Below are 60,948 nucleotides of genomic sequence, written 5' to 3'. Positions count from 1 at the left end.
GAGGAAAACCTGTTTGACTGACAATATGGTCACTTTCAGAGAGATGTATTTTCTTACTCAGATTAATGATGAGCTCTCCATTCTGTTTGGAAAATGGGAATTTCTATCACTGAGCTGCTATAAAGCGTGGCCTTGTGGGGCTGGCAGTACTAGAGAACATAGATGTAATCCAGATCTTATTCTAGGTGCACAGAGCTTCCCCTTTGACTCCAATTTGGTTTTACATTGTTAAGAAAAAGAAAACCAAAAGTCTTTAAAAAATCATTCAAAGCCAGACACAGTGGCACATTCCTGTAATCCCAGCTACTGGGAGGCTCAAGCAGGAGGATCACAACTTCAAGGCCAGCCTCTGCAACATCAGAAGACCCTATCTCAAAATAAAAAATAAAATAAAAATAAGTAGGGCAGTAGCTCCGGGCTGGAGTGTTTTTGGACTCAATTTCAATTACTACCACATTTTATATATATATATAATGTTACAATTCTTAGGCAGGTAGTGTTTCCATATGATAACGTTTCATAGATCTAGTTTGTAAAATAAAAGATAAGTAATATTTTGAAAAAAAATCAAAGCATTTCCCCAAATGGGTGGAAGAATACAAATGGGGATTTTACCATGTGAACAGGCAAGATACACAATTCATGTAAGATAATTAAAATAAAAGAACTTTAATAATAGAATCATTTACATGCTGTATTATTTTCCTATGTCTGCCTTAACAAATTACTCTAAATGGATTATGTATGATTTACAGCAATACAAAACTACTCTCTCACAGTTCTCCTCACCAGTCTCCCAAATCACAGTGTGGTTGGGGACTTGCTTGCTCTGGTCTTTAGCGAAGAGTCACGCCCAGTCTCCTTCAGCCTTTGGAGTCCCTTGTCTTCCTTGGTGCATGGCGGTATCACTCCAGTCGGTGCCTCCACCTTCACATGATGTTCTTCTCTGATTTCCTCTGTTTTCTAAACTTCTTCTGCCTTCTGATCTTATGAGGGCTCTGATCCTTGGAATTGCTTCCTAACATGATGGTCTCATTTCAAAATCCTTATTGAAGTACATCTGCAAAGAGCCTTTTTACAAATGGTCACATTTGAAGTTTCTAAGTAGAGATATATTTTGAGAGAATGCCATCCAACCCTCTCAAAATAGGTATTGATAGTGAAAATTCTACAAACTTCTCATACTAAATAGATATGACGAAAGGCAGACTAGAAGCTACAGCATAAGGGACTGAGATTAACAGAGAACAATGAAATCTGAGTGGTACAGGAGGGAACATACTCAGGATTAAAGAGACACGGTCTGTTATTATATCTTTGCATGGAATTTCCTGGTAAATCCAAACACACTATTGGAGAAGAGCAGATTTATCTGGAAGAATGAGAAGATTAAAGAAAATTATCCCAGAACATGGCCCTAAACACAGGTTAATGACACAGTTAACAATCTTTCATGTGCTACTCAGGAAGATTCTTGACTCCACAGTTAGCCATGAGAGGAAAGACTCATATTCAAAATAGATCTTTCAATTGAGTTAATTTGTTCTCTGGTTGTACTAAAACCCTCACCTAAACTCTGTAAAACAAAGATTCCTGGATATAATGTGGATCTTTACTAAATATTAACTACCATTATTTGAGAATATAGTAATAAAATTCATTTCTTTGGAGCAACATTAGCAAATTATTTCTGAGTTTTCAAATCTTTGCCTCATTTTAACACCTTAGCTAGTAGTTTTCTCAGTGACACCATAATGTCTTTGTTCCTCAGAGTGTATATGATGGGATTCAAAGCTGGAATCAAAACGGTGTAGAAGAGAGAAATCAGTTTGCCAATTCTTTCAGATTGATTTGGTTTGGGTTGCAAGTACGTGATCCCAGCTGTTCCATAGAACAAGACCACAACCATCAGGTGGGAAGAGCAGGTGGAGAAGGCTTTAGCCCTTCCTCTGGCCGATGACAATTTCAGAATACTGGAGATGATTTTGCCATAGGAGGCGATGGTCAACAGAAATGGAATCATGACAAACACCACTGCAACTACATAGACTGCCATCTCATTCACAAAAGTGTCACCACAAGCAAGCTTGAGGACTGGAGGGATGTCGCAGAAGAAGTGGTTAATTCTGTGAGACCCACAAAAGGGCAAAGAGAAAATCTGGTATGTTTGTCCAATCACAGCTGGAAGTGCACTGATCCAAGAGGCGGCCACCAGCTGCATGCAGACCTTGTGGCTCATGACTACAGGGTACTGCAGAGGGTTACAAATGGCCACATAGCGGTCATAGCCCATTGCTGTCAGGAGGAGGCACTCTGTGCCTCCAAGCAAGAGGACAAAACACATTTGAGTAGCACAGGCATACAAGGAAATATTTCCTTTCTGTGTACATAGGTCCATGAGCATTCTTGGGATGGTGACGGTTACATAACAGATTTCCACAAGGGAAAAATTGCTAAGGAAGAAATACATGGGGGTTTGAAGAGCAGGGTCAGTTTGTGTTATTACTATTATAATGCTATTGCACATCAGAATAGCCAAGTAGATGAGTAAAAATATCCCAAACAGCATCCACCGGAGATGGGGAATATCAGAAAACCCCAAAAGAACAAATTCCAGCATTGTTGTATTTGATTTTTCTGTTTTAATTTGATCCCCATCTGCAGATATTGCAAATTCAAGATGGTTAATTCATTTATCTTTGTAACTACAATGATATCCTATGTTATGTAGCTTAGATGCATGAATATACTTTATAATCCCTTAAATTATTTTTATCATTTGTATGCTCTATTTTTATGAAATAAACTTTAAAGCACCAGGCATTAACTTATAAGCAGGTAAAATGAAGCATTAAGATTGAATTCATTTATTATACTTGACTTGTAATGATAACAATGTTATTGAGAAGTATTTATTATTGTTTAGAACATATTGTGGATAAATAGTATTTTATTATTTTTTCCTTAATGTTGGAATCATGTTACATACTTTTTCTCATTTCTTTTTTTTTTTTGAGTTTGTTATTTTTCTCTGTATTGGTAGTGATATTTCACCTTCTTTTGCTTCAAACCATTACTCTTGAAGCTTTTATTGCTTTTATTTTATTTTTGTCAAATTTCTACTAAATATCTTTATATTTCAATGCTTTCTACTTGTTTTCAATTTTAGTTTAAATAAATCATTTACCTTATAAATGTCATTATCATTATTTACATATATCTAATACTGTCCATCTTTAAAATTAACAAATTCAAGATATGCATGCATTATATAAATATTTTACTCAGATATGGATCTGAGAATTTGATGATTTTCTGTTTTATTAATTTTCAACTATCTTTGAATAAAATACTCAAAGTGCTCTATTATACCTTACCTTTATAGATTTGCATGAAGCAGTCAACGGAGTGTTAAGTGACTTATCTTATAAAATTTTCAGTTCTTTTCTTGGAAATTTACTCTAATTCTATATCAGGTTTGCTTTCTGGAAACATGCATTGCTCTTAAATAGCAAGAGTCCTGCCAACCCTGGGGAACATCTTCTCTCATGTACCAATTTAATTTCTAGGGAACTTCTGTTGGCAAGCATTCAGGTTCATTTTTCTAGGTCATAGCTCTTGGATATAGATCCATCCTTCTCCCCAGCCCATCCTTGGCATAGAGCCTCCCTCAAGAGGAAGAAATTTACTGGCAGTGAAATATCACTTATTTGTCTATCATGTCAGGCCACAGAAGTTAAAAACAATCAATCAAGCCAAGTTTTATCATATTCATGGCCTTTAATTAGTAATGTGGATTTTCTTTCTTTCTTTCTTTCTTTTTTTTTTTTCAGATTCAAGCCATCTAGGCCTCTAGGAAATGGGACACATATTTTGTCACATACATGGTCTCTACATTGACTCTTCATATTTGGGGTGGCCCTTTTTAGAACTGGATCATCTGTACCCTAAATTAACATTTGTTAAACTAAAGCACACCATCCAAGACGACAAATACCTAGAAATTTTAAAATTTGTATAATGTTGTCTAATCAAGAAAAGTATCTAGCTGTTTAAAAACTAGAGACTATGACCAAAATAAATATTTTAAACTAGATTTTGGCAGAAAAACAAGAGAAAAGTTTCATCCAAACACCCTATCCTGTCTGAACTGTTTACAGGCATGTGTGGAGAAGAGTCTCAAACAACAAACCATGAGCCTAGAATCTTATGTATGTGGAATCAATTTTGTGATTTCCTGCTTGGATTTCCATGAGCATGGACATTGTGTTTCTAAAAGCACATTCTTTGCATGTTTTGAATCTGTTTCTCTTTACTACAGCATGTTTCTACATTGCTTCTCTGTACTTTTTTATTATCATTTTTTTCACTTATATCAAAAAATGAGAACTGTACTCATGAATTACCACCACCTTGACTTTACTATAGTAGGTAACACATTGAATGTCCATCCACCATTAAAGCAGATTTATCTAATCATCTTCCTATCATTAGAAATGATATTTATCACTCTATAAAACATCTGAAAATATCCAAGAAAATGAAAAAAAAGTCAGAAATACCAATTACTTAGCAAAATAAGCAAGTTTCCTACACAGTACAATTTTGCAGGTAGCATTTAGGAAAGTTTATTACTTCCATCTGCACCACACTATATGGCCTAGTTCCCTCAGCCATCTTTGTAGTTCCTCATGGACAACTAGCACTCAAATAACTTAAAATTGAACAAAGATTATACAGAAAAAAAATGCTTTAAAAAGCACCAACACATAATACACCTAATTTTAACCCAGATGATATTGGGGAAACTAGTCAGAGTCCACACATAAGACAAAATACTCTGATTAAAAATGATCTATAACTAAAGAAATCTGATTAATCTTTCCAACTAAATAGGATGGTGCTGGAGAAGTTGCTTTATGTCAAACATGTGGAAATATGTTTGGAGAGCATGAAACCACAGCCCGAGTCTGGCCACTAGTAGTGTGTTTCATTATTTGTTCCAAACACATCAGATCCTTCTCTGATCTCATAGAGTTCAGTTTCTTAAAATCTAAAACCTTTTGTAACAAATTTCTCTATGGAATAAGTCATCCTCTCCAGGCTCAGATATCAATGAACAACAAATTCTTACCAGCCTGCACTGGTATGCCATGGGGTGACTGGGATAGACAGCTGTCTCTGGGTTGATTTGAAGAACACTTACTCCAGGTACCAAGAAATTCCATGTAGTTTTCCTTGTGGCACCCAGTTCCACAGTGAACCTTGTTCACCCTCTGTCTTGATTTCATCTAAAGGATATCTCAGCACTCAGAGCCTCCTGCACCCTGTCCTGCATTTATACCTCAGCAAGTCTGGGATTTAGAACTCGATTCCAGGTCAAAGAGTCAACGTCTTTCAAACCTTGCTCTCTGAGTTCTTTGCTTACAGCATTTTTTTTTCAGATTTTTTTTAAAATTTAATACAGCCCTGTTGAATTTTTTTTAAATATAGTTCTTATTTTTGCTTCTTTGCTTCAACTTAAATGTGGCCAACTAGTAACAGTGTTAGGCTGCTTGTACTAGCACAGTATATTTATTTTCCAATATGGAATATTTCTGGGAATAAAAAGTGAAGTTAAAAGTAACTTTTATTACATTTCACAACCAATATTTAAGAATAGTTTCAAAAGCAAAATAGAATGCTGTAATACATAGCCATTAATATTTAAGTTTATCATTAACACTTTCAACAACAGAACAACTATCCTAGCACATGACAATGTATTTTGATTGGTTATTTTGACAGGTACACTTGCACCTTATACAATGTCAGTATTATTTTTCATTATCAGCTTGCTATTTAGATACTGATATTATGAGGTAAATTTTTCAAACCACACTACAAACTTTAAAATATTTTCAATGAGATGTAAAATTCAATGAGATATCAGATATGCACACTTCTGAATCCATAACCACAATCAAGTTTTAGAATATTCTTATTTTCCACAAATACATCCTCATGCAAGTTTAGGATACCTCTTCCCTCCACCCTTCATCCTAAGAAAGTACTGATTGAATTTCTTAATTTACAAATCATTCATAATAATTCAGAATATACTCTTACATGTGGAGTCTTTCCCTCAATGTGAGAATGTTAAAGTCATCAAAGTTCCTGTGTATATCATAGTTCATTATTTGTAGTTTTTGAATAGAAATCCATTGACTAAATAAGCCACCATTTTTTATTCACTCAGCTGGTTTTTATTATTTCTAGCTTTGGGTAATTATAAATATAGATGTTGCATATTACCACGAATAAATTTTATATTTGCATATGTTTTCATTTCATTTACTTAGAATAAGTGTTATTTGGCTATATATCGGAGTGGAAAGTTTGGGTGAAATTGTAGATGTCTTGCTCAAAACTTTAGGGCACTGTCAAAAGTTTTTTGAAGTATTTTTATCATTTCACATTCCTGACTGTAGGTATAGATGTAGCAATAGCTCTCACAATTTTTTTGCACAGTTTGGATTTCTATTGTTTGCTGTTATAATGCTTGAATTGAGATACCTTAGCTATGTATGGTGGTAGCCATCTGTAATCCCAGCGAATCAGGAGGCTCAGGCAGGAAGATCTCAGGTACAAAGCCAGACTAGGCAAGTTAGCAAGGCCCTAAGCAATATAACTAAGTTTTTGTCTCTAAACAAAATATTTGTTTTTCAAAAGGCGGAGCATGGTTGCTGGGGATGTGTCTTAGTTTTAAGTGCCCCTGGTTTCAATTCCTGGTACCAAAGTTAATTAAATTAACTAATTAATTTGCATGTAACTCTTGGTATTGAATAAAATTTTCTTGAATTAAACATAATTAATAGAAAAAATAACAATGAAAAACTTGGAATGATGATGATTCAGATTGTGTTTTTTCATTAGAAATAAGTATATACTTACATATTGATGTTTGTATACATAGAGATTTGGGATTTTGATTAATATTTTCTTAGAAAACTATGTATTACTTTTTATGACTTGTAGTTTCATCTAAATAAAAATAAACACACTGTTGCTTCATACATTTTATATCATTTATTTTATCGTTTTTATTCCTTTATATCTTTAGTAAATACAATTTTAAGATGGTTCCAAACTTTATGGTTCTTCCTGTGCATGCACCTCCTCCTACTTATTCAAAGAATATATGATGCTATAAAATCAGTTTGCACTTATCATAAAGGACTAACTTCATTTGCTTTTAACTAGGTTTGTCAACCTTATAACCATGACTGAATCACATAAATTTCTTAAAGTTTAGGTGTGGTAGTCAGATACAGCAATCCAAGGATTCAGTGGGAAATAAATAAAAGAGAGCAGGAGGACAGACGCAATGTGGTTGGTTTCTAGGAGCTAATGCTTGGTCCCCAGTTGTCATCCTTCAAGGAAAATGCACTTGAATTTTACAAGTACAAGAAAATTAATTCTGCAAACAACCTTGCTGAGCTAGAATCAAATACTCTTCCCCACAGCCTCCACACCTTAAATTTAGCCATGGAGACCCAAATCACAGAAACCAGCTGCCCTGCACTAGACTTATGACCCACAGATGCAATGAGATGATAAATTTCTATTTACTTCAAATGCTGAGTTTTGGGTCACTTGTTAAGCAATATTTGAAAATTCAGGAGTAACTTAAAAGACATTGAACTTAGTCTTTACCCTTTTAGAGTGGTTTTGCCCTTGATCTGTAGAAGGAATCTTTGACTCTATGTATGCCTAGTTAAGGGTCCTTTACTTAAGATAAGACAGTGTACTTTAGGATGTTCTGTGGAAGGTCCAAAACAAAACTGGTGGTCTCACTCACTTCTTTATTGCTGGTTGTCAAAATATCTAATGTGTTTGATTAACAGCATGGCTGTCATGACATGATATGACCAGGAGAAATAAGATCTCACCCCAACTCCCCATACTCTCTCAGCCTAAAGTCCAGATTTCCTGCACAGGCCATCTGATGCCAAGTAAACATGCAGACATATGGGGAAAAGGAGAAAGTTGGGAATTTCCTGATACTGAGGGTCTCTCAGACCCAGAAAATTGACTACATTTTTCTTTATACCATGGAACAATATTTCTTGTCATTAGACAAAAGTCTTTGTGAATGTACTCTGTTTAGTATGGTGAATCTCCAAATAATCAAAACAACAGGAAACAAAGCAAACATATTTATTTTTCTTAGGTCTAATATTCATACAAATTGATAGAAACATTTATTTGATCACTGATTTGGCAATTTTCACAGGTACATATTTTCTTAGTTGGAATGACATGCGGAGACTTACATTCTTCTCTACTTGTCGGGGAGGTGAGGTTTCCTCAGTGGAGCTGCCCTTCAGGGCTGTCCTGAGCAGCTGCATACAGTTAAGGTATTCATTCACTCCAGTGCATCAACAGAGTCTAAGTCACCTGTCTCACCTTCAATTCGTCTCTGATTGTGACAAACAGAAACATACACTTTCATAAACACATTGGAACAAATGTGTGGAATATTTTTGTGATATAAATCTTAGAAGATGATATTTCATGGATTTTGTTTATTAAATAAAAGGATAATTATTTTTTTATTTTACATAAAAGAAAAAAAATGTGGACCAAAATGGGTGGAACTAGAGAAGTAAAGGATGCATGATATATGAGCTATAACTTTGCTGGATACAGAATTCTTGCTTGGTGATTTAAATAAAAGACTTCAATCAGAGCATCATGGACATGATATAATTTATTCCTAGACCCAAGTGACCACATCAATACAAATTGGTGGCTGAAAACAGTATGATATCAGTCTCTCATATTCTCAAGGTCCCAACTGGATATTCTGGGGCCTCACCTCCTCCAAACACTTTAAGAGAGCGTCATTCCTCTGCTCTTCTAGCGTTGGGTGGCTCTTGTTTTCCTTGGTTTGTGCCTGAATCACTCCAGTCTCTGCCTCCATCTTCACACAATATTTTCTGTTTCTCTGTGTCCATTTTCTAAACTTCTGTGTTTTGTACCTTATGAGAACACTTCCTTCACTTTGGTGCCTGTCTTAAATTTTATTTCAAAATCCTTAATTAACTATATTTGAAAAGACCTGTTTGTTCCCAACAGAATCACATTTTTAGGGTCCAGATAGAGATACATTTAGAAAGACCAGAATTCAGTCCAAGACATAAATGTACAAATCTACAAACTTATAATACTATAGTTATAAGCAAACAAATCCTTAAGTTAACATAGGAGAGAGTGAAGCTACCAGAAATCATTATAGATTCCAGAAATAGAGACGTGAACAGGATTTACAGACTTAAAATGACTGGAATACAAGAAGAAATAAAGATGTGAAAATAAACAAAGAAGAAAATTAAAACACAAAATTCTCCTTACCCAAATCATAATTTCTTCAGGGATTTTTCTTTGGCTAAACCCAACCTATAACATCAGAGAAGGGTAGCAAACACATGCTTGAACAAAAGAATAGAAAAAATGACAGAACAAGATCCTTTTCCCTGGTTGCACTATCTTTCATTGGGTTTCTTCTGATGTCTCTAAACACAATAGATAATTATGAGAGGAAAGATTGATGTTCAAAATGATGTCCTTGTTATTGGGTTAATGTTTACACTGCTTTCAGGGAAACCCTTATCTAAGTATATGAAGCAAACTTTCTTTAACATGAGATGGTTTGCTAATAATAATTCAAATTGTAGGTATTTAAAATTTTGTAATATACGTGAAATATATTCCTACTGTAATTAAATGAGAAGACTATGAGTAAATTCTTATTGAGTGTTCAAGTCTTTTCCTCATATTAATAACTTAGTTAGTAGTTTTCTCAATGCCATGGTGATATCCTTGTTCCGAAGAGTATAGATGATGGGATTCAATGCTGGGATCAAAATGGTGTAGAAAAGAGACAGCAGTTTTCCTGTTCCATCAGACTGATTTGACTTGGGTTGTAGGTAAGTGATACTAGCTGTTCCATAGAATAAGACCACAACCGTCAGGTGAGAAGAGCAGGTGGAGAAGGCTTTAGCCCTCCCTCTGGCTGATGACATTTTTAGAATGTTGGAGATGATTTTGGCATAGGAGGCAGAGATCAAGATAAATGGAACCATGACAAATAGTACTGCAACCACATACACTGCCATCTCATTCACAAAAGTGTCACCACAAGCAAGACTGAGTAGTGGGGGGATGTCACAGAAGAAGTGGTTAATTTTGTTAGACCCACAAAAGGGCAAAGAGAAAATCTGGTATGTTTGCCCAATTTCAACAGGGATTCCACTGACCCAAGATGCAGCCACTAGCTGTGTGCAAACCTTGTGGCTCATGACTACAGGGTATTGCAACGGGTTACAAATGGCCACATAGCGGTCATAAGCCATCACCGTCAAGAGGAGGCACTCTGTGCCTCCAAGCAAGAGGACAAAACACATTTGCGTAGCACAGGCATAAAAGGAAATAGTTCCTTTCTGTGTACAAAGGTCCATGAGCATTCTTGGCATAGTGGCTGTTACATAACAGATTTCCAACACTGAAAAGTTGCTAAGAAAAAAATACATAGGAGTTTGAAGAGCAGAGTCAGTTCTGGTTATCAGTATAATAATGCTATTGCACATCAAGATAGTGCAATATAAGAATAAGAATATTCCAAAAATCATCCACTGAAGGTGCGGAATATCAGAAAATCCCAAAAGAACAAATTCCATCAATGTAGTGGTATTTGATTTTCCTGTTCTAATTGGCTCTTCACCTGCAGATATGGCAAATTTAACATGGTTAATTTATTCCTATCTTGAACCACATTGATCTCTTAGGATACCTGGAGTTTAGTCCATAAATACACTATTATAATCTCATCAATCATTTCTATCATTATCTGTTTTTGTATTTACTACTTAAAATTTCAAATTTCAGAGATCGAGTGATATGCATTTAAAATCTATTCAGGAAATAAAATCAAATGTATATTTTTGAGAAATAAATTTTCATCATTTTACTCTGAAAAGGACAATAATGTTACAGTGTTTTGTACTGATATTCCTGGGTTTATTTTATTATCTCTTCATTGGTATTCTAATATCATATTTTAGTCCTAAGTATTTCCTTAAAACTCTTTCTTTAATTATTATTCAAAATGAACTTTAAGTCTTTGTTTAAACTCTAAAAAATAAACTTTTTAAACTAATTCATTATTATTGAGTATATAAATATGCATTATTATTGCTCTGATTTATGTATCAGTCCATTGCTTATGCTAAATATGGGAACCTAAATTCCAGCATGTTGTTCATTTACTTTCCCTAATAACAACTATGGTACTGTGAATCAAAAACATCAATTCAGAAGAGGATGAATCTCAGTGATGGGTGATGCTCTGGGTTTGGTACCTAGCAGCACATCAGAAAATAGTAAATTGAATTATCCTTTTAGTTAATAAATACACATGACCTATTACACACACACTTTTTTATATTTCTTTTCTTACTTGTGTGAGATTCTCCATGGTCATTTAATTGTCTTGTAAGCAAATATATCACCCTTTCTTTATTTTCTTTTTATAATGTTATCTTTTACAAGTTTTGCTGTGTTTGACACTACGTTTTATTCACTCAGGTGATTCAAAGGAATCAAAAATAAAACTGTCCTTCTTAGTTTCATTCCTATGATGCAGTCAGCACTACAAGACAATTCCCATCGAATTTTCCCAATTCTTGTTTTCCAACTTCCCAAATGAGTTTTCTACATTCCTTATATTCTGAAGTCTATTATACCTATGCACAATTGAGCCCCATCAATCTATGATTTTGAATTAATATATTGATAGATAGAAGTGATCAGATGCTTCTCCCTTAAGTTACACATTTCTGTCAGTAGTTGTTTTCAAGATTATCAAATAATTTTGGTTAAAATATATGAGTTACTTGAATTAACAATTTCATACACTCACAATTTTGTTGTTTTCTGCTTCATTACATTATTCTTAATCCTCAAATTTAAAATATTTTTAAATAAAATGTATTAGTAGCCAGAACTACACCATACCTTTATTTATGTGCATGAAGCAGTCTCTGTCAGTCAATTTTAATCTAGAAACTTTTTAAGCTCTTCTTTCTCTGAGGAAGTCACTGTAATTCAACAATATTTTTGCTTGATGCAAACATGGATTGCTCTTAAATAGCAATAGTCATGCTCTTGGGAGAACATCTTCTCTCATGTATCAATTTAATTTCTAGAGGACTGCTTCTCTTTGGCAGTCATTCAGGCTCATTTTGCAAGGCTGTGTTTCCTAGATGGACTCTACTTTTCCTCAGCCTCTCATTGGCATAGAGCTTTCCCCATGAGGAAGGAAATTCCTGGCAGTGAAATACCACTTACTTGTCCACTACTACTTTCCAGAAAGTTAGTTTCTCTAACCGCTTCTTTTAAATGCATTAGTGGAAGATGTAGATTTGCCTTCTGTACTCTGCTTATTCATCCAGATCCAGATCATCCAGGCCTATAGCAAAATATGCCACTTTTTTTTTCCTCCCATATACACACTTTGCTTGGAATGTCTCCAAGATCGGGGGTGGGGATCAAAGACTTTTCCAGAAATAGAATTATTTTACACTAAATTAACTTTTTGTGAAAATTAAAGTGTCTTTTTAATGCTTTGTTCATTTATTACTAGGTATCTACTTATTGGATGGCAATTGTTCTTGATGCACTCTTAATGCAAATACTTCAACTGAAATATGTGTGAGCAATAATTGATTAATGCTATCTTTTGAAAAAAAAATATTTTTAGGTAGTTCCATATCTGTATGTTTGTAAGGTGTGTGTATGAGCTGTCTTTCTTTATATACCTTTATTCCATTCATTTATTTTTATGTGGTGCTTAGGATCGAACCCACACATGTTAGGAGAGCACACTACCGCTGAGCCACAATCCCAGCCCCTTGAGCTGTCTTTACAAATATTTCACCACAGTACCTCACAGGTTTTGTCTTCTGAATTCCTCTAGATCATTTTATCAAATACATTTCATCTTTATGTCTATGATCCATTTTGTATTGATATAAGACATGAGGAAAAGTTTGAGGCTTACTGTTCCTTGTGCAGATATTTGATTACTCCTGCAATATTCAGTGAAAATGTTTTCCATTGCCCATATTTAACCTAGCATCTTTATCAAAATACAAACATGTGTATCGCTTTCTGGATTGTCCACTGGTGAATATATTTACTATTTCACAATTGTCACTATTTTCCTCACAGTAAGATTTTGTGAGTCTTGAAATCACATCTTATTCTTTTTAAAATGTGTTATTTCTTCATAAGATTGATTTTTCTTTTTCATCATTTACATTTTTACAATCCAATTATTTCACTTCTGAATATTCCTACATGAACTGCTGCTTTAGGGGGACACCTTCTGACAAAATCATATCAGATTATCTTTGAAAATATTTGTGATGTTTAATATTCAAATTTACAAACTACAAGAATTGTTTTATGAGTAATTAGGTAGAGTATGAATCAACTTCTCTTTTGTATATTTGTATCTACTTTAGAATATTTTATAGAATAATTTAATAAAAATCAGTTTTTCTGCACTATTCTGTAGAGCTAATATAATTGATAATCAAGTGTTTCCACATGTCAGGTGTGTCCACCTGTGGAGCTCTCTATTATGTCATTTATTCCTTTATTAGTTGTAAAATTATATCACATGGTATGAATTTCTGCAATATTGTAGCACATTGTTATATCAGCTTGAAAAGGGTTCTCTCTCGCTTGCATACACACACACACACAAATTTACTCTATTTTTTAAAAATCTGTGATTGATTTGAGAAAGTTTATATACCTTAATTATGATATACTCATCATCTGCACATGCTATTGGTATGAATTTATTTCTTTCCTCCTAAATTTCCTTCAAATTATTTTATTATATATTGTGTAAGTTTTCTGAAATTTACTTAATTTTCAATAGTTGCTCATTTCCATTCTAGTTCACATACTATTTACCATTTCAGTTTGGTTTGCTTTTTTATATATTTTAATACGTGAAATTAATATTTTCTGGAATTCCATGTATTTATTTTTGTTATTTGTAGTTCCAGTAATATGTGTAGGTATGTATATATGTATATAGTATGTATGTTTATATATAAATATATATGGATATATACAAATAAAATAATCTCTTATGTTTTAAACAAATATAATTCTTAGCTTCTGAGATTATATTTTCTGTTGTTTGCTAATTATGACTATAGTTTCTTTATAGTCTTTCAATAAAACTTGGCATAGTTTACTTAACTATTTCAAATATAATAAGTTTTTCAGAGAACTTCTCTGACAAATATTTAGTAATTTCATTTTTAAATTATTTTATTTTTGCTTTACTATGTTTTATCATTTTTTGTTTTTATTCTTTTGTGTTATAGCACTATTAAATATGATTTGTAGATTGCCAAATAACTATGCTTCCTCTTATACATAAATCTACTATTTGTACAAAAAAAAGTACTAATGTAAACTCATTTTGCATGAACAATTTAGATCTAATATCATTTGAGATTAATAATTGGAGACTATTCATGTGGATCTGTTTAAATCACATAAATCCTTTATATGTAGGTATGATAGTCAAAGTCAGAAAGATCAGAAATTTATTTCAAGAGAAATAAAATCCAGCAGAAGACATATAGTGTAGTTTGTTTCTCAAAGCCAAGACACAGCCCCCAGTTGAAATCCAGGAAATTGTACCTCAGTCTAAATGCCCAAAGAAATGGATTCTGCTAAAAACCTAATTGAGCTGGAAACAAAATTTTCCCCTCATCCTCTAGATAAGAGTTTGACCCAGTTATGTTGATTTCAGCCTTTGAGATCCAAGGCAGCCCCAGAAACCATCCACCCAGCACCATAAACTGCAGAATATATGTAAACATATTTGTCTTATATCGCTAAATTTGAGGTTGTGTGTAATGCAACATTAGAAAAATTATTGCAGTATCATAAACAGTGTTGAACATGGTCATTGCCATTGTGTATATAGATTTGATCTTCACTCTGTAGGGGAAAAGCTCTATCTTTATATCTGCTTATGCCTACATAACTAGATTTTACTCATTTAATACTAGTGGCATTTGAGCTATTCTATGTAAGATCGAAAATAACTAGTGATCTCAGTCACTGTCTTTATTGCTAGTGAATTTGACCATTGGATTAGTTACATAATCAAGAGAGACTAGCCTCACCTCAACTCCTCTTTCTCATTATAGAAGTCTAAATGCTCTGTGCAGTCCACTTGTCTTCATGCAAGAGTACAGCCTGGTATGTGGGACCAAAAGAATCCTGGGAATATCCTGGAGCTGATAGTCTTTCAGATTTCAGACACTAACTTGCCTTGTTCCTTTATTTTATTGAACTTTCCTCTAAATAAATTCATTCTGAGTGCACTCTGTGCATAGACAAGTGTCAGAAAACAGTAGAAGAGTGTGTTTCTTTCTGGTTTAATATTGACACTGACATAGAAAAAAATTTGACAAATGATCTGGCAATTTTACAAGATGAACTTTTTCTTAGTTGGATGGATATGGTGAGATATACAATTTTCTTCTTTCGTATTAGGGCAGTGGGGATTTCTTCCATGCAGCCACTCCAGAGCATTGCCATGAGTGGCTGAGCAATGTCACAGGGGTAGACATACCCCACTTTGTCAACATCCTATAATTCACAATGCCTATCTTTCACTACCAATTGTGATTTTCATTATTTAAAAAGAAATCTGAACCTTTCGTTTAAATTTCTGGAGCAAATGCATAATTGTAATAATTATTGGACATATTATTTCTGCAAGATGAGATTCTCCTGATTCTACTTAATGTAAAAATAAGTGTTTTCATCAAAAGAAAAAAAAAGTGTCAAATTATTGACCCAAATGGAAGCAAAAATTGAAGCCAGGGTTAAGAGATGACAAATCAACTGTGTCCTGGAAGTGCAGAAAATTAACTCCACGGGAGTCAAATAAAAGAAATTTTAAAAATGCAATGTTTACAAGCCAGACTAATTTCTTGGATTTTCATCAATAAATTCTCCCAAACTGGTTGTAAAAAAAAAAAAAGAAAGAAAGAAAGAAAGAAAGAAAGAAAGAAAGAAAGAAAGAAAGAAAGAAAATACCTCACTCACAGTTGTTATAGCCAGAGTCAAAAATCACACTTCTTCAAGGCCTCCCTTATCCTGAAAGCTAGGATAGAGTCTTTCTTCTTCAGGATTTTGATGACATTTCTCTGCCTTTGTTCTGGACTGAATCTCACCAATCTCTCCCTCTGCTTTCATGTCATGTTCTTCTGTTTCTTCATGAATGTTTTAAAAATATTTTCTGCCTTCCTTCTGACATCAGAATACTGTCTGGATTTGATGCCCATCCTAAACCTTAGTGATCTCATTTTAATAGGCTTAGTAATTCTATCTAGCAATCACTGATTTTCAGAATCAGTCCTATTTGTACATTCCAGATGTAGATGTATTTTGAGGCACTAAAAACCAGCCCACTATACGTACACAACTGTATTAATGAAGAAAAATCTCTTAGGAAAGAGATATTACCAAAACAAGACCAGAGCTACAATGGGAGGGAGGGAGATGACTAGGACACAATAATATCTGGACAGTGGAGGAGCAAACATCCTAAGAAGTTTTGGTTTTAAAACAATATGGACAGAGAAAGATAAAAATGGGATAATGCAAAAAATACATAAATTTTTAAAAATCATGACTCCCTTCTTCCACCCTCTTAAAATATTTCTGCCATATTTAATTGGCTAAATCCAACAGTGAGGATATAAAATGGAACCATATTCATGCAGAAGAAAGTGAATATTGAAAACACAATCTTAGAACGTGTGTATACTTCCTGGTTATATGACACATGCAATCATTATCCATTGTGATTCTCATAAAATCTCTTAACTCAGTACTTAACCGTGGAAGGAAATAAGGAAATATTGATCTTCAAATTACATACTTGCAATAGGATTATTTATGTTCTTATTACATAGATACCTTACCTAAACTTTATAAACATAGGCCCTAAGCATAATGTAGTAGTTATGACAATATTAATCATCATCATTCAAAAGCATTAGAGCAAAGATTTTTTTTTGTAGTTATGTAAGAAAGTAATAGAAAATAATTAGTTTTCAAGTCTTTGCCTTATGTTAATAACTTAGTTAGCAGTTTCCTCAGTGCCATGGTGATATCCTTGTTCCTCAGAGTGTATATGATGGGATTCAAAGTTGGGATCAAAATGGTGTAGAAAAGAGACAACAGTTTTCCTGTTCCCTCGGACTGATTCGACTTGGGTTGTAAGTAAGTGACACTAGCTGTTCCATAGAACAAGACCACAACGGTCAGGTGAGAAGAGCAGGTGGAGAAGGCTTTAGTCCTCCCTCTGGCTGATGACATTTTTAGAATGCTGGAGATGATTTTGCCATAGGAGGCAGAGATCAACAGAAACGGAACCAGAAAAAACACCATGGACGACATGTAGACGGCTATGTTATTCATGGAGGTGTCACCACAAGCAAGCTGGAGGACTGGAGGGATATCACAGAAGAAGTGGTTAATTCTGTTAGATCCACAAAAGGGCAAAGAGAAAATTAGGTATGTCAGTCCAATGGAAGCTTGAATTGCAGTGACCCAGGAGGCAGCCACCAGCTGCATGCAGACCTTGCGGCTCATGACCAGAGGGTAGTGCAAAGGGTTACAAATGGCCACATAGCGGTCATAGGCCATTGCTGTCAGGAGGAGGCACTCTGTGCCTCCAAGCAAGAGGACAAAACACATTTGTGTAGAGCAGGCATACAAAGAAATATTTCCTTTTTGTGTACAAAAGTCCATGAGCATTCTTGGGATAGTGACAGTTACATAACAGATTTCCACAAAGGAAAAATTGCTAAGGAAGAAATACATAGGAGTTTGAAGAAAAGAGTCAGTTTGTGTTATCAGTATAATAATGCTATTGCAAGTCAGAATAGTCAAATACAGCAATAAAAATATCCCAAAAAGCATCCACTGGAGATGGGGAATATCCGAAAACCCCAAAAGAATGAATTCCATCACCATAGTTGTATTTGATTTTTCTGCTTTAATTTGCTCTCCATCTGTAGGCAGGGTAAATTGTGTGATTAATTTATTCACATTGTGAAATGCACTGATATTTTATGTTACCTGACTTAGATACATAAAGAAAAATAGCACTTATCTCTTAAAGAATTTCCAGCATGAACTTGTTTCCCCCGGCCCCATGGATGACATTTGTAATTTCAGAATTACTTGATATGCAGTTAAAATCAATTCAAGAAAAATAATCTAATATATTTAATCAGACTTTATTAACAGACACTAAGAGTACTGAGAAGTGTGAGAAGTGAGCATCATTATGCAGAGGTACATGGAGAAATATTATTTATTATTTCATCTTTAACGGCAGGATTATGTTACAGTCCTTTTATATAGTCTTTTTTTTTGAGGGGGGTTGTATACAGTTTTTCCCCCTTTATCAGTAATAATATTCTATCTTCTTTCAATTCAAAACTTTGCTCTTGATGCTTTCCATTGAATCTTATTCATAATGAACTTTAACTCCTCTCTTTTTATTAAGGAGAATAAATTTTCCTAAATCAACATTTTTAAATGAGGAATTAAAGAGCTCTATTATCGTTTTGTACCAATATCTCCAATCACTTATGCTGATAGGAAAACATTAACCCAGCTTGATGTTCATTTGATTTCCCCATTAACAATTTCTGTAATGTGTCAAATACATTAACTAACCCTTAACTTAATAAACATGAGCAATACTTCACACTACTTCTTCGCATTTTTTCCTTATCTATGTAAGTTTCTCCTCCTTCATGTGATGCTCTTGTAATCAAATGAAACTTTATTTCCCTATTTTTTCCTTCACCCCATTTTTAAAAGTACAACTTTAAATAAACCCATCTATGATTTAGTCAGGTTATGAAAATGGTCAGAACACATTAATGGGGATAAAAACAAGAGAAAATGAAAACAAACTCTCCATATTAATACCTCATCTTTGATGAAGCCAGCACTGCTTAACAGTTCTTAATAAATACTTAGTTCTTGATCTCCAGCTTCCCAAAATGAATAATTACATATTTCCTTAACTTCATAAACCAGTGAATACTGCACTCCATTTAACCCCTTCACTTCATGTTTGGAAATAATATACAGATAGAAGAAGTGTTAAACTCTCGTTCTCAAGTTCCATAATTCTACTACCATTAGTTTTCAAGATTATCTGAGATAAATTACCTTATTTATTATCATTAATGCTTTCTGATATATATTTAATTTAATTTCGAATAGGAAAAATTTTTAAAAAAAGATATGAGACTTATATTAGAGAATTATTTCCTAAAGATCTCAGAATTTCGTGGTTTTCTACTTTATCAATTGAATCTTGGTCATCAAATTTAGAGCTATCCTTAAGTACAGAAGTCTAATAGCACAATTGCAGCTCACCTTTATAGATTTGCATGAAGTAATCTGTGGGATGACAAGTGACTTTTAATCAATCACTCTTTGATGGCTTCTCTTTCTAACAGTGTAAGAAATTCTACATACTTTTGCTCTTAAATAGAAATAGCCATGCTCACACTGGGGAACAACTTCTCCTGTATCAGTTATATTTCTCATATTCTGCTTCTCTTGCTAATGAGTTCCTCATGAGAATCCTGAGTTGATCAAATTTGTGTACCTATGTAATTTGTTCTTTGTGTGTCATTGTCTCTGGATGATTTTGTGTTATTCATCACTGGTTTCACACTTTGCTTATAATTTATATTTTTGTTACTTTTGTATTTTTTATTTATTTTTCAGTTTGTTGAACATATTTTTATCATAATAGAGTCTTGAAGATTATGTGCATTAACTTTGAAAATGTTGTATTTAAGTATATAAAGTACCTGGAAAACTTTGTATAGATTTTATGGTCAATTTCTATTTAAAAAACAAAACAAAACAATGTTTTCTACAATATTGACAATTTTTTTGTTTCATATTTAATTACATTGTTTTGATTCCCCAGTAGTGAAAGATGTATTTCAAAATTTTGTTCTTACTTGTAGTATTTTCCTGCCCATAAAATAAAACACAATCCCTTCCTTATTTTCATCAATACATGTGCTACATACATAGATTAGTGAATGTAGAACACTCCCTTTCCTGTTTATTTTTCACTCTTCTCAGACTGCACTTCATTTTCTTTCATTATTTTTCATTTAATATGAGAGAGTTTATTTCTATCTTGGACTCTTTATAGTGAGATAAAGATAATATTTCAGTGCCATCATGATAGGTACATGTTCTTAAACCTTCTATCACACAAACTCAAATAGTACATCAAGTTCAACCCCATTGTTTGTATGATTTATACCAAAATTTTACATAAAATAATTTTGTTAATATACTTAGGTAATTGCTTAAACTTTCTCCCTATCAGTATGTAACTTACAACAATGAATCCAGTCTAAATAAGATGGAATAATTCTACATATATTGTATTTGTAAGCAGGAAATATGTATATAGAATTGTTTTGCATTAAAAAGAAAAAGGTAAAAAATCTTTGGATGTTACTGATTATGACTCTGCCATATAGGAAAAGTATCCTACAATGAGAGGATCATACTCTTAGGTCCAGAGAAGCAGAATGGAAAAATTATAGACAAAATCTTGAACTTGTCCGGTAACCTGTTGCATTTTTTTTTTCTAAAATCTGTCTCCATTCCTGCTAAGTTTAGAATTTTAGGGAATGAAGACAAATGAAAGACTCATAACCAATCCCCTCATACTGTATAGTATTGTTACTGAGTTAATTGTTTTAATCTTTCCTTGAGGATTCCTAAATCATTAAGAAGCAAATTCACTGTGTTATAGGGTAAGTTATCTAGAAACATAAGTCCATAGTCAATGTTTTCCAATGACTCCCCACTCCCATTTCTTTTCACAAGCTAATGACATCATGTGAAATAATCATTTTAAAACAATGAAAATGGAAAAAAAAACCACTATGGATTTTGCAGGAAGACTTGTGTTATAATGGGATCAAATACGTATTGAATGCATTAAATATTAAGTCATCAATTTTCTCAAGGCCATTATGACATCTTTGTTCCTCAGAGTATATGACATAGTTATCACTGTTGGGGTTATTATAGAGTAGATAAAAGAGAGAAACTTGTCATTCTGGAAGAATTTTGAATTTTGGTCACAAATGTGTTATGTTTCCAGATCTAAAGACCTTTGACATGAAATGAGCAGGTAGAGAAGGATCTGACTCTTATTGCTAATGACAACTTTCTTCAGGAGATGAGCATCAAGAGAAAAGGTATTGTGAGAGGTGGTTTCACTGAATGACTGGCATTCTCCTTCCCATGATTGAAAGAGGCTCTGTCGGTCACTTCCCTAGTGACCTGGATATTGATTGCCAGATCCTCAAAGTGGCAGCATGTGTCTTCAGATGTAGGCGTGCCTTCCTGCAGTCCCATGGGTCCAGTTACTCTCACCTGTTCCTTTGTGATATTGCCCCTTTGCCCTGTTTGGGATAGAAGGTTCCATAGAAACACCCTTTGTGTGTCCTCTTCTCTTGCTCTGCCTTTAGGTGTGGCCTTCCTAGATGTCAGTCAACTGCTGACAGCAGACATCATGAAGCTAGACTCAACCCCCTGAAACCTGACCCCTTGCCTCATTTGAATGGCTTTACCTCAAAAAAAGGGTCAGCACATGCTGCCTGTCTCTCTTTCTGTGGACCCTTAAGGTCAGAGGAGCCATCACAGGACCCCCAAAGAAAAGGGTATCTCTGTCTCTTCTGTAGTTATTTCCTGCAGCCCAGTTCCTCTGGAGTGACCCTGAGTGCTTTTGTCATGAGGAACGTGACAAGGTATCATGGCCAACTTTATTAAAGCAATTGTAAGGACCAATTCTCACTCAGAAACATTTCTGCAAGGCCAGTTTGCATACTGGTGGGCTGTTATAGAAGCTGTTATTATCTTGGTTGAATTCACAACAGCAGAGAAAATATCTGGCAGGTCTGTCCCATAGGAGCCTGGATTTCACTGATCCAGGAGCTAGCCTTCATCTGAATAAGATCTTGTGGTTCATAATTAAGGATATTTTCCCAGTAGTAAACCCACAATCAGTATTTTAGGTGCATTTTTGGTGCTGCCTTGAATCTCTTTCTTTTTCCCTTTGGTACATTTTAGTTATACATAATAGTTGGGTTAATTATAACCTAATCATACATGCATGGAATTTAATTTACTTTATTTCAGCCCCCAGTGCCAGCCCTTTTCCCTTTTTCTTCCTTCTCTTTTCTTCTTTTCTACTGGCCTCCCTTCCACACATTTTTGTATTTTTGACTGGTCTTTAAAGATAAGATTCAAGTTGATATATTTATACATGCACAAATCATAATTTCACAAAATTAATTATTCATTTCCTTCCTTTCCCACCTTCCTCCCCCTGAATCTCCTAGTCCAGTGATCCTCCTTCTATCTTTATGATATCCAACCCCTAACGTCACCATTTTTCTTTACTTTGCTCTAGCTTCCAATATTGCATTTCTGTTGATGGGCACTATCAAAAGGTGAATGAATGAAGAAAAAAATGTCATATATACACAAGGGAGTATTACTTAGCCATAAAGAATAACATCATGATATTTTCTTATGAATGGATGGAATTGGAAAACATTATGTTAAAAAAAAACTCTCAAAGTCAAGGGTCTCTACTATTTTCTCTAATATGTTGATCCTAGGAGAAAAAAAAAAGTATCTAATGAATATAGACTGGAAAACAGTGGAGAGGAATGGGATTGAGGGCAAGGGAAGAAGCTGGTAAGCACGATGTTCTGGAAAAATCAAACAAATTATGCTGCTGCTGCTGTGTGTGTGTGTGTGTGTGTGTGTGTGTGTGTATTGTCACAATAAATTCCACTTCTATATATAATTATAATGGATCAATTAAAAAATAGAAAGGAGATGAGTAGATCAAAAACAATGCGAATGTGGAAAGATTTGCACTGATGATGTTTACTATAAGTCTGCTCAATAAAATTTCATCAAGTGCCTCACTGTCTGCATTGATTTCATTTGACAATCATGTTAATTAATGTGTCAGAGAAGTAAAAGCTGCAAGCCAAAACAGAAAAGCGTGACTTATTTTAAAACACAAAGATTAGACAATTTTCAGTTTCCTTGAGAATGAAATTCCAAAACCTTGGCTTAAAGTTTTGTTTTTACTCTCTTAAAAATCTTAAATGATATTTTTTGTATTTAACATATTTGTAAATATAATAAGATCGTGTAATGAAAGACAAGCAATTAAACTAGGGAGCAACACCTAAAAACCCAGCTATTTGGGAGACTAATTCAAGACCAGCCTTGGCAGCTTGATGGGACACACTCTGAAATTCATAAAAATTCATAAAAATCATAAAACAGGAGGGCTACAGATGTAACTCATGTAGCTCAGTCCTAGACAAACCCTGAGTTATATTACTAGTACTGCCAAACAACAATAAAGAGGAAGGGAGGGAGGGAGAGAGGGAGGGAGGGAGAGAGAGGGGGGGGGAAGTGCAGGCAGAGGAGAAAGAAAGAAAAAAGAAGGAAGGAAGAAAAATGGAGAGAAATAAACACACTTTCACGAGTAGATTTCTTTAGGACAAAATCTTATATATGAAACAGCATTATGATTTTAAAAGAAAAGAACTATATATAATTTTGAACAGCTAGAAAGAAGAGTTTGATCGTATTTTCCTAAATACATTTAGGAAAACAGGTACATTTTCAAGGGGACAATTTCAAGAGAGGATGCCCCTGGGGTAAAGAAAAGGAATATGAATTCAAAGAAGAATGTAGGCCCTCTCCAGAAGGAGAGACAGCCAAACATGTATTTTTAAATACAGGATTGTGGTCTACAAGCTGCAATTGTGTGAATATTTCACAGAATGCATATAAAAAACAAAGTATAATATTTCTTAAAAGGGAATAATTACAGTGTTCTGGAATTAATAATAATGTAACTTTAATCCAAAAATAAAATAAGCAGATTCAAATTATTTTCTCTATAGCAAGTACTTAATTTTCTTTTGAATTAATTAAGCATTCTGTAAGAGAAACAAACAAGAAGATATGTAGTAAATGAGACTCTCCATGTTTGAAATTGTAATTATTATAACTTCATCTTTCTTAAAATGAAAATATACCCTATAAAATTATATATTTGAAATAATCACAGATTTAGCATCCCTAAACATAGACTATATCATTTTCTGTACTGAGTCACAGAAGCTAACATAAATAAATACAGAATAGTATTTTGATCATTGAAAGGATTTAATGCAAATGGAAATTTTCGTTAATTATATGATGGATTCTTAACACTAAAAATGTTATGCTTACGTAGGTTTTTAAGATTCATACTTACTCCCCTGTGTTTGAATGTATTCCCTTTTCTTTCCCCCAACCAGAAAAGTTTAAGTACATGGATACATAACACTAATATCTCTCTTCAAAATTCCAAATACATTTGTATATTTCACCTTTTCAATTGTTTTTGCAACTTTCACATGTGTCATCTTTCTATATAAATTGATACTTCTAAGCATAAAATATCCTCATTTGTTCTTCCAGAGTCTATGGCCAAAGGAATCTTTCCCAACAGTCACTCCATGGAATTCAGGTCCCCTGGGCACTCCTCTCTTGAACCCCAAAAGGTCTTAGTGGAGAGCACAACCACTAGCTCTCTCCCTACTGTTCACTGTAGAGTATTCAAATTCCAAGTTGTGCACTGGAGGGCCTAGGCCTTTCTGGATATTCTTCCCATGTATCATCACTAAATATGCATTCTTTGTTTAGTGTGATGCATTAATTATTTGCTAACATTATCCTAGGTTAATAATTGATATTTTTAATCAATAACGTAAGTGCTACTTCAAATTATAACATTGGTCTGAGCTAAATATAAACACTTTAAAATAGAATCTATGAAGAACAATAACAACTCTGCAGAGACTGCTGGTTTCCAACATACTTCCTTCATTTTTACAAAATAGTTTATCAATATGAATGAGATTTCTTTACACTTGCCTATGTTACATTCTCTATTAAAATGAATGACTGTTGGATCCTGGTTCTCTTTCTCTCGTTCCCTCTTTCTCTCTCTGATTTTATCTGGTTCTACCTCAAAGTTCTTATGCTTTCCCCAGTTTCTAAGATTTTGAATGAATATGAAACATATTTTTACAGTTACATTTAACATTTTTCAAAAATTTTGCCTTCGATTTTGAATTACTATTGTGATAAATCCTATTATTTTGCTTAAATGACCTTGGGCTCAATATCAGTACTCAGTGGTATTAATTCTATGAGTAGATTTCAAAATTTGAAGACTATAAATAAGCATTGGTCAGGGATATTCTTGTTGAATCCTTCCTAATAATCATGAGTGCTTGTATGAGTGTATTTATGTACTTATAGAATTTATATTTTCTTAGAATACTATGCATTTTTCCATTGTCACTGTAGTAAAGAGATTTATAAAATGACCCAAGGTTTTCCGCTTCCTGGTACACCCATACTTTCTTCCATTTATTTAGTCAAACTCCAATCTAAGAGTTGCTATGGAAGTATTTTATAAATTTAATTAAGTTACCTTAATCAATCCCCTCTGAATTCTTAATATTTTCCTCCAATCACATCAGCCCTCCAAATTTCTCTCTAGTAGTCAATAGGAAATTAGAGGTTCAACTTGTCTTCATTTAATGGGTACCTAGCATGGATTTTGTGATTCCTGACTTTAAGATTCTCAACAATGAATCCAGTAATGTTGTATAGGGCTACATAATTTTTAAGGATTTGTATTGCAACAATAATAAATGGATAAAATGAATATATTTTCTTTGTTATATTATTTTATACTTTTAAGCAAATATGTATTTTTACTAAGAAAATGATTATTATATCCTTATTGTAGTAAATGCAACTTTGCATAAAAACATAAATGATAAATCAGAAATGTCTTGACATTTATCAATTCAAGAAAGTCAATATCTCCTTCCAATCTATATCCTCCCTGAGACTGATAATATGCACACTCTCCCACTATGTTATACCCTTGTAAAATGTTTCATGATATTATAGATTATTGCCTTTCTTTGTTTTTCAAAAATAATTTCATATTTTATGCAAACATTTGCATTTTTCTTTACATGTCAGAAAGTGTTTGGAATTTCTTTAGTGTAACTGTCTTAAAATATTGACTTGTGCCTTCCCTCTTTTTGTTATGACAATTTCAGCATGTTAGATTTTTCCTTCTTAGTCCCACACTGTGCATGAGATAGATGTTTTCCAGTGACTTAATAAATTTAAACTGAGAGCACAGTTTGCTTCTCATTTTGCTTTTGCACTATAAAATATAATAGACATTCTTGAACAAATATAGTTGAAACAACTATTCCCATACAAACATTTGAATTTGTATAAGTTGTGGTGTTCTTGCTAGTACAGTAAAGTAAAAGTATTTTTATTTTTCTCTGAAAGGAATGACAACAGAAACTTCCAACTACTGCTCCAATAGGATATAATACCAGATTTTGGAAAGAGTATGCAGACTGGGGACTAGAAAAGAACTTACCCCAGGTGAGTCAATCTCCAATAAAATCATTTTCTTAAGAGGGCTAGTTCTTGGATATTATTTCTTGAGCTACAGTAACACATGACCATAAATTGCATGGGTTAGTGCAATAGAAATTCTGAAGGCTATATTCCCAAACCATCACCTCTAACTGAGGTTGGAAAGAGTAATTTCAGGCCTCTTTTAGCTTTTAGTGGCTGCTGGTTTTCCATGGCTTATGCTTCCACATCTCCAATCTCAGCTTCCATTTAGGATGACTTTTTTTTTTTTTTGTCTCTGTGTCTTCAAATCTGTTGCCTAAACTTCCCTGCATATCTCTATTATAAGGACACTCATCAATGGATAATAACACTCATCAACCACAATTCAAGAAAACTTCTTATCAAAGTCCTTATTTTAATTGCATTTCGAACATTCTTTTTACTCAGTCACATCTGTAAGGGTATCTATTGCATGGAAACCATTAAAACCACTGTACATTGCTATGGATAGAATAAGGTGAAACACCACATATTTGACAAAACTGTATCAAGACCTGAGATTATAAGGGGAGTAAAAAAGTGTTATCAAGTAATAGTGAGATCCTGGATTACATTGAAATCCATGAGATTTTGTAGTCTTAAGGGACATGGATTAGAGACAAGAGAGAGAAGCCCAGGAAAATCCAAAGAAATCCTCAAGGTTTCCGTACTTCTACCATCTTAACTTAGTTTTTCAATGGCTAATTTCAACCGGTGTCTGAGAAGGGCAGACAATGCACCTGAAAGATTGGGAAGAATTAACTGATTACAGAGCACAACCCAAATATTTGTTTCCACAATAGTGAATCTTTCATTTTGAAGATTGATATTCAGCTGTAGATCAGTTCAAGTGATTAGTTTCCATGTTGACTGTAGAGAATCAATCAGCTTAACTGCAAGGAATTTGAGTCTCTTGAAATAATGTGTGGTTATTATCTATTTAATTACCATTATTTAGGAACTTAAGAAAAAACTTGATTTTCCTGTCATATCTTCCAGCTTCAGGCGGCCCTTCTCTCCCATGGTGGTTAGCTGTCTTACTCCATATTTTGTATACACCATCACACTGTGTTCTTCTCTGTTACTGTGTGTCTGTTTTCTAAACTTTTTCTGCCTTCTATGTCATATGAGGATTTGGCGCCCATCCTAAACCACAAAGATCTCATTTCAAAATCCTTGCTGAATAAAAATATTTTTTTTGTTTTTCAAAGAAGGTCCCAGTTACAGGTTCCAGATTGAGAGATATCAGTGTGCTATACTTGGGCATGAATACTTGTGGTGAAAATTCTAGAAACTTCTATACTATATAGATATTGTCAAGGCAAAACCAGAGTTATATGGGACAGACTGAAGTTATAAGAGCCCAGTAAGCTCTGGACAATACAGGATCAAAGACACCAAGGATTTGCAGTTTTAAAAGAACATGGACAAAGACATAGATAAATATGGAGAAATTCAAAAAAGTAAGATATTTTTAAAAATGAAGATTTCTCTGTTTCTATCATCTTATCTATGCCTGCTGTTTTTCTTTGCATAAATACAACCATTGGGTTAGAAACAGTGCAAGATTCATGAGGAGTAATGAGAATATAAAAGTAAATGACTTCCAGAACATGACTCTCACCCCTAGTCAAATAAAAACACCCATTTGTTTCCAGTATGCTGCTCATGAAAACTCTCAACTCAAGAGTTACCCAGGAGGAAAAACTGGTCTTCCAAACGAATCCTTGCAATTGAGTTAATGTGTACTCTGATCACATAGAGGACTTTAGGTAAATATATGCAAAAGTTCATGAAACAATGTGTGTTTTGTCACAATATTAATTATCATTGTTTATGTCCATACATTATTTATGGTTATCTCCAGGAGACAAGATCCCTTGTGAAGTTTGCTTCTTTTCTCTGTGTCCTTCCCTCCCTCCCTTCCTTCATTCCTTTTTTTTCTCAAATCTCTATGGCTTGCATGCATTATTTCTGTCTGGAACCATATTAATTTCTTTCAAGTAAATGCCTTATGAATGAAAAGTATGATGAATAATCTCAAATAATTAAGCAAGATAAAGCAATACAACTGTATTTATTTAAGGCCAAATCCATAAACCTGAGTGATTTTTGTTGTAGCTCTGTGAAAAAAAAAATGTTAGAAAGAACCTTTCTGAGTTTTCAAGTCTGCCTATGTTAATAACTTAGTTAGTAGTTTCCTCAGTGCCATGGTGATATCCTTGTTCCTCAGAGTGTATATGATGGGATTTAAAGTTGGGATCAAAATGGTGTAGAAAAGAGACAACAGTTTTCCCGTTTCCTCAGATTGATTTGACCTGGGTTGAAGGTAAGTGATAGAAGCTGTTCCATAGAACAAGACCACGACTGTCAGGTGAGAAGAGCAGGTGGAGAAGGCTTTAGCCCTTCCACTGGCTGAAGACAACTTCAGAATGTTGGAGATGATTTTGCCATAGGAGGCAGAGATCAGAAGAAATGGAACCATGGAAAACACGATGGACAAAATGTAGATTGCTATGTTATTCACAGATGTGTCACCATAAGTAAGCTGGAGCAGTGGGGGGATGTCACAGAAGAAGTGGTTAATTCTGTTAGACCCACAAAAGGTCAGAGAGAAAATCAGATACGTTAGTCCAGTGGCAGCTTGAACTGCAGCGACCCAGGAGGTGGCCAACAGCTGCATGCAGACCTTGTGGCTCATGACTACAGGGTACTGCAGAGGGTTACAAATGGCCACATAGCGGTCATAGGCCATCACTGTCAGGAGGAGGCTCTCTGTGCCTCCAAACAAGAGGACAAAACACATTTGCATAGCACAGGCATACAAGGAAATATTTCCATTCTGGGTACATAGGTCCATGAGCATTCTTGGGATAGTGACAGTTACATAACAAATTTCCACAAAGGAAAAATTGCTAAGGAAGAAATACATAGGAGTTTGAAGAAAAGAGTCAGTTTGTGTTATCAGTATAATAATGCTATTGCACATCACAATAGTCAAATATAGGAATAAGAATATTCCAAAAAGCATCCACCGAAGATGGGGAATATCAGAAAACCCCAAGAGAATGAATTCCATAATCATAGTTGTGTTTGATTTTTGTATTATAATTTGTTCTCCATCTGTAGACATAGTAAATTCAGTGTGATTAATTCTTTCACATTTTGAACTACATTAATATTCTATGTTATCTTATTTCGATTCTTAAAGAGACATAGTATTAATCTCTTAAGTATTTCCACCACTACCTTGCTTTTTACCTGAGATGAGATTTTCAACTTCAGAATGAATTGATGTGTAATTAAAATCAATACAAAAAATAAAATCTAATGTATTTGATTAAACTTTATTGCAATGACACCAAGGATACTGAAAAATGTACATTATTATGTAGAAGTACATGGGGAAAAAGTATCTTATTAGTTCATTCTTAAGACAAAATTTATGTTACAGGACATTTCTATAATTTCAAACACATATATTTTTTTCTCTTTATCAGTAGTAATATTCTATCTTCTTTCAAGTCAAAGCTTTTCTCTTGAAGCTTTCCATTGAATCTCATTCCTGTCTATTTATTGAGGAAAATCAATTTTCCAAATCAAACTATTTTTTGATGAGAAAATAGAGAGATGAATTAACATTCTCTACTAACATCTCCCATCACTTATGCTAATTTGAAAACATTAACCCATCTTGACATTCATTGACTTGCCCCATTAACACTTACTATGCAGTGTGTCAAATAAATAAATTGAACTTTAACTTAATAAACATGAACAATTCTTCATACTATGTCTTTCCTTATCTATGTAAGTCTCTCCTTCTTCATGGAATGCCCTTGTAATCAAATGAAGCTCTTTTCTCTTATTTTTCCTTCACCATGTTGTAAAAGTACAACTTGAATGGACACAACTATGATTTAGAGAGGTCATACAAGTGGTCAGAAACTATGAATGGGAATAGAAATGAGAATAAGTGAAAATAAACTCTGCATATTAATACCTTTACTATGAAGAAGTCAGCATTGCTTGCCAATTCTCAGTGAATTTTTAGTTCATGTTCTTCAGCTTCCCCAAAACAAATATTTACATATTTCTAACCTCAAGGGGTGAACACTATACTCCATTTAATCCCATCAGTTCATGCTTTAGAAATAGTATATAGATGATAATAGTTCTTAGACTCTCTAATCAAGTTTCATAATTCTGTTACTATCTGTTTTAAATTTTGTCTGAAATACATTAGTTTATTACATCATTAATGTTTTTTTAATATTTATTAGTTTATTTAATTTAGAATCAGAAAAAGTTAAAAGATATGAGGCTTATGTTAGGGATTTATTTCATTTTCAAATAAATATCTCAGATTTTCATGGTTTTCTACTTTATCAATTGAATCTTGATCATCAAATTTGAAGCTATCCTTAAATAAAGTATTCCAATAGCACAATTGCAGCTCACCTTTACAGATTTGCATGAAGTAATCTGATGATGAGTGAATTTTAATCTATCACTCTTTGAGTTCTTCTTTTTCTAACAGTTTCCTAATCCTGCAATATTTTTATTTGTTTCAAGTGCCATCTGGTCTTAAATAGAGATAGCCATGCTTACACTGGGGATCAACTTCTCTTGTGTATCAATTTGGTTGCTAGTATTGTACTTCTTTTCCTAATGAGTTTCTCATGAGAACCCTGAGTTAATCAAATTTGTGTACCTATGCCTTTTGGCCATTATGTATTATTGTCTCCTCTGATTTTGTGTTGTTAATCACTGTTTTAAAATTTTGTTTATAATCTGTATTATTGGTACTTTTTAATTTTTATTTATTTACAGTTTGTTGAACATATTAAATTTTGCAGTATATTCTTTTCTTATTTTTAAAATATGAACTTTATAATATTGAATACTTATCTGCCTCATACATTTTCTCCTGAGACATGAATATATTTGGGAAATCTTATAGCTAGTTCTATTATGGTTTCCAAGTTTGCTCATCTTATCAAACCTATTTCTGTCTCCCTCAAATATGTATTTATTCTGAATTGACAGTATTTCTCCATCTATTTGTATAATTGTGCATTTTTTTTCTTTTGTAGTTAGTTTATATGATGAATTACATTAGTTGATTCTCAAATGTTAACACATAAGGGATAAATCCTACTTAGTCATGGTGTGAAATTCTATGCATACATAATTGTAATGAATTTGATCATATCTGCATCTAATATTATCTATATGTTGGTGAGAATGTTCTGTAGTAATATAATTTATTTCTATATCATCATCAAGTATAATAAAATTTCCCACGCAGAATCAAACTTTCTGCTAATCTCACATAGTTAAAATTTTAACTTTCTATATTATATTCTTAACTGCAAAGGCTTGCTTTTGCAGTATGCCACCCTAGTCCAAGACTGTTGTCATCTGGGCAACCCCTGCCAGAGTCCACTTTGGAAGAGTGAAGAAGAGAGAATCTAATATTCTCAGAAGTTCGAAATAGCAATCAAGAACTCATTCAGGAACAATTGAGCTTACATCTGCTGCTTCTTCCTAGTTCTTCCAACTCTTAATTCATCCAAGCCATCATCCTATAGGATGGTGCTGCCACTTAATTCTGGGTATCTCGTTATCCAACCAAATTACAATGTGTCACACATTTGGTAAATTTATTTTTTACATACTAGTGTCTTAAAGATAATATGCATTTCCTTTGAAAATGCATACTTGTTGCATTTTTGTATTTAGGTAAATAAACTCCCTGGAAAGCCTCGTGTAGTTTATGGAGTAAATTTCTTCTTTAAAAAAATTTAAATACAATGTTTTCTACACTAACTACAAATACTTTTTCCCAAAAAATCTAAGTACATTTTGTTGATTCCCATTAGAGAAATATATATTTCAAAGTTTTGTTCTTAATTGTAGTATTTGCCAGCCCATGCAATAAAACAAAATCACTTTTTTATTTCCATCAATATGTGTGGTACCTACATGGATTAGTGAATGTAGAATTGTTCCTCTCCTAAGTATCTATCTCTCTTCTCGGACTGCACTTTATTTATTTTTTATTTCTGTTTCATTTAATAATATGTAGACTTTCTAACTTAGACTCCTTGTGGTGAGACAAAGATTGCATTTTAGTGCCATCACGATGGGTACATGTTGTTTATCCTTCTATTACACAAACTCAGATATTACATGAAGCTCAACCCTGTTACTTCATTTGATTAACTCAAAATTTTTTCATGAAAAATTGTTTTAATGTATTTATATAATTGTTTAAACTTTCTCCCTATCAGTATATAAATTACAACAATGGAATTTTAGTTTCTCTACTGCATAGTGTAATTGCATAACATAAATTTAAAATCATTTTAGACTTTCCAGATGAGTCAAGGAACCATCTGAATACTCACAAAAGAATATATTCAATATCACATGGAACACAATAATCGCCCAGTTGAGCCATGCAGAAGGGAGTGATGGAGAGAAAATCCTGACATTTAAATTTAATTTTTTAAAATTTATTTATATTCAACACCAGGATACACTCTGACATTATCACAAAAAGTATGCAACACAACCTGGTCCAATTCAGTCTCCAACACTTCCCCTCTTTTAAACTCACTGCCCTTCATCCACAAATCAGTTCTCAATCCATTTACACCTTACTGTTCTTAATTTATTTTTTAATTAGTGCCCTGTGGACATACACATGCCTGGACACAGCGTGATATATGTATTCATACACATATGGAAGTTCAATCAAATTCATTCCATTGTTCTTCACTTTTCCTGTTCCTTCTTTCTTCTCCTCAATACCTTTGTCTACTAATCTTTATTTTGATAAAGTTCCTATTCCCTATTTTTTAATTTCTCTCTCTCTTTTTTTTTGATTTTTCTACACCCCCTCCAACTTATTTTGGTTTAAATTCCACATATCAGAGAAAATATTCAACCTACGACTGTCAAGAACTGATTTATTTCACTTATCATGATGGTCTTCAGTTCCATCTATTTACCAGCAAATGCCATAATGTCATTCTTTAAAAATGACATTAAACTGAGTAAATTCCATTGTGTTTATCTGCCACATTTTCTTTATCTATTCATCTATTTAAGGTTGGTTCCATTGCTATTGTAAATTGTGCTGCTTTGAACATTGATGTGGTTGCATCATTGTAGTATGCTGAGTTTAAATCTTTTAGAGATATATTTCAAGGAATGGGATATCTGAGTTATGGTGTTCCCAATCATACTTTTTTAAGGAATCTCCCACTTCTTTCCAGAATTGGAAACTAATTAGCATTCCCAACAAAAATGCATCAATGTACGTTTTGCTCATATTCTCACCAATATTTAATATTATTGTATTCTTGATGATTACCATTCTGAGAGGAGTGAAATGAAATCTCAGTGTAGTTTTGATTTGCATTTGCTTAATTGTTAAGGATGTTGAATATTTTTCATATTTTGTTAGCTATTGCATTTCTTCTTTTGAAAAGTCCCTGTTTAGTTCTTTTGCTATTCATTGGTTAGGTGAATCGTTCTTTTTTTGGTGTTCAATTTTATGGGTTTTTTTTTTTTCCATATTCTGGATATCAATACCCAATATGGGGAACAAGTGAGAAATATCTTTTCCCATTCTATAGGCTCTCTCTTCATGCTTTTGATTGTTTCCTTTGGTGTGTAGAAGTTTTTAATTTGATGCCATTCCACTTATTGATACATAATTTTATATCTTGTGCTTTAGGAGTCTCATTAAGGAAATTCATTCCTATGCTGACATGTTGGAGAGTTGGGCTGACTTTTTCTTCTTACAGATGCAGGGTCTCCACTCTAATATCTAGCTAGGTCTTTGTTCCATCTTGAGTTAAATTTTGAGCAAGGTGAGAGATAGGCATTAAGTTTATTCTTCTATGTGTGGATTTCCATTTTTTCCAGCATTTCTTGTTAAATAGGCTATTTTTTCTCCATTTTGGCATATTTTGGGGGCAAAAAAAAGTTATTAGATAATTCTATTTATGTGGATTTGTCTCTGTGTCTTCTATTCTATTCCATTGGCCTTCTTGACTGTTTGGTGCCAATACCATGCTATTCTTATTACTATAGCTCTGTAGTATATAGAAGTCTGATATTGAGAGTCCTCCTGATTCTCCTTTTTGGAAAGAATCACTTTGTATATTCCATGCCTCTTATTTGTCCAAATAAATTTCAGAGCTGCTTTTTGTAGCAGTTATTGAAATTCTGACATTTTTGAGACAAAGCGGAGGGATGTTGTTTTAAACTACACCTGTGCAATTGATTTGCTAGGTAGCAATACAAAATGGGAAGAAGCACTTGAAAATTCTTCAAAAGCCAAATGTGGAACCTTTTTTCTATTGTTTCACTGCATTTCCACTGTGTTATAACCACAATTGCCATCTGTCAGTGTTCTAACTATTCTCTCCTCTGAAATTATCACCTAAATTTGTGACTTTTTAGAGAATTTTGACAATGAGATGATGCTTATGTAGAGAATAAGAGAAGCACCTGAAGGATGCATTCCATATGACTATGTAACAAAGAGTATGAAGAGGTAATATAAGAAAATATAATAAAAATATATAATATATTTATATATAAAACATAATAAATTTAAAAACAAAAAAATAAATTAAAAAATCCTAGCAAACAAAAAAGTCACTCAGGTTACATATTCTTCATTTCTTTTTAATTCCTGAATCATCCAAATATTCAGATTTCAGTGGAAATTCAAGTCTTTTTGTTCCTGAATTTTAGCTTTTATTCATTTGCACAGTGTAAATATTTATGTAGACTTTGCTAAGTAACTTTTCAAGCAGGAAAATGTAGAAGATAATCCACTTGTGCTTTTATTCCCACAATTTCCATTTCCATTAACATTCTAAATGAAAGATTAAATCATCTTTCGAGAATGGATAAGGCCATTCTTGAGCATGATGGATTTGGACATATGAGTTAGTGAGCCTGAATAAAATGATTTCACTCTTTATGCCTAATTTTATCATCTTAAATTTGTCTATCTTTTGATTACTGTTGTTGCCTTTCACTTCATTTTTTTTTGAGAAATGATGAAAGGAAAAAAAAAGAATATAACCAGATGCAGTATCACAGAATTGTAATCCCAGTGACTCTGGATGCTAAGGCAAGAAGATTGTAAATTCCAGAACAGCCTGGTAAATATAGGGGGATCCTCATCAACTTAGCAAGACCCAGTCTCAGAATAAAAGATAAAAAGGACTGGGGATATAGCTCAGTGTTGTAAAGTACCTTTAGGTTAAATCTCAGTACAGAGAAAGAAAAGATGAGATAGAGGAAGAGAAAGAAATAGAGAAATTACTGTTAGCTTATATATTTTTTCATGTCATAAATAATAACTGTTTTATGACTCAAAGATGGTTTAGCTAATATTGCTATTTCTCTGCTAGATAATAAATACTATTTTAAAGGCATTTTAGTTGTAATTATAATGAATGTACAAAAGCATTTTTTATTATTTTATTATTTTTAAACAAACATGAATTATTTTGAGAGTATGCCTATTATATGGCCATTATAGTAAATGTTAACTATGCATAAAAATATAAAGACTAAATCAGAAAAGACCTAAATTATTTTTATTCAGGAAAGTCAATATGTCCTTCTATTCAACATTCTCTCAGAGACTGCTAATATGCATGCACTTCCAGTAATTATAGCATGTATAAAATATTACCTGAAAGTATACATTTTTACCTTACTTAGTTTTTTAATTATATTTTATTCCTACATTTTTTTTTTACATTTCTATACAAGCTTAGAATTTCTTTAAAATATTGACTAGAACAGCCATGCAGTATGCATGGGGCAATGTACTCCAATGAGTTAATCTGTTAGAACTGAGAGCACTCTTTGCTTTTATTTTTTTGTACTATGCAAATGTATAATAGACATTCTTCCACAAACAATATTTGAAATTGTAAAAACATTTGTATTTCTATAAGATGAAGTGTCCTAGGCACTGTTTGTAAAGTGTTTTTAGTTTTCTTTAAAGCTTAGTTACTTTCCCAAAAGATATACACCAGAGATGGGGAATAGCATATATATCGAGCACTGGAAGAATATAGAAGTCATCCTTGATGATTCAAGTTCCAATAAAATCACTTTAATGAAATGACTAGTTCATGTATATGAGATTTTAGGGCTATGGTGACACATTACCACATTGTACCACCTAACACAAAAGACTATTTGGGAAGAAAACTTTCAGACCTCCTTTTGCTCTTGGTGGCCACTGGTGTTCTTTGGCTTGTGTCTCTGTAGCCTCAATCTCTGTTACCATTTGTTATAATTTTGTCTTTTGTCTGCAGGTCTTATATCTAAACTTCTCTTCTAAGGACTCCTGTCAAAGGATTTAGGTCCAACCATAATTCAGGTTAACCTTTTTAAAAAATTCATACTTTAATTACATCTGCACACACTTTTCAAAGTAAGCCATATATATAAGTCCTGTTTGGACATATCTACTGAGTGGAAACCATCAAACTGGCAGTACACTGACATGAAGAGAATAGGTAAAACACCAGATATTTGAAATTGTATGTAGACATTACTACAGTAATACCAGAAGCTATAAGGAGGGAAAATAGTCTTATTAGATAATGGTGAGATCTGGGAAAATAGAGAATTTCATGAATATATTTAGTCTTAATTTAGTCTTAGAGGGACATGGATTAGCAACAAGAGAGAAAAGCGCTCCCATCCCCCCCCACAAAAAAATCAAAGAAATCCTCAAGATTTCTCTACATCTACTGCCTCAGCTACTGTCAATTTTTCAACTGTCTAAATCCTACCACATTGTCTCAAAATACCAGAAAACACTTCTGAATGGCTAAAAAGAATGATAATGAGGGAGTGTGACCTTAATAAATGGTTCTACAACTCCCTCATTTGTCTTTCATATTTCTCCATGAAAGACTGATCTTCAAAATTGGATTACTTTAATTGAGCAAAGCTGAACTTTGATTATAGAGAAGCCACTATCTTAACAAGTGTCTCTTGAAATAATATGTGGTTATCATACACATAATTATGATTATTTAGGAACAAAATTATTTGGAGCTGTTATGTCTATATGACAATCAAAATAGCCAGTTATTTATGTTTTCAACTTTTTTACTCATGTAAATAACTTAGCACTTTCCTCAATGTTATCATGAAATCTTTGATCCACAGACTTATAATGTGATGAGATATTTCTATAAAAGTGGTAAAGAAATTAGAGATCATCTGTTCCATCCCTTCTCATTGATTTTGTTTATGTCAACCATTTTACACCACCTGTCATTTCTATTTACTTATTATCTTATTTTAATCAGGAGGTCAGAAATAGTTGCCACAAATTTCTATTATCTTCTTATTATCTAGTTTTCTTTTCTACATTTTGTAAACAAGATTTATTTTATATGTATTCATAATTCACTGGGATGAAGTTTCTCATGGAAGCTTATCCCAAAGGAATCATATCTAGCTATTCTATAACAACAATTCCTTACTACCAAATGCTCTCTGTTACACTTACATGAATTATATGAACCACTCCTAACTTCTTGGCAATATTAGTTTTGCGTGGGTGGATTAGGTTCAGAGTGAAGTTTGTTTACAGTGTTGCTTGCTTCTGGGATAAGATCTTTAGGGCTTGCACAAATCAAACTCCCTGAAGCACATATATCACTTCTCCCAAGCCTTCTTAATTAATATCTTGTCCTCCCCATCTCTATGCCTACATTCTGAGTTAAATCTAATCTAACTCCTTATTTAAATCAGTCCTTTCATTTCCAGGATTATTCTAGTAACTTTTTCTCACTGTAAGTAATTCTATACATAGAACCTTGGGAGAATCTTTAAAGATATAAATCTCATCATTTTATTTGTACTGTTTATTTTAGAGGATATAGATGCAACATTGAATTGTGGCACACCCCTGTAATCCCAGCTGCTTAGGAGGTTGAGACAGGAGAATCACAAGTTCAAAGCCAGCCTCAGCAACAGCAAGGTGCTAAGCAACTCAGTGAGACCCTGTCTCTAAATAAAATACAAAATAGGGCTGGAGATGTAGCTCAGTGATTGAGTGCCCCTGAGTTCGATCCCTGATCAAAAAAAAAAAAAAAAAAAAAGTTCTTCCTCAATAATTTTTGTTTTTTATTTGATAGCTACCTGTTTAATGCCTATTTTCTTTTTTAATGTTTATTTTTTAGTTGTAGTTGGACACAATACCTTTATTTATTTATTTTCATGTGGTGCTGAGTATAGAACCTAAGGCCACTGAGCCACAACTCCAGCCCCCAAATGCAACCACTTTTATGTGATTTCTTATTGTCTTGCAGTCTTGTCTGGGCTTCTTTTTTTTTTTTTTTTTCCTTTTGGTTCAAGGGTTTGAACTCAGGGGCACTGGACCACGGAGCCACATCCCTAGCCCTGTTTTGTATTTTACTTAGAGACAGGGTCTCATTGAATTGCTTAGTGCCTCCTTTTGCTGAGGCTGGCTTTGAACTCGCAGTCCTTCTACCTTAGCCTCTGGAACTACTGGGATTATAGGCATGCACCACCATTCCCAACTTGCCTGGGCTTCTTGACATAGAAGTGAAAAGATTTCCATTGTTTAAGAAAATAAGCCCTAATGACCAAATGCTATTCATGTTTGCTAGTCACTTTGGCCAAGGCTAAATCACACACTCTAACCAACAGTCAGTGTGTGAAAGAAAAAGAAAAAAGACACGAGTACAAGGAGTAACAATTTTTGAGGCCATTACTATATGTGTGTAATATGATCACTTAATAGCACAATTACATAAATGTATTACATATATGTATCATGTTTATTAAAATATTTCTCAATATAATCATCCATTTTTTGACATTTTCAAGAAAATAGTACTGCAATAAACATTATATTGTAAACTTATAAGTGCTAGTCATTCTTGTTTGTATCTTTATACACACATCTATTCTTATGAGATAATTGTCTAGTAATATCTGTAGAATCTATCGTATTTTGTTTTAGTGGTGAATGCTAATGTAGAGTATGGCAGCCATCAACTTAGAAAATACTATATGTCATATCATCTTATTTAGTCACACTCTTCTATTTACTAGTTTACAGTGAGGAGAAAAATCTTATTTTAAGAATATAGCATTGGTAATTAATTAATACAAATGTCATAACTCTGAGAAAATAAGTTTCATTAAAGAGGAATTACATTATTAGTTTTTTTTATAAATTAGGGCAAGATTTAATTAGTTTCAAATTAAGTATGTATAAAATTAGTCATATAAGGCATTAATGTTTGTTACATTAATTTTCTCACAATGTTAACGATTTGAGAAGAAATTTTCTTAATGCCTCTGTAACGTCTTTGTTGCGCAGACTGTATATCAATGGATTGAACATTGGGGTCAAAATGGTGTAGAAAAGAGAGAGCAGCTTGTCTGTTCCTTCATACTGATTGGATTTGCTGTTTAAATAGGTAATACTGGCTGATCCATAGAATAAAAGTACAACTATAAGGTGGGACGAGCAAGTGGAAAAGGCTTTGGCCCTCCCAGTGTTTGATGGCAGCTTCAGGATGGTTGAGATAATTCTGCTGTAGGACCCAAGGATCAACATAAAGGGAACAGTGACAAATAGTACAGCAAATACATAAACCATCATCTCATTCACAAAGATGTCCCCACAAGCCAGCTTGAGCATTGGGGGAATGTCACAGAAGAAGTGGTGAATTTGGTTCGAATCACAGAAGGGCAGAGAGAAAATCTGGCAGGTCTGCCCTACGTGAAATGGAATTGCAATGATCCAGCAACCAACTACCAGCCGGACACAGATCTTATGGCTCATGACTAGAGGGTAGTGCAGAGGGTTACAGATGGCCACATAGCGGTCATAGGCCATCACTGCCAGAAGGAAACATTCTGTGGCTCCCAGTATGAGGAAAAAGCACATTTGTGTAGCACAGGCAAAAAAAGAAATATTTCCCTTCTGGGTCCAAAGATCTATAAGCATTCTGGGAAGTGTGACAGACACATAACAGATTTCCAGGAAAGAAAAATTACTGATAAAAAAGTACATGGGAGTCTTCAGAGTGGGCTCTATCCCCGTTATTAGAATGATGATGCCATTCCCCAGCAGGATAATCAGGTAGATGACTAAGAACGTTCCGAAGAGAAACCAGTGCAATGTGGGAATATCAGAAAAGCCCAAGAGAACAAAGCCCTCCACTGAAGTAAGGTTGGTTTCTGTGATTTTCACGTTTTCTTTCTGTGGATTTACAGTTCTTGACTGCATTTTCTTCATTTCAAATTGGATTAGTATGTGAGTTTGGATCCTTATGATTTCTTAGTTTCTTTCTGAAGCCTACATGCTGTGATTCCAGGAGATCTGATGTGAAATGCAGAGTGAAACATACATCAGATAAAAATAAAAGTTAATGTGGTGAATAAAATGTTTTTTAAATATGAACTGATAATGTTAGATTGACTTTCTAATTATAGTATAAATAAGATCCATAGAGATGTATGCTGTTATTCCATTTATATATATCAGAAATGATATTTTGAGACTGTACCCACTTCTTGACTGAATATATAGCAAGGTCATGAGATCTTTTGCAGGACCTTTCTAATCACCATCTCTCATATATATTAATAACTATGTCTCATTGCTATTAATCAACAATTTCAAGACATAACATTCATTTAACTCAACATATTTTTATGTTCCCAAATACATTCATAATTATTACTTTACCAGGTTAGATAGAATTCAATTTTCAACATTCAAATGTCTCTTTACAACCACTTCTAGATTTCTAATACATTCCAACCATTTTCCCCTCATATTTCCTCAATCAGAAAGCTTATCCCTAATTTAAAAAAAAAAAAGCAAAACCACATTTTCCTTCTTCTGACCATTACTGAAGAGAAAGGTATATCTCTTTGTTCTCACAGCTATTTTTGGGTGACTTTAAAGAGAAAAAAATTAGTATTATATTGCAATTGGGGTAAGTAGTATTTTCTGTCCTAACATTTACCTCACTCAAAGCCCGCTATCTGTCATCCCTATTAACTGTTTCTTCTAGCTTATTTTCTTGAATATGAAGGTAAGATGAAATTGATAAAAATTCAGATTATTCTATTAAACAATCCTCCTTCCTGCTTTTAATTAAATAAGCTTTTTGATTTTTATTGTCTTTCAGATTCATTGAGATGAAGTTCTCTATTGGAGTTTCCTCTGAAAGATCCTCATCTGATCATTAACCACAGACCAGCCTTTTCCAGAAACATTGACAGGGATCTATTCCTTTCATACCTACATGAATTCTGTCTGTCTGTCATTGCTTCTACTGTACTAGCACCAAAGTTTTGAAGAGTGGAGACATAGTGGTTTTAATTTGTAGCAGATGACTCCTTTTGGGACTGTGTTTTAAGCTCTTCAGTGCTGTATAAACATGAGCTACCTAGCACATACCCATCAGTGCTTGACAATTTTCAAATATGTTGCTTCTCCTTAACTCCATTCCTGGTTCTAAGATAAATCTACTTTCTCTCTTCTGGAATAATCCTAGCAGCCTGACCCCACAGCAATTCATTTTGCACAGAACAGCAGGTGAATATTTAGAATATGTACATGCATCATTAGACATCTCTGTTAGAAGATTTCTCATTTCCTTGTACATGAAATAAGATTTAACCTCCTTTCCATTGATTAAAAACTGTTGTATAATTCGGTACTTGGAAATCTTTTTAACTTCATCAGCTAAATTTCTCTCCTCATTTGCATTTTAATATTGAGTTCTATCTCCTAAGAATGGAAATTTAAGTGTTGTCTCCTTTTATTTCTTATGACCATAAGGTTCATTGTGTGAATAATCCTTCTAAGTATTTAGGATTTATCTCAAATGTCACTTCATAAAAGACCACCTCAATTATATTGTCAAGATTACATTATTACTACTGAATTGTTTTAATACCAGTAAGTGAATTGTTAATCATATGCGATTGTCTTCTAATTTAAAACAACTTATTTATACCCCTATTTTTCATTATACCTGAGGAAAATGAGATTTTTAAAGTTCACGTAATTTTTCCAGGTTTTCACATATTTTGGATTCCAAATCTATTTTTTTCTTCTATATACCCTTGGTTTGATATTTCAAAAAATAAAATAACACCTTATAGAAATCATTCTTATTTTTTTAACTAGGTGATTTTTTTATGTACTTTACTGGTTCTTCAGAAGAAACAGATACGATAATTCTTCAAGATCTCTATTACCATTTGTATTAGTCAGGTTTGTGTTGCTGTTATCAAAATTTCCTCCTATAACAATTTATAGGAGGAAAAGTTAATTTTGGCTACTGGTTCTAGAGGTTTAGTCCAGGGTGGGAACAGTTCATTGCTCTGGGCTTAAGGTGAGGCAAAACATTATGGTGGGAGGTACTGGGTGAAGAAAACCATTAATGGCACCCAGCAAGCAGAGAGAGGGAGGGGAAAGAGTCCAAGGGAAGTTGGACCCTTCCAAGTCATGACCCTGTGACCCATCACCTCCAGCCATGCCCCACCTACCTAGAGTTACCACTCACTTAGTCAATTCAAACTGGCATAGATGGATCATGTTACAGCTCTGACAATCCAATCATTTCACCTCCTAACATCCCTGCATTAACACATAAGCTTGTGGGAATACATCCCAAGTTGATTGTATGCCACACACGCTACCACTGATCTACAGCTCAAGTCCTTTCCATTATTTTAATTTTGATCCTCTTACTTGGCCTCCCTCATGTATCAGTGCATCTGGCTCTGTTATAGTTTGTATTGATTATTTTCTGATATTCCTGAAAATAAAATATTGTCTTAATCGGGAATCTTATTGTTTTAAAATAAAATTGACTTTAGGACATTTTCTGTGTTTTTGCCAGCTTGAAACATTTTCTTCTTCCTGTTTTAGTTTCATATTGTTTCCTTAAAAAGTCTTAATTATCTCATATTTATCAAAGGCTTTGGATCTATAATGTAAAAATTAATATCTGCCAGTTTGCTTACCTAAGACAATCTGAATTACCTGTATGTATCATAACTCCTCCCTTTTCTTTACCTCAGGGAGAAAAATAATTACTACATAGGTACATGGGAATATTTGTGAAGCAGAAATGTACTCCACATACACACTACTGTGAGATCAAAAACATCAAGTGTATCTAGAGCCAAGTGCAATTCCCAACTCAATTAACTATTAGGCTAATTAGCTTTCTTAAAACCTCTTCCAATCAGTCTAGCCCATACCACATTCTGTCCTGTGACATCTGACAACACATTCATGTATTGGTCCTTGGAGTTCTCATCCACAAATTCACAAATATTTTCTGCACTTGATATTACCTTGTGTGATCCAAATTTTTTTTTTTTTGGAAGAATATAGGCAAGACTCTGCTCTACTATGTTACCCTATATATGATTTTTAATTAAGTTAAAAGTAGAAATTACCATGAGAATCAGTTATTTTCCATGAGAATCAGTTGTTTTCCATAAAATAAGAGAGGTAATTAAAAATACAGTGAGACTCTAGAAGCATAAACTTTAATTTTCAATGAGAAAAATTACAATCTCTTTGCCAGGTACATACAGATGTTTTTTGCTAAAAACCACAAAACTTTTGGAATTTTACTCATTTTTAATCCTATCATATTTTACTGTCTTCATTTCTCTTAAGCCCAAATTAAATATTCCCATGGACCACATCAAAAAATATATAGAAAGTTTAGCAAATGCACTTATATACTGTGTCCAACTCTTGCCAGATTTATGGTCTTATTTAATTGGAATAACAAAAGCAATGATAGGACATGGGTCAAATCCATTAAATTGTTGCTTATGAGTTGCATGAATTTACATTTTAAAAGAAATATTTGTTTTATATTTCCCATAACAGAAATTTCCAAAGAAATAGGAATGAGTTTATTTTTAATAGCAACAAATTTTTATTATCAACATTAAATCCCATACTTAATCATTATATTCAATGCAACATTCTTTAATTTTAGTTTTCATATTTTTAAAATAAAAATTAATATTATAATTATTAAGAACAAATAAATTATGAATTAACATATTTCATATTCTTGGAAAATAGTCATTTAACTCTTTACCTCAGAAAATAAAATAACTACAGGGACAAACAAATAGTGGATTCATTTTAATACCAAGATATTATTTATAATCTAAATGCTTGATATTATTTATTGAATTGTTATCTTCAAATTAGTAGTCCTAAAAGATAGAATATCAACATATAAGCAGTTTACCTTTTCAGTTTTGCCAAAGTAGCCTCCTTTTCATTGAATTTCTTATATTTTGTAAATATTTAAATAGATTGAGAGCTATATCATTTTTAAAGAAGAGCTCCATGTGCCTTTGAAATGGTTAGTGCTCTTTATATTAGAAATAGTCACTTCTTTCCAATGGGGATATCTCATCTCCCTTGCTACATATAAATTGTTATCTGACTGCCCATGTTTATAATTAATTTGGTGTGTTTTCAAAACATTTGCTCCATAGCAGATTAGACTTTCCTGATGGCTCTCCATGGAATAAAATTTCACACACTATTGTTTTTCTCAAATGTAGTCAACATACATGTCCTAGAAGAGATTATCCTAATTGTCTATTATGACCTAATATTTGTGGGTAGAAATGGTTAGCAAATGATGGCTCTTGATGACATCATCTGAACATGCTCAGCCTATTTCTCATCTTTGAGGGATACTCATTTTTTTTTTTTTGTAGCAGTGGAAATTTATGGTTGTGGACAAATTGTAGACAAAAGCAATTGTATCTTTTTTAATTTTTGTTTTTTTAGTTATAGATGAACACAATACCTTTATTTTATTTATTTATTTTTTTATGTGCTGCTGAGGACTGAACCCAGTGCCTCAGATTTGCTAGGTAAATGCTCTGCCACTGAGTTACAGCCCCAGCTCTGCAATTCTTAAAGAAACTAAAATACTATATTCAAATTATGATATTTTCTCAGGCACCATGGGAGACCCTAAAAGAAAAAAAATAGTTCATTAATGAACCTTATAAAAAAAACTAAAACCAAATATTATCTATAAAATTTTAAAATGCTTCTCTCTCGTTTCAAACTTCAATCATTTAGGAATTTTTAATTTCACTCTTCTCCATTTTTCTTTGTGGAGAAAGCCATTCCAAACATGAAGATAGAATTTCTAACCTCTGTTGACTTCTTTACTCTCCATTAAGTTTTGTTTCCATGTCAGTAGGTTATTGTTTCTGTGATGGTGTTATTTTATGAAGGTTATGCCCCTTCCTGTTACCTATGCTGTCAGGAGAAGGCTTCTCCAAGTTTCATCCTCTATTCCTTTGCTTAGCCATAGAATACTGCTCCCTTTCAGCTCTTTCTGGAATTTCTACACTGGAATTTGGAAATGATAGGTGCTTTTAAAATCCTAATAGCATAGACAAAGCACCCCCAATCTCCATCCCAAGGGAGCTAGAACTGGACATCAGTTAACAAAAGATGATTAGGGTTTTCTAACTCTAGATAACTTTCCCTGTCTTCTCCAGTGATTTCAAGGATAATACTTAGCAAGACAGCAGGTACCAGTGGGAACTTTGTGACTGAATTTTGGCATCTATCACTGGGATAAAACTGCATGATGTTCATAGGAAAATTACATCAAAATGTACAACATACATATAGTGAGAACCAGGATATTTCTGACATTAGACTTCTAGTGAGGATTAAAAAAAGACATACCATATTTTCCTTTCCACACATACGATAACATTCCTTCAGTTGGAGAGATTCCACAAAAAAGAATGAAAAGGAAGAAGCAAGCAGAAGGAAAGCATCCCTTGTCAAGGATGTATAATAAGAGGTCTAATTTTAATGCTACTCAAACTTTGAAAACTTAAGTTTTCATATTGATAATTTTTCAGATCCAACATAATCACTGAATTATAAATAAAGTGCTATATATAGAAAGCTGGAAAACATTATTATGACCGAATGAAAATATGTATATTTCTGGAGAGAGTAAGGAAACAAGGTATACTGTAAATATTACATGATACCACTGGAGAATTTTTTTAGGTGCTATTTTTACTATTTTTGCATTCTTGCTTCCAGCAGTTTCCTTTGATATTTGTGACATTGATTTTATTTTTGATGATTATCTGCTTTATATTCTCAATCTACTGTATATATACATTTCATATTTCTTTATTTTTTTCTAGTTCTTGCTTTGTTTTCCTCATAACAGAGTGATAAATTTAATATTTCCATGCAGTAGTTCCTGGAAACTTTGAAGTTGTTGAGGACAACATGAAAAATGCCAAAACTTTTCTTAATCTTGGTGGCCATCTTTAAGTTCATTTTTCTTGGGGTCTCATGGCCAAGTGCTGTAAATGCCCCCCAATCCTGAAATCACTAGTAATCAGGAACCACAGATGATTTAATCACAGATCTCTGGCATGCAAATCTGTTTCTGGAGTGGGTTTTCAGAAATGTAATCACTGGGACAATTTTCCCAGAATACTCAACCAAACACACTGAAATCAACCAAACACACTGTGATTGTTATGGGGTCTCAAAACCAGTGGAGTAAAGTACTGAGCATTCCTGTGGTAAAGAAAGTAGGAAAAAAATATCAGTAGGAGAAACAGAAGGGACTTTATTTGCTGTACTAAATATATAGGTAATTTTGTTAATGTTGTTACCTTCTATAATCTTTCCAATATCACACAACCAAAATAATATTTTAAACCTGTTTGGAAAATATGTAGCATTTTTATTCCTCTAGTGGCATATATTTTATGTCCATATTGTCTATTAAAGTTTAGTTCAATGTCACCACATATAGTATAGTTATAATATTTTTCTGCTTTATTGTCTACCTTTTAACTTGAATGCTTAGTCTGTGAAAATAAAGGTCATTAATATTTACTATAATTTTCTATTTATTTCCTCTTTTTTGTTTTTCTTTTCTTTTCTGTCAATTTTTTAAGCTAATTCATTGCTCTTCTATTTTATTTTTCTGTCTTTTTACATATAGCACTTTATTCATCATTCAGTGATTATGTCAGATCTGAAAAATTATCAATATGTATATATCCTTAAGTTTTCAAAGTTTGAGTAGCATTAAAATCAGACCTATTTAGTCTACATCCTTGAAAGTGAGGCTTTCCTTCTGCTTTTCCTTTTCATCCTCAATATCTTACATCTCACACTTCAAAAAGGTATTGATCTCGTAACAGTGTATTTCCCTGTGCTCATATTGTACCCTTTAGGTGGTGGCATCATATCATACATCTTAATGTGATAAACTTCGACTCATGCTATTATTTAAGTAGTCATTTTTTTTCATATTGATGTGTACAGATGAAGTTTTCTTTATGTTCATTCTAATGAAGTTTAGAGGAATATGTACATTGATATTTTCCACTGTTAAAGAAAAACTGAAGTCAAAATAAATTTATGGAGTTTGAATGAGAAGAGCGATTTATGAATCAAACAATTCAAAACCAAAAGCAGTTCTCAGAGCTCCCCTCTAGTACCATGACAATGGGACTTCAAAGCTTAACGAGAAGCAACATAAACAAATTGCTTAATTGACTCTAGCTACTCATTTGACTTACTTGGGTATGATGGTCCAATGGAAGGTTATTAATAATTTAAACAGTTGGCTGTTTGGCTGGCTGTGAAAATCTTCTTAGGTAGAAGTTAGCATGATCAGAAGATTAGCTTTCTGAGAACTCCTAAGTTGGGCTCTGTGATTCTTGCATCCTGGTACTCAAGTTTTGTTCACTCAAATTCATTTGAAAATCAGAGGTAATAAAACGTGAATCTATTCCAACCATATGATAATGGAAATAGCATTTGTGTGATTATGTTTAAAGATTCCATTACATAACACTGCAAAAACCATCTTGGTAGAAGTCTCCATTGTCCATGTTGGCTTGAAGAAGCAAACTCTAGAGGAGGTTGCCTTCACTGAGAAACCCATGTTGCAAGTATCAGAATGCAGCCCCAAGAAACTGAGAAGTGCTTCCAGTCAAAAGCTAGGAAGAAGTTGAAAACTTGAGGCATGCAACTGAAAGAAGTTGAATTCTCTCCACCTAACTGAATCTTCCCCTAGAAGAACTGGGATGAGTATGCTGCCCTGGCCAACACCTTGACTGTGCAGTCTGGGGGCCTGAAACAGAGGACCTAGCTAAACAATGTTTAGACTATGGTCTATCAGAAATTGACATGTTAGATACATTGTGGGGGAGAGCACATTTTTGGCTAATAAGATTATGGTAATTTGTAATGTAACAATAGAAAAAAAAATCTCTCAGAATCACAGTATTTTATAACTCACATCCAGCGCTTGAACTAGTTTTCTCACGTAATTTGTCCTTTTTTATCTTTGTTCATTGTGGAAGTCTTATTCTGGTGCTAGTATTTCTCCATGAATGAAAGAAGATACCCTTCTCCCATGTTTCTACTTTCATATATTCCTTTTAAAGAGTGAGTTTATATTGTTAACTTTTCATGAAAACACTTAATCAAGTACAATGACTGCTCATGACATTATATTTTGTTTGGATATGTGGTGTCTCATAAATGCTTATGTGCAAGATGATATAAGAACATTCAGGGGTGAGATAATTGGATTATGCAAGTTGTAACCCAGAAATAATAGAGAAGATGGATTGAGAGCATTTCAGGCATTAGCAAGAACATATTCATCACAGGCTCAAGGATATAAAAGTAAAAATTCCTTTAAAAAGAGATCATGGGGACTCTCTCCATGCACAAGGGATCAACAATGTTATTCCACTGTGTTCAGCTAACTTTGCAGCTATGGTCCCAGAAGACTTTGATATTGCTCAAAATGGGTGCAGACCTTGTGCATTTATCATGTGGGGCTGGATCTATAGGAATGCAAGATACATTAGGTGGTCCTAGAAGCTTCCATTGAGATATGAAAAAAAAAGGCTTCGAGGTCAGGCAAAGTGTAGCAGGGTGATAGATCCAGAGGGTTTCCCCTGAGAGGGTGATATGTGAAGATTTGGAAAGGAAGCTGCAGCTGCAGCAGAGAACCTGAGAGTAAGAGACAAGAGCAGCTTGGGATGTCTGCTGAGGACAGCTGTAGGAATTGAGCAGAAACAAGTGAAGAGAGGCCAGGAGATCTGCAACCACCAAAACCACAGGGTAGAGCTATATAATCCTTTGGAGAGAACATTATGATGCCTTGAGCCCTAAATGTTGGAAGAGGAACCACAAGACAGTTTTGCCCAGGTGTATTTTCAATTTTGCTTTGTTCCCATACCTTCTTTCTTCTTTCTTTACCCCTAGTTCTTCCCTGTGGAATAGAAGCATTTACTGTGCACCATTATATTTTGAATACCTGTAATTGCTTTTGATCTTAACTTTCACTTCTGAGAGTTTGCTTTGAGGCTCAGATTAAATTATGGTTAGAACTTTTGGGAAACACTTGAAGTGTTCAGACTATGAAGACTCCTGAAAATGGACTAAATGTATTTTGTATTGTAAGATGGGCATAAAATTTTGGGAAGCCAGGGAAAGGATGTTATGATTTGCATATTTGGTATCCCCAAAACATATTTGTAAGATATATTTGTAAGAATGTTCAGAGATAAAAAGATTTGATTATGAGAGTTGTGATCGAATCAGTGGACTGATTTCCTGATATGGATTAACTGGGTGGTATCTGGAGACAGGTTGTGGCTGGAGGAGGTAGGTCACTGGGGCCATGCCTGTAGGTTATTTTGTTTATTGTCTCTGGCAAGCTTAGATCTCACTCTACTTCCTGACTTATGTTTTGAAATGTTTTCTTCCACCATGATATTCGGCCTCTTCTTAGGCCCAAAGCTATGGAGTCAGCGGATCTTGATCTTAAACTCTTAAACTATGAGTCAAAATAAACTTTTCTCCCTCTACATTATTCATGTCAGAACTTTTTGTAACTGCAATGAAAAAGCTAAAACATTGTATTTCAAAGCATACTATAGTTATTTTAGTACAATAAATTATCTCTTGTTGTTGCTATTTATTGGAATATCTGCTTTTCCTTTCTTTTGTGTTTTTTGTTTGTTTGTTTGTTTGTTGTTTGTTTGTTTTGGCTAAGCCTTGGTCAGATAATATTGCCTTTTCCATTTTGAAATGGTTATATCCTAACTAGAAATATAAGTACTTACATAATATTGGGGAAAAAAGGCAAATGTATTTACTACTTGTGTAATTTAAGAAAAGTTTTGTGAACTCTTTGCTGGATGAAGTCTGTGTCAAGTATTTTGGCAATCTAAACAATTTCTTGTCAGTTTGTTGATACTTGTCATCTAAACATTGTTTATCACCAAGGATTATGTGTGTGAATGCAGCATCTTGCATATATGTGAGTATGCATAATTTAGTCCACAAACTTTGGTTGGTCTTTGTCCTTGACCACCATAATTCCCCACATAAATTAAGTGCTAATAAGATGCTGAATTAATGCTAATGAAATTAATTTAAGGAAGAAAATATCCTCAAAAACACCATTCTCAAAAATGCAAAGAGAAATGAAACTCTAATTTAAGCAAAATACAACCCAATTTTGTTTTTCAGTGTTGGGAATTGAACTAAAGGCCTCATCTCTGCTGAGCACATGCTCCAGAATTGAACAACATAGTTCCCTGTTTGAAGAAAAAAAAATGAGTTCACAGTTAGATTTCTAGAAGAAAACTGTCATTGATATATCAATGGCAAGCAGCAATACAAAGTTTTCTTTTGGATTTCAAGTTACATTTTTTGTGGAAATGATGTAGTTGCTCATGAATTTCCTTATCAATATTATTTTTGGACAATAATTTTGAGACAGTCAAAGAGAATGGAAGACAGGTATGTCAAGACTTACTGTGAAGATACATTATCTCAATGGTGTGTGGTATTAGTGATGAGATCCACAGATTCATTGATGGGATAGAATTGGAAGCCCAAGAATAGACCCACCAAAATATAGTTGAAAATGTAGTGTGATCTTTGAAAAGACAGTAAAATGGAGCAAAGATTATCTTCTCACAGAATCTTACTGCAAGAACTGGCCATTCCCAGGTTAAAAACAAAATGAAAAAGAATGTATACACTTTTCATATCCTTCATAAATGTTAACTCAAATGCATGTTGGACCAAAATGTAAAGCAAAACTATCAAATCCTTAGAAGATAGCATAGAATAAATCAAGATGAAATAGGGTTTGCCAATTAGTTTTTAGGTACAGAAAAGCTAAATAGAAGATCCATGAAAGAAAAGGGTAAACTGAGAAGGGGCACAGAGGTAGGAAAGATGGCGACATGCGATGGTCATCATTACCCTAAGTACATGTATAAAGACATGAAGGATGTGACTCTCCTTTGTGTACAACCAGAGATAAGAAAAATTGTGCTGTGTATGTGTTATATGAATTGTAATGCATCCTTTTGTCATATATAACAAATTAAAAAATTTTAAAAACCCTGTACTTTATCAACAGTAAATTTTGGCTCTGAATAAGATGTATCAAGAACCTGAGAACCTGTTGGGGTTTAAGTGTGCAGAGTTTAGCTCCCTCAGCCTGACACTTTGCAAGAAGCTGTGGCTGTGATTTAGGTCAGCTGAAGGCATGCCTCGCTAGGAGGAGGAAAAGTCCTCTTCCCCTTATCACAAGACACAAGCTTCTGCATGGTTTGGCCTAGAGGAAGAAGCTTTCTGCATACTGGACCTGGGAACAGTACATTCGGGGATTAGATAATGTCTACAAAGAACTTTGGGAGGGTACTTATCAAAAAGAACAGGAACAACTTGAATTTAGCTCTGTGTACCCGCTGAGGCATGATATTTGGGCTATGTGGATGAAGTGTTACTGAAGAATTGCTTGCTTTGTTAGAAGAAAAATATAAAAGAAACATGCAAATAAAGCTCAGCATGCAGTTGCAATTGCTGCCTTGGCTCTGCATCCCCTGTGTCCCAGTTATTTTGTGACCCTTACCCAGGGACCTGAACGCACTAGAACCTGAGAACCCATGTCACTTATGGAGGATATTTTCAAAGATATACTTGATAAACTGTTTTTCAAAATGCATGAGGTACCCTTTAGACTCAACAATAAGTAATAAAACGGATTAAAATCTGATGAAAACTATAGCAAGCCCCTCAAAAGAGAATGTTAAGTAAACGTATAAAAGATGCTCCATATCAAAAGGTCATTAGTGAAATCTAAGTTAGAACAACAAAAAGATACCATTATATACCTATAATAATGGTCAAAATATAGAACACTGATAGCACCAAGTGCTGATGAGAATATAAACCAATAGGCTGCTCATGCACTCACTGCAGGTATCCAAAATACCTTACCATGCACTTACTATAGAGTCCATCAATCATGTTCCTCTATATTTACCCCCAGTAACTAAAAACTTTTGTCCACAAAGAATCCTATGCATGGATGTTTACAGAATATCTAGCATATTTATTCACAATTTTTAAAATGTCAACTTGATCAAGAGACTCTTTTGCAAACAAATGAATAAATAAATTGTGGTAAAATAGAGAAAGTGTAATATTGTTACTGTAATAAGAAAAAATCAGCGGTTAAGTTATAAAAAGACATGGGGGAAAATGTTATCATTGAGTGAAATAAAGAATGTGGTAAAACTGCATGTTGTATGATTCCAAATATATGACATCCTATAAAAGAGCAAATGATAGAGACACTGAAATGATTAATGGTTTCCACTGGACAAGGGGAAGAAGGGATGAACAGGCAGAGTACAGAGGATTCTGAAGGTGGTGAAAGTACTTCAGATGATGATATAAAGGTGAATACAGGTCACTATACATTTTTTCAACCCTGCCCCCCATAAAAAATGCATAACACCATGAATGAATGACACTGTGAATGATATACTGTTGGTGTTAATGATATATCCACTGAAGCTCACAATTGTTAAGAAATATACTGCTCTGGTGATGCTGTTGATAATGGGACATGCTTTAATGTGTAGAAGGGGGTACTGTATAGGAAATCTCTGCTCCTTTTCCTCAATTTTACCAAATTTACTGTTGGCCTAAACTATTCTATAACATAATGTCTTTAAAAAAATATTGTCATTAATATCACTAGTAAAGAAAATGCATTTGTATTATATAAGAATCTATATGCATGTGTTAGTTGCATCACATTTTCTCTGATTAGTAAAATTAGAAACTTATACCTGGATATCTAAAAGAGAAAGTGCTTTTTAAACATGTGACCTAGTTTTTATAATTTTTTTTAATCTAATAATGCTAAGTGCCTCTCTCAAATATCTCTCCAGGTGGGCTCAGTAGCACATGCTTGTGATCACAGTGGCTCAGGAGGCGGAGGCAAGAGAATCTTGAATTCAAAGACAGTCCCATGAAAAGTGAGGGACTAAGTAACTCAGTAAGACTCTGTCTCTAAATAAAATGCAAAATAGGGCTGGGATGTGGCTCAGTGATCAAGTGTTCCTAAAGTCAGTCCCCAGTACCACCTCCCCAAAAAAAGTCCCTCCAAAAAAAATAGTAGAAAATATATGCCCTATTTAAGATGAAAAGAACATGGTTTTTCTCTCTAGGAATAGATGCAAACTTTGTTCACTTTTTCTTGTGTTCAATAAGTATCTTTTAGCCTTTACTATATCACAGGCACGTTTTAAATGGGAATGCAGAACACTAAAAATATCAGCAAAGGCTCCTTTCCTCATGGTGTTTATTTAAATTCTAGTGAAGAAAACTGATAATAAGCAATATAAGAAATACATAACATGCTATATTTAGTGATAACATTTAAGATACCATGTGAACCCCTGAACTTTGGGAAAGATCTCACTGAATAAATGACATTTGAATGAAACCTAGAAAGGTGAGTTGTAAAATGCGTGAATGTCTGTGGGAAGAAAGGGGTAGGCAGAGGAGGAAGTAGAGGGAGTTTAAGAGGCTCCAGCCTCAGGAGGCCAGGATGGCTGCAAAAGATATGACTAAGGATATTTAAGTGAAAAACGATGAAATGTTAGATTATTTTCATTTCTTGAAGAAAAAAAAATCTCTTCCCCTAAAATATAGTTTATTTTTCAAAACAAATGTTTCAAAATTTAAATACTCATTGTCACCATTATCCCAGTCTATTCAAGCTGCTAAAATGAAATATCTTAGATCTGGTCACTTATAAATGGCAGTAATCTATTTTTTTTCATAGCTTAGAGACTAGGAAACCAATGTTTTTTATTTATCTCTTTCTTCCTCCCACTCTTTATTTCTCTTTTTCTTTCCTTCCATTTTCATCAATATATGAGACTGTTCACTTCTGAGGATACTGTGTGTATATATGTATGTATGCACCCACATTAGTTGCTTTGCTTTGTCCCTGGACTTTAATGTGACTGAAATTGATCTCAAAGCAATCACTTCAGAGGTAGGAAGCAGTCTATAAGTTGGTCTGGTGTGAACTTTTTTTTCAAAATTGAGGTGCCCTAGTGATTGCTAGACACTATTATGTTGTCTCTTGGGTCTTTAATCTCTGAATAGAATGCCAAAAAGGCAATGTAAACAGACAATAAGAGAGAAAATTCCAGATTTAGAAGTAGGATGTAAAGAAAAAGGCCAACAAACATGTGAGTTGTAGACTACTAACAAAGTAGAGCACCATTAAAGGTGGTAGCTACTGAATAAGAAAATTTTTTTAAATGAATTTAAATGGGGTAAAAAAAGGACCTATCCCTAAATTATGAGAGCTGTGGTTGCATTTTGAATATTAATAAACAAGGATTTGATTTTCCTGGAGGTCTGCCAAAATCGTTTTCTCTATGTTGTTTCACACTGTGTGTGTTGCCATTGAACACCTGTAAAGGACTTAGTAAGTCAAGCAGGAATCAAGATGAAGGGACACATTTACATCAGGGGTCCGGTGGAGGAATTGCTGGATCTATTTCAACTAGCCTTCCTGGTATCTTCTAAGGCTTTTGTGTCCCTGATACTTTCTATTGAAAAAACAGATGTGGTCACTTGTTCTGGGACAGTTTTCCAGCTTTATTGAAATGAGGCAGGGCACCATTAGAAGTAGCCTGACTCTTTCTGTGTCTCAAGAGAATGCACTTACATGGTGCAGACTTGGTCTTGACATAATTTAGACACACTCATACTTTACCACAGAAGCAGCCTTCCCCAAGTCCTGTAATAATTACTGGCTCCTGTGCTTACACAGTGGTGAATCTTTTTCCTTAATAAATGAGAAGATATTATTCTTCTCGTTCAGACCCTTCCTTCTCATTAGGGCCACCAGTAAAGTTGTTATTTTTTTAGTTTGTGTCTTCTATGTGTTTAAGAAGCCTGCTTCTGTGAGGAAAGTTCATAATTGTCCAGAAATGACCACTAGCTGACAGGTAAGTGTTTCTCCTCAGGAATGAAACACATTGAACCCACCTAGCTACATACTAATCATCCTCTTTTCCTATTTTGGCAAATATTCTTCATAAATCACTAAGAAAAGCAGGTCAAATATCAATTTTCTTTAAAATTGAATTGGGTCATTGGAATTCCAGTACACATGGGGTTCATCTACTTGATCTTCTCTCTGGTTTTCTGTGGCCCTAACTAGTTGAATTGCTTTTTTGTGACATACCTCCAGTGCTTACAATGGCCTGTGGGGACACTTTTAAGACTGAGATTTTTATTTTTCTTTACCAATTTTCTTTTACAGACATACTGCCATTAGATCCTGATGGTTCTTTCTTTATATAAACCTCCTTCACTAATTATAAAGCAATATATTGACCATGAGTATATAAAGCATTTATAGTTAAAAACTTTCTTATTTATTAGTAATCTTTCAATCTAACAAATTTAATTAAATAATATTATATTCCAGACAATACACTGGACTCTAGATATATAAAGATGAATAATCTTTTTTCTGAAAAATAAAATGTAGATATTATTCTGGACTCTTACAAATAACAATAGCAGTAATAGGAATAATCTTTGATGAATCCAATATGTTATTACAGATACTTCATTATATTGGATCAAGTTTTTAAGGTGGCTGCTTGTTACTCATAAGAAAATATTAGTTTGGGGATTAATCTACTATTTGAAAATAGAAGCAGAGTTGAGTTCACATAGGATAAAAAATACAATAATATTAATTCAAAATAAATCAAAGTTCTAAGCCAAATTAACTTATAGAGACTGTGATGAATAAGAACACATTTGATGGATTTATGTTTTATGAGTCATAACACAATCCATTTGAGATGCAGTTTTTTCAGTGCCACCATAAAATCTTTGTTTCTTAAACAATATATCATCGGATTAAACATGGGTGTCACAATAGTATAGAAAAGAGAAAGGAATTTGTCCGTTCCTGCTGAATGACTAGACTTTGGTCTCAAATACGTAATGATGCCTGATCCGAAGAATAAAGCCACAACCATGAGGTGGGAAGAACAGGTGGAGAAGGCCTTTCGTCGCCCAGTTGCTGATGGTAGCTTTAGGATGGTGGAGATTATTCTTACATAAGATCCAAGTATCAATATAAAAGGAATAGTGACAACCAGAAGAGTAATCACATAAATTAACATCTCAATCACAAGAGTGTCCCCACAGGCCAGTGTAAGCACAGGAGGTATGTCACAAAAAAAGTGATTCAGCTGGTTAGGGCCACAGAAAGGTAGGGAGAAGATCAAGTAGGTGAACCCCATGTGTACTGGGATCCCACTGACCCAACAGCCTGTGGCCAATTGGATACACAGCCTATGGTTCATGATGATGGGATAGAGCAGGGGGCTACAAATGGCAACATACCTGTCATACGCCATTGCAGTCAGGATAAAGCACTCAGTAGCTCCAAAGACCAGAAAGAAGTACATTTGTGTAGCACAAGCGACAAAGGAAATATTTCTGCTTTGTCTACAGAGGTCTGTTAATAATCTTGGGACAATGACTGACACATAACATATTTCCAAAAAGGAAAAATTCCCAAGAAAAAAATACATGGGGGTCTGGAGGGAAGGCTCAACATGGGTTATTATGATAATGAGGCTATTTCCCATCAGGATAATTATATAGATTATCAGAAACAACCCAAAAAGAAACTCTTGTATATTAGGAATATCCGAAAAACCAAGGAAGATAAATTCCACCAGTGTAGTGTGATTCCTTTGTGGAGGATTTTGTCCTGTAGACTCCATTTATGAACACAAGGATTTCAAGATGTAGAAGTCACTTCAATCCACCAGGCTCGGTGGCCATAGTAATAATGGCCAGTCTACTGACACGGAAGAGACATTCAATTGTGTTTAAGTGCTTTGTATGTTCAGTGATATATTTCAAACTCAATATCCTAAATTTCCACAATATAAAAAGAATAATTTTAATTTCTGTTTCTGCTTGTAATAAAGGTTATGATCAAGTGACTAACAAAAAACGTAAAACAAGACAGCAGTATAATAAGAAAAAAATATATCTATAGTCTATGTTAGGATCTGAGCTGTTCCCATCAGTATTTAACATTATCTAATGAGAAAAGTCTTTCCTTCCCAATCACTGTAGTCTCTATTTGCTTTTCTTTTGAATTTTTTTTATCTTCCCAACAACTTCTAATTTGCATTTTATTTATGTCCTTCTTTCACATTTAATTTGATGGTTTTCTCTGTGAGCTGAATCCCAGATTGTCAAATGGCAAGGCAGTCAGCCCCTAAGATTCCACTGCCCTGCCAAGTTCAATCAGTCTTGAATCTGAATAATCAGACCACTGACTAGCTTGAAAAATGGCTTAGACATTGATCTTAAAAATTAGAAATGTCACTTTGTCTCTATCACACACCGAAAAATTCTATTTAATTAATAATGCAAATATATATTAGAAATAATGCACTGTAGTAAATTATATGTGCACTGGAAGTTCAAAATGTGAAATGAACTAAATAAACTTTTGTTGTCATATGCTTTGAACCCCTGATAATCTTAACAATTTCATTTATATTGTAAATTATACACCACAATGAGGCATCATTGGGGAAGTTTTAGGACTTTAAACAGCTAATTAAATGCCCAAAGGGAAAATTAAATGTGCAAAAGAATTTGAAGTATGGATCACATCTTTCACCAGTCAATACGTAAAACCTTCTACTGCATACTTCTAACATTAAATGTGAGTTTCTGATTTGTGATGTACATGGCACAGTGCTAAAGGCAGTGCAGACTGAGCCTCATCAGCTCCTTCAGGAATTAAGCATTTTTGACCAGAGATGTTCAAGCTCTCCTCTGTTCCACTGGATCCTATAACATTTGTTTTTGTTTCTTCAGTTGCCATCCAGCCTGTGTCCTCCAACAATGCTAAACTCTGACCTTTCCTACAGATGGTCATATTCTCCACACTTTATGGTGTTAGGAGTTTTGCACTCCCATTCCCTAGGTTACAAACTCGTCTTCACTTCCTACAAAATACAACATTCCTTCCTTCTATTAAAACCCAAAGTTCCTCACACTTTCATAAATGCTAAACAACCAAAGAATTGACAATTTCTATTTTCAGTTATTTTTACTTCTCTTCTCAGTGAATTTTCTCTCTTTCTTTCCCACAACATACTTAAAGTACCCTCCCACCTCTTCCTTACTTCCAATTTAGAATCATCAAGAAGAATCATCAAACTGGGAAATTTTGGATTAAAATAATATGTTCTATAAACGAGACTGTGTATGCTCTAAAGTACTTTTTTACTATTTCTATTTTTCCCAATTTCTTTTTCTTTTCATAGTTTAGTAATTATTTTCCATTTTAGGTCTTCTCTAAATTTTCAAAAATTTGCATCATCTTCCAGGTATGTAAGTCATACCTTGAGGGGAAAAAACTAAAACAAAAAGAATATTGAAACTTCAGTGTTCTAGATATGTTTAACTTAATATATAAATCATTAAATCTATACATATCTGCTTTTTATTATTGTTTAATTTTTTTTAGTTGTAAATAAACACACAGCATCTTTATTTATTTTTATGTGGTGCTGGGGATCGAATCTAGTGCCTCACACATTTCAGGCAAGTGCATTACCACTGAGCTATAGCTCCAGACCATATCTATATGTATCTTGTTAGTTTATTATGAATCATTTAGTGTGTTAAGTAATAAAGAGAATAATCATGAAAGAATATTTATTTGCTGTTTCCACAGAGCTTGTGGACTAGTAGAGAAGTCAGGCCGGGTTTGCATCTTACCTTAGATATGGAAAGTTTATAGAGAGAAATTAAAAGTTGTTATTGGAGTTTCAGACAATTGCTTAGGGAAAGGGCAGCTATTTTAAGACTTTTATAGATTTTGGTCCATAGCAAAATAATCTTTGTTAATTTTTTAAAAAGACATTAAAACATTTTCTGGGAGAAAAATAGACTTCATATCCTCATTCAATACTATATTTCAGCAACTGTTTAGATGCCAACACAGATGAGAGATTTATAAATTCTTCCTGATTAATATATATAGGAATGAAAATTTCCCACCAATCTCAGCAGTTATGCTCAATTTCACTAGATATGAGTGTTCAGGAACCAATGGACTAGATATTAAGTGAGCTAAAAGTGGAAAATAGATACATTAAGGGAATATGCCCTTATTGAGATTATAGGAACCTAATTTCTCTTGTTTTAAAACATTTGTAGTAATAAAAATAGGTTAATAAGGAAGATGTTTTGAGCAATAAGTGGCATAAGCTATGATAGTGGATATATTTAAATTAAGCAATTGTAGTCTGTGTAAGTGTTGCTTTTATGATCATTATTAACCTTATTGTGTTTATAATTATCATTTTAGAATATACTATTTTTCTATCATCTTAAAGTCTGCTCACCATTTGTTCTGCACTGTAATGGATTTTGCTCAATGTAGGACAAGACAGAATGTATAGGGAAGTGTTTTAGCAAGAATGCTGAGCTGAAATTAATAGAATAATTCTATGCTGATAGAGAAAACCAGCAACAGTACCTGGAAAAAAATCACTTTAACATACTGGTCTCTTTTTAAAAAATTGTAAATTATAAAGACTTTTACAATTGTAAAGTTGTAATTTGAACTCAAGAGAGCTCACAAT

General features: G+C 33.6%; 6 protein-coding genes across 7 annotated transcripts; all 6 read right to left on the bottom strand.

The window, feature by feature from the left end:
* Nucleotides 1-1,711: 1,711 nt before the first annotated feature.
* On the bottom strand, nt 1,712-2,620 carry LOC101967273 (olfactory receptor 10AG1). The gene has a single exon (XM_013366329.2). The coding sequence runs from the start codon at nt 2,618-2,620 to the stop codon at nt 1,712-1,714; it is 909 nt and encodes a 302-aa protein (XP_013221783.2).
* Nucleotides 2,621-9,815: 7,195 nt separating this feature from the next.
* LOC101964644 (olfactory receptor 10AG1) lies at nt 9,816-10,947 on the bottom strand. 2 transcript variants are annotated; one of them, XM_013366330.1, is made up of 2 exons: nt 10,911-10,947; nt 9,816-10,744 (listed from the first exon to the last, which is right to left on the bottom strand). In XM_013366330.1, the coding sequence occupies exons 1-2, from the start codon at nt 10,945-10,947 to the stop codon at nt 9,816-9,818; spliced, it is 966 nt and encodes a 321-aa protein (XP_013221784.1). The 2 variants fall into 2 exon arrangements, with proteins under 2 accessions (XP_013221784.1, XP_005342623.1); XM_005342566.3 differs by lacking the exon at nt 10,911-10,947 and having other exon boundaries at nt 9,816-10,789.
* Nucleotides 10,948-17,220: 6,273 nt separating this feature from the next.
* Nucleotides 17,221-18,174, bottom strand: LOC101966985 (olfactory receptor 10AG1). The gene has a single exon (XM_013366331.3). The coding sequence runs from the start codon at nt 18,130-18,132 to the stop codon at nt 17,221-17,223; it is 912 nt and encodes a 303-aa protein (XP_013221785.2). The 5' UTR covers nt 18,133-18,174.
* Nucleotides 18,175-28,921: 10,747 nt separating this feature from the next.
* On the bottom strand, nt 28,922-31,225 carry LOC101966697 (olfactory receptor 10AG1). Its single transcript, XM_078045022.1, has 2 exons — nt 31,210-31,225; nt 28,922-29,871 (listed from the first exon to the last, which is right to left on the bottom strand). The coding sequence occupies exons 1-2, from the start codon at nt 31,223-31,225 to the stop codon at nt 28,922-28,924; spliced, it is 966 nt and encodes a 321-aa protein (XP_077901148.1).
* An 8,883-nt stretch (nt 31,226-40,108) lies between these two features.
* On the bottom strand, nt 40,109-41,086 carry LOC101966409 (olfactory receptor 10AG1-like). The gene has a single exon (XM_013366328.2). It carries the CDS (start codon nt 41,084-41,086, stop codon nt 40,109-40,111), a length of 978 nt encoding a protein of 325 aa, XP_013221782.2.
* A 16,010-nt stretch (nt 41,087-57,096) lies between these two features.
* Nucleotides 57,097-58,053, bottom strand: LOC101966114 (olfactory receptor 10AG1). The gene has a single exon (XM_005342570.2). The coding sequence runs from the start codon at nt 58,051-58,053 to the stop codon at nt 57,097-57,099; it is 957 nt and encodes a 318-aa protein (XP_005342627.1).
* Between the last annotated feature and the right edge of the window lie 2,895 nt (nt 58,054-60,948).

This window comes from Ictidomys tridecemlineatus, chromosome 4 (assembly GCF_052094955.1).
Source record: "Ictidomys tridecemlineatus isolate mIctTri1 chromosome 4, mIctTri1.hap1, whole genome shotgun sequence".
Lineage (NCBI taxonomy): Eukaryota > Metazoa > Chordata > Mammalia > Rodentia > Sciuridae > Ictidomys > Ictidomys tridecemlineatus.
The sequence above is the reverse complement of the archived record's forward strand: the minus strand, read 5'-3'. Positions and strand labels throughout refer to the sequence as shown.

Bases quoted from the DNA above. Each gene is read 5' to 3' on its own strand.
- LOC101967273 (XM_013366329.2), bottom strand. From the start codon at position 2,620: ATGCTGGAATTTGTTCTTTTGGGGTTTTCTGATATTCCCCATCTCCGG.
- LOC101964644 (XM_013366330.1), bottom strand. From the start codon at position 10,947: ATGCATATCACTCGATCTCTGAAATTTGAAATTTTAA. The intron at 10,745-10,910 runs GTAGTAAATACA...CAATTAGAACAG, and splicing joins TCTGAAATTTGAAATTTTAA to GAAAATCAAATACCACTACA.
- LOC101966985 (XM_013366331.3), bottom strand. From the start codon at position 18,132: ATGGTGATGGAATTCATTCTTTTGGGGTTTTCGGATATTCCCCATCTC.
- LOC101966409 (XM_013366328.2), bottom strand. From the start codon at position 41,086: ATGCAGTCAAGAACTGTAAATCCACAGAAAGAAAACGTGAAAATCACA.
- LOC101966114 (XM_005342570.2), bottom strand. From the start codon at position 58,053: ATGGAGTCTACAGGACAAAATCCTCCACAAAGGAATCACACTACACTG.